At 38.8% G+C, this 60379-nt stretch overlaps 2 protein-coding genes across 2 annotated transcripts; both read right to left on the bottom strand.

The window, feature by feature from the left end:
- Positions 1–5342: 5342 nt before the first annotated feature.
- LOC140239027 (uncharacterized) lies at positions 5343–6873 on the bottom strand. The gene has a single exon (XM_072318924.1). The coding sequence runs from the start codon at positions 6846–6848 to the stop codon at positions 5343–5345; it is 1506 nt and encodes a 501-aa protein (XP_072175025.1). The 5' UTR covers positions 6849–6873.
- A 16994-nt stretch (positions 6874–23867) lies between these two features.
- On the bottom strand, positions 23868–59697 carry LOC140238697 (uncharacterized). The gene is made up of 14 exons (XM_072318596.1): positions 59688–59697; positions 51156–51391; positions 43718–43916; positions 42161–42595; positions 41622–41869; positions 39965–40400; positions 38874–39112; positions 33954–34109; positions 32754–32863; positions 27188–27453; positions 26676–26745; positions 26134–26250; positions 24993–25205; positions 23868–24105 (listed from the first exon to the last, which is right to left on the bottom strand). Exons 1-14 carry the CDS (start codon positions 59695–59697, stop codon positions 23868–23870), a joined length of 2973 nt encoding a protein of 990 aa, XP_072174697.1.
- Positions 59698–60379: the final 682 nt, after the last annotated feature.

The raw sequence follows: 60379 nt of genomic DNA, 5'->3' as shown, positions 1-60379 counted from the left end.
ACCTATAGTACCTCCTTTAATAGTATTACATGATACTGATAATTACGCATTTCGCCAGCGCACGATTTCATTTCAAATTAAGTGTAACCAACACAGTGTGTTCACTCTTTGAATCTGTTCTCTCGCATGCGAGAGAGTAAGCAGTTCAAATTCATGAAATTTTTCCGTCGCAATGTTTTCATTGCAACTGATTGACAAATTGCCCTACATCAACGTAAATACGCACTGAATTGAACAGTGTTTTTGTAGTAGCCATCATAAAAGAAATCATGGACGTACATCTCGATGGAAGAATTTCATGAATTTGAATGATATATAATTATTACGCAGTACCTGCTGCATGCTATAAGGTTTAGAACCAACACTTGCTGTCGGGCGAAAGCTCGGTGGTCTTGTGGAGATGACGCCTGTCCGGAGATCAGGAGGTCGTAGGTTCGAATCGTGCTTGAGTATGTACGCCCATGATTTTTTTTTAAATCATGGCTACTACTAAAACACTGATTAATTCAGTGCTTGTTTACGTCGATGTAGGGCAATTTATCAATCAGTTGCAAAGAGCAAGCAGTGTTCTCTCGTATACTTGAAGGATTCTAAGGTTTCTGTGGTTGGTACCCAGATAGTATGGATTCACCTACGAAATCTCACATGTCAATATATTATTATGTCTTTCAATACTGCTTTTAATAGGAGCTTTAGATTTTGACGCGCGGACGTTTGAGCCGACGCTTGCGCTGGACGTTCTCCTCTCCCTGCGTCGTGTGGAAAAGTAGCTTTAGATTACGCTGGGACGCAACGTATAAAAAAATAAAATCGCGCCCCCATAATTATGATCAGTGCATGAAGAAGCTCTCTGCGTCGCAAACTGTGCGGACGTGAAAATAGCCCAGTACGCGTAGTGAAAAACTCAGGCGACGCAAGCTAAAAATAGATCGACTTTACGCTACTGCGCACGCTCAGAACATGTTTTTTTTTTCCTTTGAACGTCCGCGCGTCTAAAATCTAAAGCTCCCTATTACTCCACTTACTGCGATACGTATGTCTTTCTTTGTATATGATAAATATTTGTCTTCTGATTTTTGATACCTCTCCTCATCCTACTTAAGAATTTCTTTCTTTTTTCAAACCTCTCCCCCAAGAAATATATCATGTAGAAGGTCATTTGTATTGTTCTCAACATTTCGTTTGGGGTGTGTGCTATCTCTCCCCCCCCCCCCCCCATTTATTCCATTAACAATTTCTCTGGTATCTAAATGCCCTGGAAACACGAATTAAGGATGTGACAGAACATGGTTTGTAGGGCTTGAAAGAAGAAGCAAGAAGAGAAAAGAAAGCAAGCTACCGCAAGAATGAGTAAAATTAAAAGAAGAAGAAGAAGAAGAAGAAGAAGAAGAAGAAGAGGAAGAAGAAGAAGAAGAAGAAGAAGAAGAAGAAGAAGAAGAAGAAGGAGAAGAAGAAGAAGAAGAAGAAGAAGAAGAAGAAGAAGAAGAAGAAGAAGAAGAAGAAGAAGTGTCTAGAAGAAACCCTGGATCCGGCCTAAAAGAATATTTCGTCAGACTGGTGTAGGGTAGCGTACTGTTGCGTCAGCACGTCGCACAGAGCGTAGACTTGTGTATAAGATGCGTACTTCCTGCGTCTAGTCCTATACGCCGAAAGTCCGTGAAAAAGATTCCACACGTTAACACTTTGTAAAAATTTATCCTAATCGATGAAATGTCGTGTACGCCCGAATCTTTATGTCTGAGACCTAATCTAATATTTTCTTTTTCTAATCGTGGTCTTTCTTTCATTCAATTGTGGTCTCAATAAACTACGCATGATTCATTCTTGTACTGCCTGTGTCTGTTCTCCATTTTATTTCCATGTTGCATGTTCTTGTCACGCTATTTCTAAAATTAGCGCATCTCGAAAAGTAGATAATGTATTTTGTACCAGTGGCATGATACACCTGGATTAAATCAATCATCCTAGCATGAATAGAAATCAATATTGAACACCCACATGTAACTCGTATACCTTTCAGAGGAATACTTAGTTGCTATGGTGATTATATCTATCATGAAATGTTACAGCTGCTTTCCCGACACGTAACTTCATACAACCGATGAAATAAAAAAAAGAAGAAGAAGAAGAAGAAAAAAATATGCCAGTTGGGAAAAACTTACTTGGCTTTGATTTTTTTTAGATTATAGTAAAATGATTGATTCTAGATTACGAACATTTTTTACAATCGCCAGCACCTGCCGCAATCACTGCTTCACAAATGGATTTCGTTAATGAATGATCAGCCGTGATTTCAATGACGAAATGTGAGCGGGGGGCTGGGGAGGCGCCGATAAGACTTTCCTAAAGGTACATTATTTCAATAATGTCAGATCAATTTTAGTTATTTCTCGTAAGTAGTCATCGTAACTCATTGCAAACACACACACACACACACACACACACACACACACACACACATGCACGCACATGAACTATGATTACTAAAGAAAGCTTGCGTTGAAATTTTGTCAGCTCAAATTATGTTATCAAAACAAGGCTTTTCGATGTTCTACCTGATTTGTAAATTTTTGAATTTTGTTTTGATAAAATGGCAGACACTTTTTTTTAATAAAGCCCCTTTTGACAGAAGGACAGAGAAGGAAAGAAGATTCTATATACCGGTTAGCATTGTGTTTTGACAAAAGGATGCATTCAATCATGTACTCGTGTAGATCCCCTGATCCATGCACTGTTAGATGAGAGGTGTCATCTGCGTGTGCTCCGCATACAAGTCATCAAGAAAACGAGCTTCTTTACCAAACGTAACGTCAAACTGTTTCCGAGGACATTACTGTTTATTTATTACTGAAGATACATTGTTAAAAAACATTAAATCGGCAAGTTAATTGCTCCTTAATGTTTAGCAAAATTCAATTAGCTTAATTAGCGTGTCAGGGGCGGATCCAGGAATTCTGTATAAAGAGGGGGGGCGGGCACAACTAATATCTCTGCTGCCACTTCCGGGTTTAATTTTGTTTTTTATTTTTATTTCTTTTGTTTTTAACGAAAAATAAAGGGGGCGTGCGCCGGTTGCGCCCCCTCTGGATCCGCCACTGCGTGTGATGCCCTCTGACAGGTCAGTGGTGGTGCCACATTCTCGCCGTAGACTACCAGATGGCGCTCTTCCAATTATGCAGTGATATCTCTTCGTAAGATTGACACAACGTCATCTACGGCCGTTCATTGCAAAGTTCGACATCACGCTCACTCTGGTCAGTATTATTTTCGTCTACGAAATGATTTTACATTGGTTATTTTGTATTCATAGGTGGTGCATTGTACTTTATGATACAGTACTTTCCTTGAGACTATATGACGTCGAAATACATCGAAATAAGCAACGATTACTGAGGAAGATTGAAAAATCAGTTTTGCTTTTTATCGAATGCCGAGATTGTGATTTAGTTGTCCCAAGATCAATTTCCCAAGCCCAAATTTTTCATGCTTATTTTCAAAGTGTTTCTGGCCGATTTGCCCAGACATCTACCGTCCTTGCACGATATGAGTTCAGGGTTTCATTCGGGCTCGACCTTCGCATGTTCGGCCAAAGAGCAAAACTACAAAGTAAAGTTACACTTAATATGCTTTTATTTTTTTGCACTATACACTTACAAACACACACACACACACACACGCACACACACACACACACACACACACACACACACACACACACTTCATCACCCAAAGTCCACATCTTGCATATAGGCGCCTACAGTCGTACACCACCCAGAGCTAAACAACATTTTGATGTTGCTCGTCGTTCTGAAAGAGCAATGACTATAAAGGAGTAGAGACGACAACTTGTTAAAAGATCATTCATTGTTCGACCAACCGCCAACCCGCGGGCCCACCTTAACTTTCTTATAACAATGAGGCATGATATTTTTTTTCATAAAATACACTGTATCACTATTTTGAAACGTTCTATTACTGTCCCGTATACTATTCAGAGTTACGCAAATTAAATTATTCACAATCAGACAAGCATTATTTGTAGTTATTTTTGATTGGTTTTAATGACAACAAGAAAATGCAACAATGAAAATAAGAAGAGTTTGTTTGCAAAAACCGATAAGTCCATGTTTGCCAAATGGAGATAATTTCGATTAAATGTTAAGAAAAATAAAGAGAATAATAAGAAAATGTTTGCTTCTTTTGACCATAACTTCAAAAATGTACTTTTACATGTAGTGACCAATATATCATTGAAAAGGTATTATTTTGTACTTTATGATAGAGGCCGTACTTCAAAATCTTCAAAAATGGACTTATCAGTTTTTGCGAACAAACACTTCATATATATCCACTCGTATAATCATTGCATGATGCAGGCGTAAATATAGAATATAGTGATATGCGGTACTTTTTTTTTCTTTTGTCATAATGTGGACAATGGACAACTGTATAATGTATGGTAGAAAGAGCAACGTTAAGAAAAACACTCTAACATAGCGCACCTGAAGTCAACAATACAGCATACTGTTATTGTATCTTTCCGATAACATTTATGAGGATTTAGAATGTAATAATAGCTGACAATGTTGCCGAAATAATATCCATAGTTATAATTGGTTACTAAAGTTTAGCATAGTATACCTGTAAGCATGATTCATTATATCGCTGATAATGTTGCTGAAATATCCATAATAATGATTGGTCACTAAAGTTTAGCTAAATAATGCTTGTAAGCATAATCCATTGTAAAGGACGATCTAGGCACTCAACTTATTGTTTCTCACTTTGCGAGTATTAACAATTTAATTGTATAAAATTTGCAGGAAGTTAAAAAAGGGTTACAATACTAACCTTTAAAGGGGATAGACGGAGGGGTTTTCGCATAACACAATTTAGAATTCTAATCGACTTTTCTAGTACACTTTAAGTGTAATATCCTGAAAAAAATCAAAGTTTACATGAGAAAGGAAGATTGAATAAATGACGCCGTAATTTTTTTATTTCTTCCTCCGTGTAAAGGGTATATTGTATTCTTATTTCTATATAACAATATTGCAAACGAGAAAATTTATTGGTGTTAGGTTTTCAAGCTTGTGTCTGTCATCACCTCAAACGAAATATTCGAACTGAAATTCGCTCTTCTTCTAGCAACTGATTGTCAAAATACAAGCCTCACGGGCACGAGAGTAGCAGTATACGTACACACATGTGGCCAACTTGGACGATTCATAAATATTTGAAATAGTCATATGAATGAGAGGGAAAAATATCTGGGATATGCTGTGCAGTAGATGACTTCTTTTCTAGTCCATGTTGCTGTTCCTGCTCTAACAGTTCCATGTTCATGGTAACTTGGGAAGTCCACTGGAATGGTGTTTATGTTTTCTCCGTTGTTCTTTTAGTTCTCGTAGAAGCCTGCCCTCAACGTTAACTGGCGGTAGGCTTACACTAGTCTCCCTCTTTCCTCGCGACCTGCGTGTGACAGGTTTCTTCGTGGTCTTGGCGTCTGCCAGCTCGGGTAGCACGATGCCGACCTTCGAGCGAGCGAGCTGAAGACGCGCCACCACCTCGGCCTGATGAATGCTGTTCAGCGCCTCGTTTGCGCTTGCGCGATTCATCGTCTCGTCGGGACTGACGCTTCTCCGATTTTTGATGTCCTCTTTCGTTTTGGCCGCGAGATTGGAGAGTCGCTTTTGCATCATCCTGTCCCGGCGACGAGCGGATTCCGTCCTCGAGACCTCCGTAGGTTTTGTGGGTCCCTGGATGTCTGGAAGACGCAACCTCTGCTTCTTCGATCTCTTTGTCGGTGGTTTGGGAGACTGCGGCTGAGTTGGCGGTGAGCTTTCGTTAAGCTCTGGGACCGATGGCAGGCTTTGGACGGTCTCCTTCCTTTCCCGCTTCTTCCGTTTTCCCTCGACAAGCTCGGAGTTGGCGGAGGCTTCCGAGCTGCTGGGAGGAGAGGAGCCTGAATTCAGCGGGATGAGACTTTTAGGGGGTCTACTCACGGGGAACAGTCCAGGACTTACTGTTGTTTTTGTTGTTGTTGTTTGAGAACCACCCCTTGGAGAACGTTCCGAGAGCCCCTGTGTTTTCTCACTTTCATCATCTTTTCGTTCATCATTCGTATCGACAGCCTGCTCCATGTCCTTTCGTTCCGAAATAGACGCTCTTTTAAACTCCTTGTGGACCAATTTGACAAGGCTTGCCAAATCACTGGGGGGAGGAGGGTTACTCGCAGAGTCTGTTTCGACTTTTCCTACGTCTCTGGTCTCTGCGGAATTGCTTTGCTTAGCCTGTTGCAGATTTTTCAGTGGAGCGAGCCATTTCCCTTTGTATTTTCCTTCCTTACGCGAGGCCTCCCGTAGCGCTTTCATCTCAACATTCTTCAATTCAGAGGACAGATTCAGAGCAAGGAGTTTCGCATTTGGTCCCTTGAGCTGCTCGCTCAGTTTGTCGAGTTCCAGCTGTTTGTGCTTGAGCCGTTGGTACTCCTTCTGAAAGACCGGCGACCGGCGTCCGCTACGCAGCTTGCTCTCGAACTCCGACTCGCTGTTGACGTATTGGCGCTTGCTCTTCGCGATATCCACGAGCGCCACGCGCATCTCGTTCTTGACCCGGAAGAGCTCCTTCAGTTGGGCGTCGCTCAGGTCAGTGATGCGCCTGTGTTTCCGGGTCAGGCGGTCTTCTTCAAAGCGGTTGCGGAGGTTGAGTCGGTCGAAGGAGCGGCTGCTGCTCTGCCGTAGGGTGTTCCAGCGTTCCACTGCCGTCTGGAACTGGCGTGATTTCCTGGTGATTAGCGGCTTGGCCATTTCGCTGTCTGACGATGAACCCTGGACACTCACCGACATGGTGAATGGCGGTCTCTCGTCCCTCTACTGCGTTGACTTACGTTTCAGGAGCTCCTGAAAATGCAATGGACAATGAAGAAGAACCGCTTGTTAATTGTGGTTACAAGATTTCAACACCTGGGCCCCATTTCATAAAAAGTTGATACGATGGCAACTCTTGCTGGGATGGCAATTGTCATGGTAACGACAAGAATCCAGCTTCCTGATTGGCTGTTGCTATGTTGGAAGTTGCCATTCTAGCAAGAGTTACTGTCCTAACATCTTTTATGAAGCGAGGCCCTGATGATATACTTTGCAGCAGGTCTATGAATCTTGATTTCAACAACAATAATCACAATTGGAATTGACTGAAATTGATTTTGATTTTGAATGAAAACAATCAAAGACAAAAAATAATCCACGTGATGGTGAATTTTGATTGTTTGAATATCAGCAAACTATCTGGGCAGTGATCTTAAGATAGTTTTTAATTTCCATGACTCTGATGCCAACTGCATGAAAAGATATAATTATGCTTATTGTTAACTTTTTGTATTTCTTCAGTTTGTTCAGCCTCGCATGTTTTCACATTCGTTCCAAAGTATAAAGTGCCTTCGAAAACTACCGTCTTTCATCTTCAAAATGTTACTAAGTCATGATCCTTCATATAGCTCAAACATACCCATATCATCGACAATGCGTATTGCGTTTCAATATAAGATATCACAATTAAATACATAGAATGTATCAAAACAAAACCGTTGAATATGATTTCCCTTCGATACAAGATTATGACTTTCAATTGATTTCGACCAAATTCTAATTGCAAATAGAAAGGTATGATTATTTGAACGTAACTGAAACACTACTGCCAGTATCTAAAATCGATTTAAGAATTTGCAAGGCAAGGGCAGGCATTAAAATCATATTCAAGAATATTACCCTTCTTGATATCACTGAGAAACGACCCAGTCTGTAAACCCTACAAGCCTTAAATGTACAGTCGTCTTCTGGTGTCGTCGCATGCTGTCTATATAGTGAATCTGAAAGTGTCATTATAGGAATACCAATATTAGAAATTATCCTGAACTTTTGTTAAAACCCATAGGCCTACTTACTCTCCCTCCCCTCCCTCTCTCCCTCTTTTTTTGTCTCTTCCCTCTCTAAATATTGTATATCTTCCTTCCCATCTCTAACTCTCCTTCTTACTATCCATCTATTTATTTGTATATCTATCTATCTATCTATCTATCTATCTATCTATCATCTGTTTATCTATCTATTTATCTATTTATTTATCTATCTATCTATCTATCTATTTATCTACCAATCTATCTATCTATCTATCAACCAATCTATCTATCTATCTATCAACCAATCTATCTATCTATCTATCTATCTATCTATCTATCTATCAACCAATCTATCTATCTATCTATCTATATCTATCTATCTATCTATCTATCTATCTATCTATCTATCTATCTATCTATCATCTGTTTATCTATCTATTTATCTATTTATTTATCTATCTATCTATCTATCTATCTATCTATCTACCAATCTATCTATCTATCTATCAACCAATCTATCTATCTATCTATCAACCAATCTATCTATCTATCTATCTATCTATCTATCAACCAATCTATCTATCTATCTATCAACCAATCTATCTATCTATCTATCTATCTATCTATCTATCTATCTATCTATCTATCATCTGTTTATCTATCTATTTATATATTTATTTATCTATCTATCTATCTATCCATGTCATGTCTACATTATTTTCTGACCCCACCCAATCCCCCTTTATAGCACACACATGTTTGTCGAAGACGCCACATGAGAATCAGAGACAAATCTCTGTGCACATCTACACAAATTCCTGCCACTTGCCACTAGAATTCAATGCTGCTCGCTGACTTTAATCTGCCTTATAAAACACACACGTGCACACACACAAAATACACACACCGTTGCCATGGACACAGAGACCGCGGGAGGTGGCATAAAATTCAGGGGTCCCATTCAAGTTCGGGACGCGCACGAGAAGACATGTGTAGCTAGTGAATACCAAATAGATAGCAATGAAGTGTATTTACACATTTGAACTCTTCGTAGTGTGACGATGTAACTCTTCAAAACTTTTTTTTAATCGCTCCCACCATAACACACAGTCATAAACTGGTAATAACACATGCATAACTGATAACTAACCTTGGTATATAACCATACAGCCCCAGGAAAATGAAGTCTCACTAAAACCTCTTTGATATCTTCGTGATAAGCAATGATCAGTAATTTTTACAATTATCTCTTTCTAAACTAATTGTCTTTTAGATTTTGCTATAGTATACAGTACTGCAATTAGTGTGTGTCTTTATTGGGTGGCACGATATTTGAATGAAACATGAATGTCCAGTTCAGGTTGACTTGGAATCTATTAAGTATTAATTAACAGTGGTGAAGATTGGCTTGAAAAATAAATCGACTTTTTCCCCGCAATCAAACCATTTGGCGTTTTATCGAAAATACGTCGTAAAGAGGCTCCAAGAGATAGGAGAAAGACATGTTATAATAGTTTCCGAATGACCCCTCCTTTGCAGATTATACTATGTCAACATATATTATAATGCATATCGTTGAGACTTCGACATGCAGTCGATGCAATGGCACTAAACATATAAATCAAAACACCACGTGATCACAGTAATTCGGTAGTATTCCAGATGCATATGACTGCTATTTGAAGTGGAAAGAGATGGGTACATGTTTCTACTGGTATCGTTTCAAAGTGATCGTTGTGTGGCATAGCCTCGATTGTGAATGAAAACGAATAAAGAACCAACTGAATTGCATGTAAGGTATTGCTCAGACGACGCAAACATGGCGTGGACAACTATTGCACGTGGTATGATGGTATATGGAGATGTCGGGTGACATATCACGTTATTGAAATGGACGTGATGCACTGCATGACAAGCTTTGTTTGAATTGCACCCGCTTTTTAACAATGCTGGCAGACGCTCCTCAAAGCGTTTCTCAAAGGACTAAAGCGTATGGGCTGGCAGTATAGTTGGGACTGATTTCTTTTGGAGATGACAGTGGACAATTTGTTTATTCTTATACTTTGTTTGTTATGTGGTTTTTTTAGCAAGAAAAAAAAAAGAAACAGATCAACTGCAGATTGCTACGTGACGCCGGCGTATACAATATCTCTATCTGAAAACAACAACAACAAAAAGAAAGAAAGAAGAAACAAAAAGAAACATAATGCTAATGAAATTCAATGTAGAACAAAGCTGAAGGACCAGAACCAACTTTTGTAACTACATGATTTAATCATTTTGACTCTCAACCTGTCTGTACTTCATTGATTAGTTCTCCGTGCGACTAACATTTCTATAGATATCTAACAGTTTATCACTGTATAGGCTCCGTGAACTTCTCGTTTTCTTCCTTTCTGGGACGATTTCTCTTACATTCTATTCTAGGCCCTTGTTTATTTGTTTGTTCATTTGTTTGTTTGATCGTATGTTTGAAATACGTTAATGAAAAACAAAAATGGATACGATACGTTTAACAGTACTACAAAGTGAGAAAAAATATGGTAAAATCATGTGAGGTTAAAGTCAATATTTCAACAGTTTGTAGAAGAGTACTTGTCATTTCTCCGTTAATAATTATTTTCATATATTGTTTTTCATTAAACATAACAAACGTATAAACTTCTATGACACACAAAGGAGGGGACCCGTATGAAACTCTACGGGTTGATAATCTAAAAGAGCATTAACTCATCTTTACTCCAAAGAACAGATTTCGAAATAACACCGAGGCATCTTGGAGGGCTTCCCGCTCAAGAGGCAAGGCGAAAATCCACAAGGCGGATTTTAAAACGGCTTATCATAACAAATTATCCCCAGATCTTTGCAGCGCGTGATTCTTTGCATGCAGAGAGTACACCAGTTGGTAACCCTTGTGATCGACCAACCACATTTACTTCCACAGAATTCGACTACTCACAAAATACTTCATTTGGCGTTTGGAGTATATCTATCCCTACGTACCATATACACCGCGATTTCTAGTCTTGTTTTCCGATGTCAACTTCTCGTTCCAATTATTCTCTTCGAAAGGGACAACAAGCAAACAATCCATTTATAATGTACTCCATTCGCTAGCATTCAGTTGTTTACTGCGAAGTCTGTGTTTATTGTTGGGAAATATATTCAAAAGACAGTTTTGTAAAGTTTTGTATAAACGATCGAGTTGTGCAAACACAATTGGGCATGCCAACGGGTTGGGTCGCGATGCGCCTCAAACGTAATCAAAACGAAGACAAGAAAATAGTATGATACGTCACAGGCAGACTGATAGTTTTGAATGTTCACGCAATCAGCAATGTGAAAAAAAAAATCACGAATTTTTGCCGTACATACACAATGGCCCCTTGACATCTGAAATAAGTGTTATCTGCAACTGCATAAAACTATAAACTTCGTTGCACTCACTGTACATAAACAATAAATGAAGCAAACAATAAATGTACAATGTACTTTGACACTTGATCTGTGTTTGCTTTGTAGACACCTTGTGAAATGCATGGTAAAAACAAACTCATGTTACAACTCTATGTGCACTCTAACTGATGATGTGGAAAACATGAGACAAAAAATGATAGCAGCGTGAAATGCATACAATCTTACCATGACGTCTTCTGTAACGTCAGTCTTCCTCAAACAATGTTTTGTTATCCCACATATGTTGTCGCGCGTCACTTTATAAAGTTGTTCAACGTCATCCTGCCACCTGTCTGGCCGTGAAACTCGACAACAAATCCACTAACAATCCACAATGCCTCACAAAATGTCATATACTATGTCGATCTAGAAAATTCAGTCTCAGTAATGGCAATCGTTCCATTCACTGGTAACTTTACGCTCACTGACAAAGAGGGTTTGATATCGTATCATAGCAAACATTTACCAAAGCGAATTCGATTCTTGAAGTAATTGAATCTTAAAAGTTAGGCCTTTATATCCGTGGAGTCCAACTTCAGCTGTTCATACCCATGTTCAAGTAGGTACTGATACGACATACGGCTGTCCACTTGCAAGCAGGTTCTCTCGGAATAAACCTCCGCGATCAGACTGCTGCGTCCGGGAACGGAGTGGAACGGTGACAGGGGTACGTGATGGAATGGTCGCAACGACACGGTACAGGATTTTGTTGGTGGGATCCGCCCAAGGGGACATAGGGTGCGAGAACTAGGGTCACGGGGTAACGAACCGGACAAAGTAAGCAGGCAACTGGCGTTTGAGTGCGGGGACAAAGTAGCCAACAGATGTCATCCAATCACTATGATTTGCACGTGCTACAGAATGTACATTCGTTCAAGTGTGATGTTTAGATAATGACAGAATATGCTAGCAAAACAACCGCAAATATGTCTCATCGACAACGAAATTCAAACCACATGTTTTTCTCCGAATTGAACGGAGGAACAACACAGCGGTGGTACAAGTTGTACGAGAACGTGGCTTGTAGTTGCCATGGGAACCTGCTCGGCATTTTGAGTCAACTCAGGTCAAATCTGTCCGTTGTCGGAATTCGTTTTAGTTTCGACTGTGTCGGTTTTTTACTCTCTGTATTCAGTTCATATTCATTCAACGGGTCAGAGAGCAGCTGTATTGGCATTTCTGGATTTTTGTTTGTTTATTTGTTTCCTTTATTACACCGGGCAACTGTGAGTGGCACGTTTCAAATTTTCAGCAGCAAACAGTGCCCCCCCCCTCTCTCTCTCTAAAAGTCTTTAACCTCCATTCAGCGTTTTGCACCTCCTAGCTCTACATTAATGCATCCAGCAGTCTGTCTGCGAAGAGATCTATTTAGACTTACAGTGTATATTCAAATTTCTGTCTTGAACTTGGTTTTTTTTTATGCCTCTTGATCAATCACATTTTCGCCTATACTTCTGTAAACTCTGTCTACATCTGTTATTTTCTTAAACAATAACTGTAATGGTAAAATCATTGAGTGGTATAATAATCTAAAAGCATTATGATTAATATTATTATAATAATTATTGTTTTTATTCTTCTCATTACTATTATTATTATTATTATTATTATTATTATTATCATCATTATTATCATCATTGTTATCATTATCATTATTATCATTATCACTATAATCATCCTCATTATCATCATCATCATAATCAATTTGTTATTTTTATATTCATCATCTGTCGTATTCATAAAATTACTGCATTATCACAAAAATAGGACAACCTATGATAATACAACGATAATATTGGTCGCTATATGACTATGTCTTTACATGCTGAGGATGATCAATCTTTCACTGATTGGTCTTTTAGTCGATGCCGATATCATCAACTCTGCTTGTTTGCAATGGTCCGTTGTCCCCAAAGTCGCATCCTGTTTGTTCCTTGTTGCTCTAGCTTAGCCCATCGATGGGACTCAATCCCAGGCTCTCGGCACTCGAGGGAATGTTTTCCCTCTCCAAAGAGATCTACCGGAATGTTCCTTTACTGTCATGATATACCTTGTTGTCTTTGTTTCGGCTTTTTTGTTGTCAGTCTTGTCTTGTTTTTCTCATGGTAGATTTGCTCTGTTGAGCAGAATTAAGTGGCCACGGCCGACATGCGTCCATAAGGAGTTTGAAGGAGAAGGCTATTAAAAGGCACGAAGACATACAAATGCAGATGGGGCAGAATAGATACAACGATTATGTAACAAGAGCGGAGGGCGCAACGTCGCACGCGAACATGAAAAAAGGAGAAGGCAACTGGAATGATGCAATATAGAGAGAAAAATAGAGGAGAGAGAGAAAAAAAAGACAAAGACAAAGAAAGAGAGAGAGGGAGAGAGAGAGAGGGGGGAGTTAGTGGGGAAATAAGAGGGGAAAACAAGGAAAGAAAGAAACTGAAAGAGAGAAGAAAGAGAGTGAGAGGGAGGGATCAAGAATGAAAATCTAGTGCTACGAATGTTATGGATGGACAGGGAAAGAGATCGAAGGACAGATGTACGCATAGAAGAGAGGAGAGAGGGAAGGATTGAGAGGTGACAAGGGAACAGCAGAGGAGCAAGGAAAGGAGAAAAAGGTGGAGAAAGAGAATTTAAGGGAGGTCAGCAGATAAGTTGACAGGGAGGGAGACTTAAGTGAAAGGGATTTCCTAACTGTTGAATGTTAATTGCCGGAAGAGGACGTGCATTTTAGTAATCTCTTAATGGACTTTGACTAGACATTTACAAAAGCGTACTTATTAACTTTACTCTGACTTCATGTCCATACAGTTGGAGACGTCATGAATCATTTTTTTGCGTCATTTTCTGCGAAAATGCGACAGTGGAGCGATGATGTACTATTTGCACTGCGTGACGTAGACAATTCGAGATAGAAAGTATTATTGCTGAGCAAATAGCTCGAGTTTACCCACACCCCAGGTAAAGTGGTTGTCGATGGGTCTCAGCGCAGGCTAAGCAAAGATCAGCATTCATGTGCTACATAGCTCACTGCTTTGTTTCTTTTTACACTGATAACCACTTTGTGAGGTTGGTAGGCAACAGCTTTTAATTGTCTACACATTCGAATCTGAATACGTTAACACGAACATACACAAATACACATAAATACAGTATGCGCAAAAACACACACCAGCCCGGCAAGTATTTTAGTCTCAACGAATAAAGTTTCAGTTTTAAGAAGTGAACACAATACGTCATGCACTGTCTTATATGACCACACTAAGCAGGAATATCATATTCCAGACATTTCTTATGTAGAAAGATTTTTTTTCCAGCCATGTCGTTGATAATATATTTCTTAAAACCATGTAGAAAACATTACAGTCTACTCTTTACCCTTTAAATAGTATCATCTCTGCTTCGTAAACATCCCATATCTCGTAAAAACCGTAAGTCAGGTATATTGAAATGGAAGCAGTCTCACGTGTAGGCGCAATCATTTGCAGTTACTCTATAACTCCTCAACAAACATATATTTATAACTGACTCGCACCCTACAATGGCAATCAGTGGTATTGCTTCTATTGTCTAATATGAAAAGTCTTTTCCACCTTCGCAGCTACAGTAGTTCTCTGTGGGTTCCTCACACGATGGAGCCACTTGATAGTAGCCCCATGCTCATACAAAAATGTACTATGATGAGAATAAGGACTACAAAACTATGGAGTGTATCGTAGCTCCATGGCAAAACGGAGGGCTAACAGTTTTTTTTTCTGTCTTTTGGGGCAAGTCTAATCCCTTGTGGATACAGATACAATTGTACATGTACTTATACGACTTCTTCCATTTTTTCCGGGAGAGTCTTTGAATTTGGCCTATTTGAGAGTACAATATCCAGCACAATGACAAATACCTTACAAGGAATATCCCTTTTCTCGTACTTAAGAAGTTAAGTCAACAAGAAATGAGAGTTTGAAAGCATTTTATTTCTTTCTTTCATTCTTTCTTTCTTTCTTCCCCCTTTATTTTGAGGGGGCCTCCCTGTCGTTACTTTTTTTTTCAGAAAACGTTACTGAAGGGATCGTGAAAGTAACACACTAAACACAGCTATCCCTCCAAATCGGCCTCCTTCAAAAAAAAAAAATCATTGTGATGAATTCTCTTGAAGAAATGACATTGGAGTACTTTTTAGGATCAGTTGAGGAGATGAGACGGTTAGTAATTCAGTGTTGTTATCATTGTCTGATAATTTATATTTTCTCATAATGTAATGTGTAACAGACAATCCCAAATGAAAAAAAGAAGAAAGAAAGAAAGGCAATAAGCACAATCTAAGACTGAAAAAAAATGTTTTGGTCTGATGTAGACTTGTCAAACATTTACAAGTGTAATTAGTCACAGTCGCAATAATCTAACCTGTTTGTAAAAGAGCATTGAAAGAATGAGCAGAGAAATGATACAGACTTTCCATCTTGCTTTGTCGTTGGCTTTCTTCTTTACCTCCAATACTCCTTCTTGTATAATACGCACACATTACTCATAATGACCATGAATATTAATCGTATCATTATCACTACTACTACTACTACTACTACTACTACTACTACTACTATTACTACTACTACTACTACTACTATCAGTATTGTGTTATTTCTATTTCTTATCCTTATTGCAACTCTTTCCATTCTCCTTCTCTTCCTCCTCCTCGTGTTTCTATAAACGTACATTGTATAATCCACCTTTGCTGTTTATACACTCCATGGTCTGTAACATTTAGTCGTATTTTTTTTTTTTTGGTGTTAGTGCATTAGATTTTGACGCCAACAATAAACTTACCTTTCAGTCGTATTTTTTTTTTTTTTTTTTTTTTTTTTTTTTTTTTTTTTTGGTGTTAGTGCATTAGATTTTGACGCCAACGATAAACTTACTTTTCAGGGTTGTGGACGGTCCACGGGGTGGATTATTTTTCGCCAGACGTCCAGGTAGACGGTTTTCTGATAACCAAGTGAACAGGCAAGATAATTTATTGTTCTGATGCAGGATTATGGATAGAATAGAGTCGATGAGTTTACCGCTGACATTTTATATCCTTAGAGTGCATATCACGGCACCGAGTTATGTTCGTTTCTTGTCTAGGAGAATAAGCTTTCAAGTGCGATGTTTATACTCGCGGAGTCTCTGTCTCTACTAGTGACGCACGTAGAGAGCTGGTACATGTACCTAAACCGGATTCCGACACTCACAGTGATGCTAGCGTCGTGTATCTTGTCATGTCTTCTGTGTTCTCCGAAGCAGCTTTTAGGAACTGTATTTTATCCCCCACCTTCACCTTCACGACGTAACAATCCTTCTGTTCTCCCCTCCCTCTCGGCGTCGGCGTCATTCACTGTGTTCGCCGGAGCGCGACCGTCGCACGAAACATTCAATACCAGGTGCTACGACATGTAGAAGGGCGTTTGAAAAGGTCTTCGCGGCTTTGTCTCCGCTTGCGCGAGTAATAACAATTAAATCACCACGCATATCTTCTTTTGTTCACGGTTGTTTGTTTTCATGTTAAAGTTGACCGAACCGACCAGCCAGGATGTTGAAAGCTGGTGGACAGCGAAGTAGCGACCTTCCGGGCCAACATCGAAGTTACACAAGGACGCGGTACAGCAGTCAATGTTTTGCGGGGTTTTGTGAACCCGTGACCTTAATCGATATTTTTTACTTGTTTCCTATTCATCTCAATGTTGTCTTCTTTTTGACCTATCATTTTGTAAGATCGTTAACACCACTTTTCTTGTCCTCTCTATGAACTTCTGAGTTTCTCGTTACCAATCTTTCTGCCTCTATCTTTTCAATCTGCACCTATTTCTCTCGATCTACCTACATCTTATTTGTTTATCTATCTATCTAATTATCAATCTATTTGTCTAAGTTTATCGGAGACGTTTTTCATTACACAACCATCTGTCATTTTCTTTTATTTCTTCCTTCTTTTACTATGTCTGTCTACTTATTTGTTTATCTATCTCTTTGTCTAATTATCAATTTATATATTTGTCTATCTATCTAGTCATCTTTCAATCTGCCTGTTTGCTGTAAGTCTGTACAGTGTCGGGGCGATCGTTAACGGGTCGTTTACGATCGCCCCGACACTGCACAGGCATGCTAACCTGGAAACATTAAGCTGCACATTACTTGAATATGAGACCATTCTGAAGCAAATAATTTTCACACAACAATAGACAGATAGATATATAATGACTTTTAAATGAATCCCACAAGGATTGAAACAATCATCCCCCAGCATTCCCACTGATTCCCACTGGTATACTAGCCATCCCCTTTAAGTCTAAGGAACTTCTGCCATGGAGATTGCATAAGTCAAGAAGTCTTATGATAAAGACATCATTAGTTACGTAACTCATGCTAGCTTTATGAATAACGGATTTCTGAAATTGTCATCATTACCAGTGCTCTAAAGGTGAAAATCAATACCCATTGCATGATACAACATTATTATTATATTATTTTTATATCATCATGTACATTACTAATTATGAATGTCTTATTGCTATGGTTGATTATGTATAGGTATACAAATATAAGTATGATATGATATATTACTACCTCAAATTACATTACATTCTGTTATACACAATCATGATATTATGATATATATATATCACAATGTATTATTATCTTATATTATATCATATCATACTATATTGTATTGTATTGTATTGTATTGTATTATACCATTTTTATATCATAACTTGATTATCAAAATGAATGGGCTACATAAGTGCTGGACGTGATTGGTCATAAACAATCACGTGACTAAGGCAAGGACGATCGAAATCGTTACATTGTGAGGAGTGACAATACATCAGGTTAATATCCGGCAATTCAAGAATTTGATTGGCTGCCGACGGGGCTAGAATGAAATGATATGTATCATGTAGACCATAATCAATAATTATAACACATTGCCTTGTGTATCGTCGTAGTATAACACTTGACAGTCCCTTGGGAATTATATTCACCTTCGAGACAATATTTTTGCCTCAGTGCTGTGCACTTCGGGAAAATATAATCTCTTTGGGAGAATATACCACCCGCGGGAATGGCAAGTGTTATATTACACCTCTACAAGAGCAGTATTGTTATGATATTACATTGCATTGTACAAGAGCGTACGTGTATTGTCCAATGTGATATGATAAGCTACAACGCATTCTACCTTGATATAACATGATTGTCGAAAATCATGTGCATATTAGAAAGCATTGTCACTGGAATCAAATTATTCGAAAATGACAGGTTGCTTCGATTTAATAAATCAGGCAAATTTCCCAAACATGTCAAACGAGTAATGCACACATTTTGAGTATCAGGCGCGCGAAATTCGCTCATTGGCGTACATAGTGTGTGTCAAGAGACTTTGGATGGAAAAACAGTGTTTGCACAGAAGCAACGACGCAATGACATCGTTGTCAACATGCATGGTGGGAGAAGAAGAAGACGAAAAAGTAATTATTGAGCGTGTGTTAGTATGTGTACGATGTGCCTGGTCGGCTTGACAATGGCTCGACTCGTTGGGTGACGTCAAATCGAAAGTCATTAAGTCTCGGAGAGTAGAGATTTGATGACCAGATCGATATATCGCCTGCGTTTTGGTTTACTTGCTGGGCCGATGAAAGCATTGAATGTATTTGCCTCTTCTTCATCGGTTGATACTAAACGATCTCGCTCTCTGATATAATTGACTTGACCAGTGGGTGTGGCCTATAGATTTACCTCGATACTCTAGAGAGAGTGTTTCACCATGTAATTGAATTGGTGACAATTCCGTTGGATCGCATCTAATGGCACGACACCTCAAAGATAAAGCAGTGGTTATTTATATCGATTTATTTTCCCAATTACTGTTTACACCTACCAGTAGGCCATATTGTCGTAAAGTAAAATTCAAAGTAGTAGTAAAATTCAAAGTAGTTCTAAAAAATGAAGTAGTAGTAGTAGTAGTAGTAGTAGTAGTAGTAGTAGTAGTAGTAGTAGTAGTAGTAGTAGTAGAAGTAGTGGTGGTGGTGGTGGCAGTGAGTGATAGTAGGTGGTGGTAGTAGTAGTAGTAGTAGTAGCAATAGAAGGAAAGTAGTAGTGGTAGTGGTTGTGGTAGAAGAAGAAGAAGTAGCAGCAGCAGTAGTAGTAGTAGTAGTAGTAGCAGAAGTAGTAGAAGTATACTGTAGTAGTATAGCAATAGAAGTAGTATAGTACAAGGAGAAGTAGTAGTAGAAGTAGAATTAGTCGTAGTAGTAGAAGTAGTAGTAGTAGTAGTAGTAGTAGTAGTAGTAGTAGTAGTAGTGGAAGTAGAAGTAGTAGTATAATAGTGCATTACAATCGATAGTTGGTTGTGGCAAATTGATGTTTCGTTGTGTTGGTCTGGGACGAATCCTCTAACTCCCCCCCCCCCCCCCCCTCTCTCTCTCTCTCTCTCTTTCTCTCTCTCTCTCTCTCTCTCTCTCTCTCTCTCTCTCTCTCTGTCCATCACACATCTATCTCTACATCCCATGGGAATATAAGGAAAAGAAAAGGACGAAATCGATGTTAACATTCTTTCCGCTCAGTTTTCATTTTCAATCGATCATTACGGGGAAGTGACATTTTCCTTTCTCATTGTCAGATTCGCATTGTTTTGTGAGAGGTAGAGAAGCATAATATCAACGAATTTACGTGATCCTCACCAATCATGAGACAGTTCGAGTTTCGACTTTGGTCTTGTTCCGTTTAGTTTGGATTTGATATGTCGTTTGTTGATTAGTTTGCAAGGTATTACTGTGTTATAATCTTCCTATAATTTTGTTGTTTTACCTTCATATTTTTTTATCCTCACTTCGAGCCTTGGTGTTGGGGCTACTCGGTAGCGGTCCAAACAGTTGATTTTATATTCCCCTTCTGAATCTAACAAGAACATTCGCATGGTGTCCAAGGCCAAATATGACATTCTGCTTTAGCCGAAATAACGACAGGTTGTTCAGTTGAATGACCTCAATCAATACTTGTACATTTAACATTGAACATTATCTTATTCTTTTTGAATATGAAGGCTAATTATTGACCGTTACAGGAATACAACAATGGGTAATACGATGTGTCCTTGTACAATATTGTATTCTCCAAAGACCGACAAAGAGATAAACACGCAAACACACACAGACGCTCCCTCACACACGCACACACGCGCATACCCTTGACCGCGATGTTTTTTCTTGAGACGGCATAAGATTTAACTTCAATACAACTAATATCCATTGGTATGAAAATCATATTTACTATTTGGAGGGACGATTCCTGAACAGGAACATGGGAACTAAAGCGATGATGTCACACACGCTCAGCAAGGAGAAATTATCAAGTCTGTACAAATAGTTATTCCGGTGGACTCTTTCGCGTTGACATCAACAGGGAATTAGGCGTGGGGCTTATTACAATATATCTTCAGAAAAAGAAAAAGAAGACACATGATAACCTCTGAGCGAGTTCTGCCATTTTATGTGAATGGAATGTATGCCTGTCATCACATGCATTAAGAGATTTCATGGATGCGATTCAATCATTTTGTAATGTAATAGCGCACCGTCATTGCAAGACATGTTCACGAATGTTGTTGTGCACAGGGGAGTAAACGCCTTGCAGTTTCACGATCAACATGATTAAAGCAGGCATACGATGCTTATACAAAAACCAAAAAAAAAATCTAATCTAATAAAAAAAAACCTTAACAAAGGTAAGAAATCGGAAGTGTGCAATGGGTAATTAAGTTCAGTGCGAAATACTCTTCGCATAAAAAGCTTACCGTCTCTTACAATGACTCCATTTAGATATAATAATAATTGCCTCAGTCCTCGGTGCTACTAACAACCTGGTATTCTCGAGTTCCGATATATGAACTGAGTGGATAAATTATGTGTATTTTGATCGAAGTTAACTTACTGCGTGTACTATGGTCAACACTTGCTATTCTTTTAAATTGTAAACTCAGCAATAAATCAAATAAATGAAGAGATAACAATAGGCAATAAATACCCAAATTCAGAGAAAATAATTGATTATATTCATACACCAATTTGGCAAACGATGGATAATTCAACAATCGATGAAATTATTGATTATTTGATTTATAAAAGCATAGATGAATAAATAAGAAGTTACCGAATAAACACATAGTATTTAGTAACAGATAAATGAACACAATCTAAAAAATATGGATGAATGATTCTAGAAGAATCACAAAACTCGACAGCTAGGAGCTGCATGAACGTCCTTGGTTTTTGGAACTACTCGATTTAAAAGATATTCACAGCTTGCATTCCGCATATTTTGCACATTTTTACACATTACATCATCAAGAAACGTGTTGATCACTACGTTACCACTCTCTTGTATTTATGTAGCAAATTAATCACAAGGACCTTTACAGACATGTACAGTTCAGAAAAAAAAAAAGACAGAGTGTATTGGTGTCCCTCTAAGGTGATAGTATAGACAAAATAAATTACGCAGAAATGGTTTACACAAAATATACATTCTTGTTGATATATAGTAATTTTAAAAACAAAGCAATGAAATTATATAATTTGTATAATATAATCAGATAGATATAGATATAGCAGGGCACGATACTATTCTTTTTTCCTCTTGAGGCCTGTTTGGCTACTAAAATCTTGAAATATGAAATTTTGGTGGCCCGAAACAAAAGCAAACGCAACGATCCATTTTGAGTCTCAGTTGCCAAAACAGACCATAAACAGATAACTTCTTTTCTTTTTTCAATTGGTGGCCCGACATAAATTTTAGTAGTCCGGGCCATTGTCCATCACTCATGCTGAGTCCTGGATATAGATATAAAATTTCCTTGGCATGACAGCAAACAACACCAATATCTCATGAAATTGAATCATCCCTCTAATCGTTAACGCAGTAAGTTTGTTTAAGTTCTGGCGATTCATGTAGAATTGCAGAGAGCTGCTCGTGAGCGCTGTCGACGAGTTTGAACAACATCCCTAGTATGCGAATCGGAATCGTATTATCACATGACAACAAGAATGAGAGAGATCGGAATTAACCCACTCTCTATGAAATTCTGGAAGTCCCCATATCCTCTCAGCAGAAACCACGATGTTTCCGGTGTGTGATGGTAAATTCTTTGGACCAATGAAGATGCAAGTTTTGAGGCGGAACAACGCCTTTTCTCTTTGGCTGTATCTAGTATTGTGCATGCGTGAACACCATTAGCGCTAAGCCAAGGTATTTCAAATATGACATTGGATATGGTGATCAGTGATCAACGCTTATCAACTGCTTATAGAGAAAGATTTGCATCTTCAGGGAAGCTGGGTTTCTCGAATAAATACACAAATATTATTTACATAGATCAGTATAAAAATCGAAACCGTTCCCAAAGAGTCCAACATCACACTTGCGTCACTTTCAACACACCTTGGATTTGTGAGTGTGTTTTTTTTTAATTATTATTATTAACTAACAGACTAATGATCCGTGCTTCATTTTCATGATTGTTTTGAAACAGTCTCTCGGGAAAGGATGAGGAATATTCCCAAGATTCATTATACTTCAGGGACCGAATTCCATCGAATCAAGAATTCAGTGCGCCTTCAACGGTCTGAAAATGGGAAATACATATCATGGAACAAGAAGAGTGACATGAAATGAAAGAACACGTGTCGCCTCTCTGCCCTGAATATTTTGCTACAATCCATTCTCTACGTTTGAACTGTTCCATATTTTGGCGAAGCATCACTAATGTTATTGTCAGCACGCTTCTCGGGATCTAATTAAGTACAAAGAGAAGCAAACAAATTAAACAAACGACATTCTCATTCGACTCGATAACACCGACATAAAGAGCGACATTATCCAACTAAAATGAATAACGTAAAGGTATTCATAAATCAAATCACTTTGTCATCTCTTTCGTGCTGCTGAACACATCGCATTATACATGTTATATTTGCAATCAAGCAGCTGCTCCCTTTTGCCGATGTTTTCTTCTTTTGATTTCGTTTTCAATCAACTCATTGCAACAAGCAGCAGCATTAACACGTATCTCATCAACAAATTGAGGACAGTGTTCATTTATTCATTCCTCATTCAAGCCAATAAGATATTATGCCTCCGCATACGAAGAGGAAAAGTGTCCACCAACAGGCCAACACCCTGGTTGAACCGTGTCGCGCTTGTGTACGAACAGGGTGGTGAAAATCCTTGGTATTACACGTCGATTGTTCCATCATCCGGTTCGCATTGATACCTCCTATCCCATGATAGCATAATCGATCATAACATAGCGTCAGGCATCTCAAAGCCAATTCCCAAAACCACCTTCACTTTACGAGAACGCGGATAGACTTTTTTAGGATACAGAACACTGTTCGTAAACGTTCATAACGTTCGGCCGTTGAGCCTTCTGAGTACCATGGCGGGACTACATCGTGAGTCTGCGGGATTACATCGTGAGTCTGCGGGATTATTCTCATCCCGAAAGGGTCCTGTTACAGGTGGACTCTGAGGAAAATTCCCTGTGCAGTTTCCCCGGTGGGTTCCACGTGTTCCCACTGGCAGTCGTCGATCGCACGCAAGATTCCCGAACACTTGTGCTGCGACTGCAACGCAGATTGTCCAACTCCGAACTCTTGGCCGTTCCGCGCCGCTGGGGGCGCAGTTTGAGTGACGGACAGCACTGTCTTTTCCACGCCCTGCGCAGCTCCGGACTGTATCAGCAGAATTATGAAAAACAAAAGAAACAGGGACAAATAGTGGAAGAGAAGAAAAGACAGCATGAAGACATGTAACAGGTTAAAAAAGAGTTTGCATATGCACTTGTTTGTTCGTACAAATTCTCTGAAACTGTAGAGAGGTAAAAACGGATTTTCTTTTTTCGAAGACTTCAAGGCAAGGGTATCTGGATAATGGTGTATTTTGACTATCAGAAATTTTGATATTGTTGCGCGGTTAAATTAATGTGCTTATTCAAGCCAAATTTGAAGCTGTGTAGATTGTAATTTAGCACTGAAACCATAATAAAGACATCCTTATAATAATCATCTTACATTCTTTGTAGATCGGTCTTGTAGTCCATATAAGACCTATACCAGTTTTAACATAAGACTTATATTACAATGTACCACTAAAAGACGTAGTGCATGGTGAACGTGGAGGAACGAACATCGTTATGATGTCAGATTGGACGTAACCCGTTAAATTATCACAGAAACCGCATTTCTATACCGCATAGTTTTCTCTAATGATTTTTACCATTCACTCAGACATTTTATATGCCAAATTAAGATTCTAGAATTGCCTATTCTTTATATTTTCTTGGTTATCAAGTTTGGATTCCTCAAGCAACAACACTATAGAAGACTAAAGTGTTGTTGCTCTTTCAAACTTGCAAAATTCCCTTCTGATTAAGCACAGCAGTAATGAATCTAACACGTTCTATTTAATCTTTCTCAGTAATAAGATATTCAGTGAAACACAGCGTTACAAATTTAATGATGACGATATTACAAATCCCCTCTCCCTCCCATCCCTCCCCCCCCCCCCCCCCCACCGGCTAAAACATGGTTTCAATCAAGAAACAATATTAATATCCTACCGAAAAATGCAGAAGAGTAGGAAGATGCAGACGCCTTGCAGCGAGTTACAGATGCAGAAGAGCCAGGCGAACACCGCCGCAAGTTTCCCGATGGCGAAGAAGCCGAATAGCCAGGTGAGCCCCATGAGGAGACCGATGGCCAGGGCCTGTTGGAGCCTCGTGGCGAGGTCGTGTAGCTTTCCCTTCTCCATCTTAATCACTCGGATTTTCGCTCTGACGGGACGATAGCAAAAAAAAAAAAAAAAATAAGCATAGATATTGCGAAAAGCTTAATCTTCACGCGTGCATGCATAAATTATTATTTACTGTGTCCCTTTTCTTATGAATAACATTTGATCAAATACAATTCTATCACACCTATTATTTACCCATCCATCTGTATTTATCAATATCTATCAATATACAGTACGTTTTTGATAGGTATAATCTAATTGGTACAATTATTAGCTCCATGGTATGACATTATACAGACAGATGACAGATAGAAAGAAAGAAAGATAGATAGATAGATAGATAGATAGATAGATAGATAGATAGATAGATAGATGGATGGAAAATAGATGAACAGCTAGATAGATAGATAGATAGGTAGAGAAAGAGAGAAAGAAAGAGTCGAGAGGTAGTTTTATATCACATATCAAAAGTGACCCTGTACAAAATTCTAAATCTGAAGATTAGAATCACTGACCATCCGCTGACCTGGGTGAAAGTATTTTTACAGCCTTTGTAGACCCGTGTTCTTAAGTCTGACTTTGTTTTCTCCACTTGCAACTCATGGGGCACACGCATGCTTTACACTGAAGCCGCGCATATACTTTTGGGATTTCTTCTATCAAGCTCTGTTCCAAACTAAATATTACTATCTGCTGACGTTTTGTTAGTTTTCTGATTCGAGATTATAATCATGAACAGTGCCAAAGCATCTTCCTTGTGTCACAGCTACATAGCTACACAGCACAGCTACCGAACTACTAGAAAGCGATCGCCGGCTCAAAATAAGTATTTATTGAGAATCTGTTGTTCGTCGCATTTTCGTATGTAAATTTCCCCTTTGCCATAAATCACCATGTCCTGATTATGTATTTCGGTTGTTATATTGTTGTCATCCACCATAAAGTACAGTTTTCTAACGGCACCATACCTCGAGCATATGAGGGTCCTCATAACAATCACGTAGCAGACGACGTTGGCAAGCAGTACGACCGCAAGTGGGAGGAGGAGTGTGTAGATGAAATGCGGACCGCGAGACAAGAAGCAGCTTATGTGGGAAAAGAAATCACGTTCTAACATTTAGACGTGTCATGATTCAAACCAGATGACAACGAGCCAGATCATACACGTCATACACATCAAACATTATAATCACAATAATTGGCAGTACAATTACATTATAAAATACATTATAATAAGATAATCTGGGATGGCACACACACAATTATTTTCTTTTGATAATTCATGTCCCGCCGATATTACACTTTCTGTCAATATTGAAATTATATTGCATATTGAATGGTAGTACCGAGATAAGGCATGTGCAGTATTTTCATTTCTTAACTTTTTCCAATAATGTTTTTTTTATGGTTGAGTTCCATATCTCACTCTTATAGGGTTGGATAATGAAAGAAAATGATTGTCATAAAACATGAAGGGAAAAAAGATAGAGAAACTTGAAACTGCACTTACAAGCTCCCCTCTCTGTACTTCTCTGGACCACGATGGAAAACTCCCAACATCACGAACCCAACTGGGATACCTATAAAGAAAAGAGACTTTACGAGAATAGTGAAACTTTCTACGATATTTTTGTAACAGCGTTCTAAAAAGCAGGCATTGTTCTCATCTTCCCCAGTTATTTCTGTTGTACAGTGTTTCGAACTGCTAATCTTCATTCATATTGAAAAGTATATGTAATAATCAAATTTGAATTTTAATCATAGCTGTACTTGCCAACTCTCAAGGTGCACACTAGAATGTCTTGCTGACTATTAAACTCTCGTGTGATGCATGTCAATGCACTATGTTGATGGTAAGTGGGTATCGAAACCATGAAAAGACAACCTTACAATTGTTTTACAACTATTCATAGACAGTTATAAGACTAGTACTAGGATTTCACCCTTATCTTCCCAGAATTAGGAGAAAACTAATGGCAGTGAGATCAGACGAAGTGGTTTCGCACCTCAAACACGACTTACCCCAAGCGACGGCGCACGCGATCGGAATGAACCGTCTTGTCGCGGGCACGTCCAGCACACGAACCAGGAGAATGTAGAGATTAGCGCCCTCTACGCCCATCCACAGCACAGACGCCAATGTGAAGTAGTGGAGGAGGGCGGCGACCACCGTGCAACCCGTGCTCGAGTGCGTCTGGTCGATCCCGACGATGAACACGACGTAGAGACATAGGAGGGAGATACACCACTGGATCATGATTAGACGCGGCGTCTGACCCATCTGTTTCCTGTTGTTAGAGTAGAAAATCAGACCATTCTTCAAAATTGACTGTCTTACCATTTTATTAGTTAAATTGAGGTATCACCTCCCCCTTCAGAACAATCATTGGTAACGAACTTTCCGATTCTCACGTTGGTACTGGATAAATTTATCTGCCAGTAATAAAGTTTGCATTATTATTTGTTACTATACAGGGCAAGCTTTGGGTAATTTTCTCTTAGTCAGGAACATGAATGAAAGCTTGCCTCAAGTTGACCAACCGATGAAATTAATCAATATTGATAATGTATGTGTGACTGTTCACCAATAATTGGGTGCGCCATACATTCCTTTACCCTATATCTTATGAAGAATTACATCATTTACAGAAGCGGCAGGTTCAGGCATGCCAGATCTGTCTCAATAGCCCTTTGAATTGGCAGAACCACTTTACTAACTGTCACAATGAAATTCTTTCCTTGCATTTACACCAAGCCAGCTTGTATTTTCCCTATAAGCAGCAAGTCTCTCTCCAGAACACACGAGCTAAGTTCTCAATACACACCACCTCAGCCATGAGGCCTTTGACTCGCTATAGGATAGATATCGCGGATTTTACACCATAGACATGACTCCCTTTACATGCATAAAATCGAATCGAAAGTTCTGCAGTCGTAAAGTAGGTCGTAGATATAGGGTCATTTACAATGATAGGTATACTATGGCAGAATCTTGACCGAGTATCGATATAAAGTGGTTCGAACAATGGACCTACTCCATCACTCTTAGCCATCCAATAAATATGATAAAAGGACGGTTTGAATATGTTGTGGGAAAATTTATAACGACATACTTGCTGAATTAAAGTGACAACAGGGAAACGCTACATTAGGACAGCCATCCAAATGTTCTTTCTCCATACATGAACCTCTCTAAATTTCTCTGTGCTAACTCGTCCTACCGTGAACTGCAGATCATTGTAAAAGCACATCTGATCCTTAGGGGTCGCGCATGTGTCTCTACGAGAATATCCAGATTAAATGTTTGATCCTGTTGTCAATGGCTGATTATGAACAACTTCCTTTATTGCTATATGCACTAGAATAAGATACAACGCGTGGCGGATTCGTTCCCTCTTCGCCCACAAATGAAGCAAAGCAGTCTCCTCAGCAACGCTCACAAGTTTTAAGAGGAAGCTCGGCAAATGAAATTACCTGGAATTAACTGGTAAATTAATCATGAGCAAGTTGAATGTCTTGAAGACGCAAAGACATGCCCATGTTTACTATCTCCTCAACCATGCATCCCGCCCATGTCCCTTTTAATGTTTACCGCCACGAGTATACCCTTTCTTTTTTTTTTCCACACTCCTATGACAGTGGAGTACCCAACAAGTCTCTGTGTATAAGCCAGTCAGGAGTTAGCTCATGGGCACATTGGTAGGAATGACCTTTCTTTTTTTCTCAGTCAGTAATACTGGGGGCACTTCACTCGTTTTCAGAGCGACAAATGCATAAGATTTATGTAACACTTTATGGGATTCACCAATCCTGTTCAAACAAAGAATGAACAAGTAGACCAGATGACCAGAATGATTCGTCAATTAACACTTTTGGGAAAGCATCCATTTCATTATTTGCATTGAATGTATTAACAAACTCTTTCTATAGATTTTGCAAAGTACTTCTTTTGCTGTCGGGTCGCTGTGTTGGCAAGCAGCATTTAGAAGGATTACACGAATAATCATTGTATCACAGATGCTTATCCCAGTGAATTGAACAACCAGCATGCCTGTTGGCACGAAAAACAACAACCCAGCAACAACACATCACATACGTGTATGCATATGGATCGAGAAATTTTGACATTGTGATGCAGATGTTATTATGTTACACGGCTGGTATTTATAATTTCCCGTTTGGATTGTAGGTTCTGTTGGTGATAAATTACCTTTCTTGATGCTGAAATAAACTACCACGCATATCACAACAAAATGAGTGTTTTCGGCCTACCTGAATAACACAATAAAAAAAAAATCGTAAACCTTATAGGTGCATTGCAATTACACGCGAGTCACTTGATCTTCTTTTCATAAGCCAATGTTTTTGGCAAAGTTGCTGGCATATGACAGATACTATACCTGCAAACACACATACAAACACGCGACCATATTACAAGTTTGCCGACATTATTGTGACATCGACATCTTCAAACCTAGTTTACATGACATCACTGTAACGTTGTAATAAGTATGCATGTCAATGAGTCAGGTTAACAATGAGAATGAATGAAATAAAGAGCTCATCAAAAGATTGATGGGGGGGGGGGGAGACAGGACGGAAGATCTAGAAGAAAGAGAAAATACAACCACCCGTTTTGTCCTCTTAAGTTTTTTTTTTTTTTTTTTCACCAATCCAGTCACTTTCTGCGAGTAAATTTATCCCTGCAATGACCTTCAGTAACAGTTGCCCCAAAATTATTTTAGTTAGCACTCTCGCCTACACGGGGCGTAACGTTGGGATGTACTTGCTTGTTTTTTCCGTAAACTGTAGAGGATAAGTACATGACATGAAACGCGCACAAGGTGACAAATACATTACGGCCCTGAGGCGAATATTGGCACCTTTATTTATATTACGAAATAGCGTGCAGCACACATTTTGTGATAACGCAACAGAAAGAAAATTATGTCAAATTTTTCCTAAAGCCCGTACCTTGTACCTTTTTAATGTTTCAATACTTATCTTTAACGCTCTTATTCAACCCTGTGTATCAAAATCTTGCATTTTTTTTTTTTAGAGTCATCTTCGGGAAAAGACTCCTCAATCTTTGATGGGAATATCTGCACGAACAAGATTTAATTCATTTTTAAAATATTTCAAACCATGTACAATGTACCTGTAAAAACATTTTTTTTTTTGTCTGCGAGTAAATGTGATCCGTGATATTTAACTTCTCAAACCCAAATTTGCTTCGATAACTTTAGAATACAGTCATGATTTAAAACAGTATTGTCTTTTTTGTGTTCTTGTGTTTTTGAGGGGGGATTATACTTTATATCCCTGAGTCGAATTCATGGTCGTTACACCAAATAAATACCGTATGCATGCTGAATGCAATGGGATTTTTTTTTTTCACCTAGACACACACACGCTCACACACACCAACACCCACACACACATACACAAACACACACACACACACACACACACCCACACACACACACACACACAAAGACACACGTATTCAAAGCTGGCAACATCCAGACTCATCTTGTCTGTTGCGGTCTAATTCAATATCCCTTGGAATGCAATGTACCTGAACATGTAATGTCGTGAGACACTATGCGAAATTCCCATTGACTTCGGAAGCGACATTCCAGCTCCACGGCGCGTTCACACAACAAGAAACGATATGTAATTGTCATACCATGTGTGGGCAACACGCAGCCATCCTACGGCGGTTGCTCCAAGTTCATTGTCCCAAACGATCGCTACCGAACCTTCTGAACTCACCAATATACCCACCAGAACAGATGTGGGACCCATCGCAATAACAATGTTTTGGGGGTTAGTATCTGTCTGGCCCCCGGGAACTCGCAACTGAAACGGTATTCAGGTTTGGATAGTCACCGACGTTGCTATAGCAACAAGTGATCAACGAATGTTCTAACGTGACAGACGCTCAGAAATTTCGTTCCTGTAAATAATCGCGCTCTCTCTCTCTCACACGATATATAATGGAACAGTTGGGAAAGTCGATCGTGGAATCATGGAGCTACTCTTCTCTAGCAGCTCCATGGTAGAATGCGATAGCACAGAGATGCACTTTTCGCCATCCCGTACAACTGCATGCAAAATTCGCGATCAAAATATGCAAATTCGCGCGATCATCGTCCCGAATGTTCCTTCTTAACGTGACAGACGCTCAGAAATTTCGTTCCTGTAAATAATCGCTCTCTCTCTCTCTCTCTCTCTCTCTCTCTCTCTCACGATATATAATGCAACAGTTGGGAAAGTCGATCGTGGAATCATGGAGCTACTCTTCTCTAGTAGCTCCATGGTAGAATGCGATAGCATAAAGATGCACTTTTCGCCATCCCGTACAACTGCATGCAAAATTCACGATCAAAATATGCAAATTTGCGCGATCATCGTTCCAAATGCTGTAACCACGTGACGCATCACACCTGCTCGCCACTGAAAAGGTGCATCCCTGACGCAATCACTGTCATAGCTATAAAGGTATGAGTAGTATAATATACTCAAACATGTTTTTGTTTTGTTTTTTAATGAGTGGCATTATTTCCGCTCTGTACTGTGTCACTTGCAGTCGATATCCTTTTTTTTTTTCTCTGTGTGGAACCGTGACAAGAGTTTTCACAGAGAAAGAAAAAAAACAAAAACAAAAGAAACATATGAATATATATATATATATATATATATATATATATATATAATTATAAAGAGACAGACACACATACACAACAACAAACAAACAGCAAACTGATCATGAGGTATAAGGCAATCGCATGTGCTTCATTTCTTTTTCCCACGACTATATACAAGGTGGTTTCGCTTTTTGCAAGCCATGTGATGGTATGTCCGTTTCCTGAAAAACCACAAAAGGTTTTGTGAAACACACATTCTGTCAAAGTTTGCTGAATACTGGAAAATCCTTTCACACTTTGTTCAGAAATTCTGTTTGCACTCTTCTGTACATTTGAACTCTCCAGTAAATTGTATGTCACAAAAATGCAATATTAGCAAAAAGACAAAGAGAGAACCAGACTTGATTCCATCCAAAAGCAGGGAAATTGCCTCTGATTCACTCAGTAAAACGTCAAGGGACTCATGCATAAAATTATAAGACAGAATTTGTAAAATCCTTGTTTATTATCTTCATAATAACCATTGCACTATTGTGATATCGCCAACGTGAATTGTACGACAGTTACTGTCGTACAATTCACGTTGTTAAAAGGTAGCGCACACGGAATTAACGTAATCTGCATGCACATAATAGTGGGGAGAAAACTTCCCCTTTAAAGGTACTGTTTACCATTGGGAGCAGTGACTTCAAAAATATTCGAGTTATCCCATTTGATTCAGATGTGTAGGCAGTTGCATGACAAAACATCCTTCCGTATTAAATTTCGCAATAAAGCCGAGAATATATTGGAGATATCCCTATTTTTATCAACAAATCATAACTGTAAACGGTTTATTGTAGAAACAATGTTATTATAACTTTTGTTCAAATTTTGTATATTTAACAATACTTAACATGGATTATACTGATTATCGTGATTCTCACGATGTGGCTTACCCAAACATGACGTAGGTCACGATGGTAGCGATCAGCCCCAGCGCCGAAACCACACAACCGACCTGGCTAACGATGTCAAGCGCGTACGGATGACAGCCGTAGCTGGGTGCCTAGAACGGAGAGGTCAGAATGACAAAATTGATCAGCGATTCAGGGAAAAAATGAGAAAACAAACACGTTATTGGGGAAAACTTTAGGCAGAAATGTTTTCGTTGCAGGATATAATTCATCGGTACACAAAAAGGAGGATTGGAGGGCTGGGGCAAACAGAAAAATAAGTTACAACACTTCAAAGAAATGTCAGTTTAACATTGCACTGGCACAAAGGGAAAGACCAGGGCCCCATTTCATAAAGAGTCAATATGATAGCAGCTCTTGCTGGGCATGACAATTGTCATGGTAACGACAAGAATCCAGCTTCCTGATTGGCTGTTGCTATTGGAAGTTGCCATACCAGCAAAAATTGCTATCTTAACATCTTTTTATGCAATGGGGCCCTGTCTCGCAATAACGATTACTTCTGGCATGCTTATTGTAGTCAGAAACTGTATTGTACCAAAAATGCTGTGATTTTCTTTTCTTTCCTCTCAGTTGATTTATAACTTAATGACGAATGAAATGTTTTGCGTTTGTTAATGTTTTTGTCTTTGTTTTGTTTCAGCTTGGGTTTTGTTTTTTCTTGTGTTTTTTTTTTCTCGGGAGATAAAGTCACAATATCTTTATGTCCCGATTTGACGTCGAGCAGTCTAATGGCGATATACATTCTAACGATTATTGATGTGTGTGTTTGTTTGTTTGTTTGTTTGTTTGGAGATAATGGCCGTTGGTCCAACCGCTAGCTGAGCGACTGCTAAACAAATTCACCGGGTTATATGCACCCTGCTCTTTGCGATAAATGAATGAAGTGGAATATTTGTACGTGAGTGCATGGGTTGTGACGCTCTCACACACGGGACCTCCAGTGTTTGTCATGTGCGTTTGGAATTTCTGTAATAGAGCGTTAAGCAGCTACATACATTTACAAGCTTTTGCATACAGATAAGAATCAAACAAAGTCACTTTATACTTGAAGAAAAACAAACAAACAATAGACCATGCCAAAGGTGTGTATATTACCTAATTGCGGCTTGAAATCAGTGAAAGAGCATCTAAACAAACGAACAAACAAACAGACAAACGAACAGACAGGCGATTGGTTACCATGAGAACAGCAAAGTTGGTAAGATGATCGCAGCTGCAGACGGCCTGGTCCTCGGACTCGTCCACCAGATCGCAGCCGAGTGTCGACCAGTCCCCGAGCCCGTTGTTGAGGTCGAAGTCCCAGTACGTGCAGGTCGGTGTGTACGTCGGGTCGTTCTGACGTCGTTGAATGCGGAAGACGCAGAGCGAGATGGACATCGACATCAACGACGATGACGAGTAGGATATTGAGGGGATAGTCGAGACAAGAAAAGATCGATAGATAAGAAAACTATACTAGCAACTTACAGGTATAGTTCGTTTAGTGGCACAGTGATGCATGGATAAGACTCCCGACTCCCGATCGGAGGACCCGAGTTCGAATCACGCCCAGTGCTTACGTCCTTGGACAATATGTTTTTACCCATGTGTCCCTCTCGACCCAGGTGTTTAAATGGGTACCTGGCAACGCCAGGGTAATAATGATAGTAGGACCCTCTGATGGAGGCTATCCTGGGTAAATAAGACCTTATTTATATTATCATTATTATCATCATCATCATTATTATTATTATCATGATCATTATTATTAGGATCATTGTTATTATTACTCTTGAAGTGGCCTTTATCAAAGAATGCAGTCAAGTCGTGAATACCGCAATTGAGTACCAAAGTGATGATGTCCCAGACTTTGTTGTATATCTTGGGTTGGAACCAGGTCAGGTGCGAGCTTGGTTAGCAACAATTGCGCAGATATTCGGGCCAGGACGTGAGGTTATTTAGAGCCACTTTCCATGGCGATGAATGACTATGACACGTTTTGATACTCTATATCGATTATACGTCAATTTCCAGGATATTTTTTTTTTCTTTTTGCACACTGCTACTCAGCCGAGCTTTATTGAATGGTCGTGTCTGTTGTTATTTTGTTTCAACCAAAGTAAGTCCTTGTTCCTCTATTCTTGCTTTCGATATGCCTTTGTTACTAATATCTTTGACCACATATTGCACTGAAAGCAACCAATACAACTATCTGGTATAATATGAAAACGGTAATTGTATTGCCCACTTTCACATTATAGCAACAGAAAAGACGCAGAATTTTAAAGAGTTACCAACGAAGTGTCATTTCATGGGAAGAATATTCTTTGATAATGGCATCGTGAATTGTATTTCACATCGAGCATCTTTCATACGAAACTAACCTCCTTTTCAGACTAGAAAGTTCTTGTATTTTGATATGTACGACGTATATTATGGTCTGGTCATAGCATTCATGCATCGCCTATGAATATGCGAAAACTTGGTGTGTGTCTGAAACGCTGTAACAAGACATAGGATGAGAGAGTGGCGTCCCACGGCCAACTCCTTCGTCAGTGACTAGTAAACAAATCAAACCTATGGGGGTGTTGCTAGAAAATTTCAATCAATTGCAACTTGCAATCGATTGCAAAGTCCCTTCTTGCAACGGAAACTTGCGATTGATTGCAAAGGTTGCATTGATCTACCTCTTGCAAAGTTTGCAACATATATTTACGTTTGATTGCAACACCCCATTATTCTCTAAATACACAATTCTGATTGGCCGATACCGGAATTTACGTTTGATGTTATGACTTCTGTATCTTTCTTTCTTTTTTTGCAACAGGGCCCAGGAAGGAGGCTCTATTCAAGTTGGCAAAGTTGGCTGGTTCAGCTATCAGTTCAGTGTTTATTGGAGTTGACCAATCAGATGAATTTATTCTAAAAACCAAACACCAATTTTGCATCTATCTTCTTCAATAAATGGTCAAGATTTGTTTCTGTAAACGCTATGTTAGCATTTGACGTTTGAGTTTCTGCCTGAAAATAATATTTTCTAATTGTGCTGTAAAGAATACCACGTGATTCCACTCCAAGTACAGATGGTCACATGATAAAGTTATGCTCCGTTTATAAATCAAAATGGGTGGAAAAAAAAACACTTCTCGAGATAAAAAACGAGCTAATTTTTCATGATATGACCTTGTGATGAAGATTCACATCTCATAATCATAAAAGGTGAGCTCGCTTCTGCTGTATACGCTATTGGTACCGTTTCCGTGCGTGAAACGCGAGCATTGCACTCAAGAGCGGAGGTTGCCTCTCCAAGCATATTGAACAGTTGGACCAGTGCATGGCTGGATGTATATCCGATGCTTTGGTTTCCATCGATGAGCTGATAGAAACCCGAAATATCGGTTTACATCGTCACGGTTTTCATAAAGTTTATATTGTACTCAGATCGGTAAGAGGGAACCAGCTGTGTCTGTATAACAGCTGATACAGAAAGCGTGCAGACTCCCCCTTATCTTGTTACACCTTTGCTGCCAAACACATCTGCTCTCTCCTCCGCCGCCAGAAGGCAAGGTAGTTTTTTGCGTGTCTCGTCTGCGGACTACATTACCGTCCTCCATGTGATTCAGAAACGCACTCCATTCACGCGATAGTCTTCGAATAAAGTTTTGAGTGTAAGTGGAGTGACTCACAATGCATTGTACTCCTCGTAGAGGATGATTTATTTGAAAGATAAGCAGGGATATCAGCACGGAACTTGAAGGATCGAAGTCTCTTTTGACCCGCACACGCCACCGCAATAAATTCTTGATAGCATAATTTTATATCTCTTAATGTTGACACATGATATCTCATGCTCTCGAATCTGTTCTAAACGAAATCAGATCCACTCACATGTTCACGGTAGCCCTACTTCCATGTGGCTTTGACCTCCATTAGTTTAACCCATCTTTTTTTCTTTTTTTTTCCGGGAATCGGCCGATTATTCTACTTTATGCAAACATTTATATCTTACTTCGTTCTTACAAAATGTCAGTCAGAAGCGCGTGTATGGTTTGGAATAATATCACAGATATCCTCACAGGGATCTTCGAAATAAAATGTCTTATCAATTGTCCATGGACAATAAGAATGAAAGAATGAATGAAATTAATAAATGGATTCCATTAAGACAAGTGCGCATAAATTGATATTTTTTGTTAGCCCTGTTTGGACAACTGTTTAATTAAAGCACAAAGATTGAATGAGGAAGTGAGAACGCAAATGGGCATGTCCTTGTATTCTCCCAAAATGGTGGTTTTGTTTGTTGGTTTAAATTCTGCAAACATTTTCTTAAAATAAAAACAATAGTCAAAAACAAAGGAAAAGACGTACAAATTGAAGTTGTGATTAAACACAGTTCATAAAGCAGTAAGAAGGCCTACTTTAATTTACAATTCCTAACGTGATCATTACGACCGTATTATTTGAAACTTTAATCAAGAGGATGAATTTTATTTTTACACGAGAAAAATGTAAGAGATTGCCTTCAGAGGCACAGCTTTTACTTGGGTGATGGCCTCGAGACGACTTTGATTAAATCAAGAAAAGTCAATCAAGTACATGTGTGTGTGTATTTCGTAGTGTGTGCACTCTGTTATATGCTACTACATCAGCGTGGTTTGTGATTGGTCAAGAGAAAAGCCACTTCATTGAGAAAAAGTCAAAGTATTAATCAAAATAACATTTGGCGGTATCAAAGATTTGTACGAAGGATTTAGCGCCAAAAACATTTCAGCAGATTACACACAAATTCTTAGCAATTAACATGGCATGCACATGAGGTTTCACGTCGCGTAGACATTCAATCAGTTCATGGTGGAAAGGCAAATTTCATAAACAGGCATTGAAGCATTAATAATAAAGGAAAATGGGTTTCACGTTGATACTATAGTTTTGTCGAAGCGACTTGGAAAAGCAATTAGTTTGCCAGCCGCCTTTCTTCGAATTTTCCATCCATGCATGTCCAGTTTTATTTCGCTGCACCCTAATTATCCGAGCATGTCAATCGACTTATTTTTGCTCGCCCTATCACACTTCTATGCTTCCTGCATTCATCATGTAATCAAATAACTGACTCAAATCATGGTCGTTGTTGTTATTTTTCTCCCTTACGTGCAAGACGAAACAAACAGTGACAAAGCTGAAATATGATTTCACCAAGATCACATCAGGGATTTGGTGATGTGGGTGCCAGAATCTCTGTGCGAACAGTATATAGATATCTAAGGGTCTCTTGGAAGATAACGTTCGAAATATGCAAACCCCAAATCAGTGCACATAACGCACAAACAAACCATATTCACAACGGAAGTCTCAATCATGCCAATTGTAATACATCGACCTTTTAATAGATACGCCTGAATGATACAAATCTGAAAGTTGGAGTGTAATCAGCATCGATTGCGTCGTTCGACTTCAACAGATTCATTCTCAAAGAAGCCAAATCGTTGTACTTTCTTTTATGATTGCTAGATATCCAGTCTTCATTCATAATACGTCAGTTTACATGTGCCCGCCCAAATGTGCTCACTTTTGTTTCGCTGCAGCCACACGTGGGCCTACATGGGCGTAGATCACGGCATGATTTATGACCGTCATATAAACTCTATGCGCAATTACCACAGCGAAGTGGTATCAGTTTGCTGGATTCTTTTTAATTACCATGGCTGTTGCGTTTTGTTGTGATTTATTACTCTCATTACCGTACGCATACGGATGTACCCACACCAAAAATATCCTAGTATATACCCTTACCCCACTCTTCTAATTGACAGGGAAGAGCATTGAATCTGAATGTTGTAGGAAAGTATAAAACGTTACATGATATCATTTTTTTAAGTCACATTCTAGCGCAAGTATACCCCTTCAAATCGGAATATGGTAATTCTCCCCATCGTCATTACAGGCTTAGACGCCAAACCCCGTTCTTCAAACTATCAAAACACATAACATATCAAATGTAGCTACTCTACCTCGTATTGTCAGATATGCTTGAGAGGTTAAGCTTTCATCATGAAAATACGAACCCGGACTGTCAATACTACCTAATTCTAAGAAAGACTTGGAGGAAAATAAAGTATATACCTTGTGAATCTTGAAAGTCATATTGATCGGTGTCTCAAGGTCGGTGATCTCTTCCTCTCCCTGCCTGACGCTCACGGAGAGGACCTTGCTCTTGATTCGACAATCTCCGCCGCCGCCTCCGCTGTCACCGCCGGAGGGGTTGCCATGGGAACCGGTGGAGGTGGATGCGGCGGAGGCGAAGAGCGAGTCGTTTCGGAAGACGATCAGATCGATGCGCAGGCCGCTGTTCGGTCCGTCGACTGGGAAATGAGGCAAGGACGAAGCGCTTAACTCATTATCGATGATCTTCATTTGTTAGTTAGACAGACGGCAAGATTTCGCAAGACGAAGGTCATGTTTGTGTTACAATATAGTAGGATGGATACGGAATTGGTTGTGTTGAAAATCGCAAGTGGTATTTGGCAATATCAATAGAAAGAGATTGTCCATTCCCGGCGGAAATGGAGTCAGAGCTCAGGTTATCATTCCCTGGATTGAGTCTGAAAGTTACAAAGACTTCCGAAATTTGTTCTTATAATATCATTTGCAATTACTTTAGTCGAATGTCTGATCATTGCCAAAGACAGCATGCCTAACATTACAAATCAAAGTGGCTTTGTGACTTATGACGTCTACATATCAGAGCATTCCGTACATGAAGGGCAGAAACATGACTTGATGATTTCTGTGCTAATGGTACAGGGAAGGAGCTTCAAGAGTCCAAAAGCAACCCTCGGAACTCGAGGGATTACTTCCCCCACAAAAATGAATAAATAAATAAATAAAATCTAGTCTCAGCTCTAAGATTTGGACTTGCCATTAGATCTCAAATGTTAGTTTGGTTTTTAAGTACACTTTGGTGGGAACTGAGGGATGACAGGAAAAATACAGACAGGGCTACAACGATGACTGTTTAAAAATATGACTGCTAGATATCACAGTGAGGGCATGCATGAAGACAAATGCTCTTATAAAGTGACCCCAAAAAAGAGAAAGAAATAAGTTTGATTTGCAGAAAAAAAAAATACCGACAGTGATCACGCTTTGTTCCAGTAACTTAAATAAGTCAGATAGTGCGGAAAACGGTGAAAAAAAGGTGGAATATGAATTACTGGATTTTAGCAAGGTTCCCGTCTCCAGCTCCACGGCCACTTCGGTGTCTTGGAGTCCATCAACAGCGGAATCGTCAACCGTTTCGAAAACAAGCTCACGGGCGTTCCCGCTTTCATTGAGCTTGTCGAGCTCGTCCCTGACCCTAACCCTCATGACATTTCTGTTGTGTCCAGCCACGGCTTGATCGTTGGTTTGAGGGACGATGTTGAACAAAGCCACGGCGATATTTTCCCTCGATGTCGAGAAATTCGACGTCGTATTCTTGGATAATTTGACATTTGAAATGAGGCGCTCAACACTCTTGACAAGACTCGCGGGAGGAACATCTCCTCCCGAGATCGACTCTCCGCCATCGTCTTTGATGTCAGTAGCTTTTTTCGACGTCGAATCGATGGCAATAATGTTGTCGATGACGTCTACGACATTGGTGGCAACCTGTCAAATCAGGAGATCAGATGATATTATTTATCGACATGTCAACGACGCCCTCAACCTCTGTTTCATTCAGCCCACAATTTATTATTGTATTTGACCTAGAAATACAAAACGCCCAATTTTAACTGTGATGAGGAAAAAGTTAATCAAAACGTCTGATTACGAGAACGTTGATTATTTCGGGCCTGCCGCAAATTCATCGCTCTTAAAACTGTTGTTTAAAAAAAAAGAAAGGAAAAAACAAGGTCAAATACAGTCGTGAATCTTTTATGTACCTAATCAATGAGAGTACAGGAAGATTCGATTTACTATTGCTATTATTACAATTTTTTTAAAAATTACAATTATTATTCGACTGTTAATGGTACTGGGCCCTTTGAGGAGAGACGTACAAAACGAACTAAGAGGATGTGATATTTCAATTTCAATGTATGTGTCAGCGAAGGCAAAAGAATTGAAAATTAATGTTGTTTTTTTTTTCTTTTGTAATCATGAGAGTGAAATGATTGTGGCTCTTCTAACAGGTAGTACATTTAACAATAATGACGATCGCTCAGCAAAGTTCATGATAAAGGAAATCAAAACCCAAAGAGAAATGTGGATTGAATGAAAGCAAAAACATTAGTAGAGAACATCAGCGAAAGTTTGAGGAAAATCGGACAATCGACGCAAAAGTTACGAATTTTAAAAGTTTTGGTGTTGGAACCACTGGATAAGGAGATTGCTTGAGTTTCTCACATCATGGGGTGTGGACAAGAAAACATAAAGAAAATCCAACATGCTTTCACTTTTCTAGCGTAATGAAGAGCACTTGACTAACCGCTTTTAGAAAGTAGGGGGAATAATTACTACCCTTAACATATCTCAGTATCAAGTTGACCGAATATGTAATTTTCATGAAAAATTAATTTTTATGGAATTCTTTTTATATCTTCTTTGTATTATCGTCCATATATGACGTCATGAACGCTAGTAGTCTCCTTATCCAGTCATTACAACACGAAAACTTTAAGAATTAATAACTTTTGCATCGATTGTCCGATTTTCCTCAAACTTTCACTAATGTGTTCTACTAATGTTGCTGCTTTCACTCAATCCACCTTGCTCTTTGAGTTTTGGTTTCCTTTAAAACACACACGTGCGCGCGCGCGCACACACAAACACACACACGCACACACACGCACATACCACAAGCCACAAGCCTCATGCAATAATGTTTACCTCGGGTGACACATCTTCGATGTTTGAGAGTTGATCGATCACCTGGCCGGTCAAGCTAAGTTCTTCCCCGCTGACGTCATCGAGCTCATTTGTCCAATGAGCGAGCTCCGCGGAAACTTCCTCAGGTGATTGGTCTTCATTTTGTCGAGACCCATCCTCTTTGAGAACACGTGACAGCCATTCAACGAAAGTAGGCGTGGTCATGCCTGGAACTTCGGTCGTCGTGTAGGGTGTACTGTACCTGTTCCCTTCAAAGAAAGAGTCGCAAGAAGTATGCTAAAACGGAGGTTTACTCTTGCGCAAAGTTATAGAGTCAATGTACTGAGACTGGGTTGCAGTTTTCCTGCAAAGATTGTATGGAATTTCATAAGATAATTGAAGCTGATTCACTTATTCATGTGTTTATTTTATTTCATTTCCAAACAAAGCCTAATGATTTCATTTTAACTTAAGCTAAATAAGGAAGAAAATATTTCATTTTTACTTCTTGAATGGCGCACTTTAAAGTACTTGTACGAATGAATTGCTGAATGTCTTACTTATTCTTTCCGGGCATGTCTCATTTACGGGAATGCACTGTGTTCGGATCGATGCATTTGGCTTGCTCTGAAGCTCGTACGTAGCGTTCTCTCCGCGCCGAAACCGCACGCAAATTTTAGTCGCAAGTCCACACGAGATCTCCGTTAGATCCAAGTCGTACTCCACATTCAGAAACTCGAAAGCTTCTCCAGCGATCAGCGATTGGCTGGCCTGGGATTGCGTCAGCGCCTGATCGACCAATGAGAGCCTGCCTGAAGTATCATTGGACACCTCCCCCCAGATCTTCAAATGCCAAAGGTTATCGCCCGTGATGTCATTGGGTACCGTTCGATTATACAGGATGCTCACGTTAAATCTGAGTTTGTTGACCACTCCCCATTCGACGCTGACAGGTGATTTCATCCGTATTTGGACGCCGTGAATGATGACGCCGTCTGTTAGAAGTGCCGTCATCGGAAAAGATAGAGCGATGTCGGATAATGAGAGGCAGGATTAACTACTTTACAATGCTTCCAAATTCGCAAAGTTGTCATCTTCCGAAGATATCTACATACAGTGACAACATTTAATATACACAAACGCGCAAACCCAGTCGCATACACACACACACACACACACACACACACACACACACACACACAAACATTTGCGTGTATATAATTATATACATTTACAACCATGATTATGAATACTAAGCCCGATGCCATCAAATTCAAGTAAAGTCTCACAATCAAATAGACCTATAGACACGTGCTCGAGTCGTGTACAGTGATTTATTCATAATGTTGCCACTAGCTAAATTCTTGCCGAGTCATCTGCTTGCCATTGAATGTATTGATTCGTCTATCTATCGGTAATTAATACATTAAAAAGTGTTGCCGTCGATATATTCCAATTTATCTGCTTGGACGTTTATATGTTCTCTATAATATGAATCCTTCATTTTCTGTATTACACATAATACTTATCCATGCATCCACGGTAATTCTTCGTCGGTTCTCCCAGCACACCAGCCTCTCTCCACCCCACCCGCACCGTCCCCTACCCCCTCCCCCCCCCCCACCAAAAAAAAAAAAAAAAAATCAGAGAACATTTTGAACAAAAAAGTCCATACCTGAGACAAAAAAAAAAAATGAATACTGGTCTTGTAAGTGTGTTGCCAATTTCACAATCAGTATCACTGATTAAGCAGTATTTCATGAAGGTTTTTGATAATTCTACAACCGAAATAGAAAGTGGTATATATATGTTCAAATTAGGAAGAAATGAAGACAGTTTTTATTCTATACCTCACAAAGCACTAAACATGTTCAGTAAAGCAAATGAAATAAAACAAACATAATAAATAACTATAAACAATTAAGGGCCTATAGATAATAGAATGATACAACACTGATTTACAGAAATGAGGATGGAGAATTCGGGGAAGATGAAAAAGAATGGGAAAGTTTCCTTTTTATCTTTTCGTGAGAAAATGACGAAAAGAAGTCTTTACTGTTTCATCTTAAATAATGAAAGGTGGCTTCTGTTTTTCTTCAAGAGTCTCATCTCCTCACCTCTGCAAGGGAGACCAGGTATGCACGTGTGAAGGTATCCCGAATCGGTGGCCTGCCGTGGGACGAGCCGGGCGCAGAGAAAAGCTGAGCCCTGTTGACAGGTTGCTTTACTGAGGTTCAGACGATACTCCACGGAGGGCTGGAATGTCAACGGGCCGTTGGATGGGAGGAGCTGGTTCTTCTGAGTAGTATCCAATGCCTGTATTTCACATTACACACACTTCATGATTAGACACACCATTAGGTTGAACTCGATTATGATGAATATACAAATAGGTAAATGAATGAATGAATGAATGAATGAATGAATGAATGAATGAATGAATGAATGAATGAATGAGTGAATGAATGAAAGAATGAAAGAATGAATGAATGAATGAATGAATGAATGAATGAATAAATAAATAAATAAATAAATAAATAAATGGACATATACATACATAAATGGATAGATAAATGAATACGAATTATTTTATATAAATTTATCTGTCTCTCTTTCAATACAGTGTATGAAATACATTTGTGTACATAATCACGTTCTTCTATTTATGAAAATCATTCTCTACTAATGTATAACATGACATTTCTCTGATGCGGCAGTGTAAGCCTGCAGTGGTATTTCAACTCATATTAAAGGCAAAAAGAGGTTGAAGAGTCAATCAGACCTCATGTGGAGTTTGCCCATCGAACTTTTTAAAAAATTAGATATTTTTCATCTCTTGGGTTTTTGAAGATCTTCCTGAAGGCACACTTCTTATGAAATTTTACTTGTTTATTACATTTATACATAATATTACATTCACTTACTTATCCATTGGAGTTATAAAATGTATATGTGTATGAGCAATCTTCTAAATCCATGCTGTCACTACTTTCAGCATAACGCTTGAAATTAATGTCATGACAAAATATAATAATGAGAAGCTTCTCACGGAGTTGAAGGTATTGCTTCTATTCATTTCATATATCCGTTGCGTCGGCCTAAAGAATCCAAACATAACCCTTCATATGTAAATCAGTTTTATAATTACTTTCGCTCTGATACTCATCGTTTTATCACATAATAAAACTTGATATAGCTGTGAGACAATATAGACAGAGAAGCACGACAATCAAGACATGTCCTTGCTACCATGTTGGAAAGAACACAGTGTCCCAGTTTGTTCACAGTGTGTTCACAATGTCGGCAATGTGAAAACGCTCAAATTTATAACAGTGTGAAGATGATTTCACACTGTGGTGTGATTTTTTTTTTTTCAGACAGTTCACATAGTAATGTTCTGTTTCACACTGTGATGATTCGCAATGTGTTCACAACGTTAAGAACGCTCAATTTTAACAGTGTGAAGAATTTCACACTGTGTTCACGATGTGTTCACTCTGTTGGACACTGCGTTCTTTCCAGCAGGGATAGTTCTTCGAGACTTCAAAATCCCCACCCAACCAATGGTGCCTTTGTCTTCTTCAGTTACAATTTCATGATATCTAATCCCAGAATTATCAAAGTTACTATATTATATTGACATCTCGCAAGAGATGGTCATGTTCGTAACAACAGTCACTCAGGGACAATCTACCAGGCCGAGACAAGCGGATGTGTGAAGCCCAAGTGCAGAAACAATAGCCGAGCTTCTCTCGAAAGTCACAGCTCAAGTTTCGATCTTCCTGTTTGGACAAAAATGAAGATGAGTTACCTCACACCAGCGGGAACCCATAACAAATAAAAAAAAAGAGAGAAAAAAACAACTTGCGATAACACATCTAGATTATAATGACAGCGCCCATCTGTGGAGGAAAGTGTCATCCAAAGATCAGAGATGCAAAATGCTCTTCACAATATTCTTTGCTCAGCGCTAATTCCCAATTTAGGGAACGTGTACGTGATGCGGACGCGTCTGGACACAAAGTCCGAAAAGTAGAGAAAAGAGGGAGTCTATACCCAACAATGGGATAAAAGAAGAAGAAGAATAGATCAACTGGATGAAAAAAAAAATGATGTGAACTTGAAGTTATGACAAACTGGTCATGAATGGAGTGAGACATTCTAAAATGCGAAAAAGTGGCGGTTTATCATGTCACACGCATGGCATGTTTTCAGGAGAAATGCAACTCGGCCCCAATATACAGCGACTGCGAATCTCTACTGCTCTTGTCATTGTTTTCTATGCGAAAAGAATTCAGGTCTCATAATCGGGGATACAAAGAAGGCAGATGCAAAATTCTTTGTTTACACCCTTCTTCTCTTAAAAATTATTTTCTTTCTTGAAGCTTGGGTATCACAGATTACCACTCCGATGAAATAAATTTGAATGAAAAGAAAGAAATTACTCAAGTTCACAACATGGAATAGAAAAAACGGGTGCACGTCACGAGACCGACAATCACGAGTCATACAGCTCTCGAGTCACACAGTCCATGAGTTATACAGCTCACGAGTCATACAGCCCATGAGCTCGACACTAAGCTAACAAGTCCCACGAGACCGACACATTAAGCCCCGTGTTGTATCTGTCGAACTCGTGGGCTGTTTTTACCTAGTGTCGAACTCATGGGTTTTATTTGCCTAGTGCCGAACTCATGGGCTATATGACTCGTGAGCTGTATGAGATCATGGACCTCTTTTCAATGTCGAACTCGTGGGCTGTATGACTAATGGGTGTCGGTCTTGTGAGAGGACCCCGAATAAACAACTGGAAATCTGACAGAAATGTATAGCTCTCTCCCTTCTTTTAAGGTGCTCGTTGTTGAGGCAAAATCTCTCTTCTATTATGATATCTCCACAAAGAATGACAGAACAACCAGGTTTCAATAATAAGGAGCGAAACACTTGATAGATGATCCCAAACGTTAATCGCCAGTCTATTTTTGTAGAGAGAGCTTGCATGCGAATTCACAAAATATTCATTCAAAGAAATGAGAAGTAGAGGAAAGTGCTTCACGTCACAGGAGTTTCAAAACCTAGAATCTACACGACCTTGAATTATCTCATCATCTTCATCGTCGTGTCATATAAACAGCTATGGAAAACAGACAATTTACATATATATATATCAAAACATTTGAAATCACATCTTCGAAAAAATGAGCATACGAGATGTAGCTATATCTCGCGGAGTTCCCCCAAAAGGCATTGTGCCTTGGTGTAAGCAACTTTGGCTATAAATAAACCCAAACAAAGCCCCACGGGTGAGTCATGGGCGGGAAAGGTTTGCCATGTCAAAATGTGCAGTTAATTACTGTGACACGAGCTACCCGTACACAAGCACGGGGGTTGAACGTAAATACCAAATGAGATCGAGCAACAGTTTTGTGCGATTAAATATACGAAAGTAAACACTCAAAATGTGCTCACAATAAAAGGCGATTCTTCAATCACATGCAATAACAGATATAAACAGCACATACACACACACACACACTCTCTCTCTCTCTCTCTCTCTCTCTCTCTTTGGATTGGATTATAATGCCATGCAGATTAAAACACCTAAATCCGATGATACACGATCATAAGTCTTTAATTCATCTGTAAATCATAATGCCGGTTATCGGCAAGAGCAAGAAGGTTGATTATGTATAGTATTTTCATTTCACTCAGGGTGGTAATTAACGACCAAGGGACCGTAGACCAGCCGTCAATATGACTTGCTCGAGCAGGCCAATTAGTGACCATCGGGGAGTGATTATCATGGTAATTGTAATGATTATTACAATCTTATGATAATCCACAAAACAAACAAACAAATTAAAAAAAAAACCACAGGTGCTATCTATATCGTATGTCTGTTTTTGTTAGGACTTTTTTAATCATTTACCGTTTGAATTCACATTCCGACGAATGGGAACTAAAAGAATACCAACTTATCCTTCTAATAGCTGTCTAAAGTAGTGAGTATGTAGAGATTCCGAAGGATAAAAAATCAACGTCAAACAAGAACTGATATATTTTGTTAGAGTATTCGTCTTTACTTTCATACTTTGGACACATGTATATCAATAGTATCCCATTGTTTTGAACAAGTTTCAATTATTATACGTTAGGCTGCAAAGGTGGGCAAACTCATAATGAATGATAATCAATGATAATACGGCCTTCTTTATCCAGGGTAGCCTCTTCAGTGTTGCCACTGCACTACCAGAGGGCCCTGCCATTATTATCAAAATAACGTTGTCAGGTGCCCATTTTGTAATATACACCTGGGTCGAGAGGGGTGTGGTGGGTAAAAACATCTTGTCCAAGAACGTGAGCACTGGGCGGGACTCGAACTCGCGTCCTCCGATTGGGAGTTGGGAGTCTCATCTGGCATTCTAATGTGGAGTACAATTTCTGGATTATTGGTTGGCTGGAATAGGCTAAGATTTGAGTCAGAATGGTGTCCATAGTATGGTGTTGATTCTATACATGCTATAGCAGTCTTGTAAACTCTCTCCCTTATCCTGCTCCTTGTGAAACTCCCGTTCATAACGTACTAAATTATAGCACACAAAACCTGTTACCAAGTAATCGATGCAAAAACACATCAAACACATAGGGTTGCCTACGTCCACACTGTGTATAGATAAGAAGAAAATATTAACAATTATGCTAACCTCGAATGATGATTACCACGTAACATGTGAGCGATTATGATAAACAAGGCATCTTCAGAAAATTGCATTGAACCGAATCAGTGTGGGACACGCTGTATGTGTTGAATAGCACGTAGCCAATACGTCAAGTGAAACGAGTGTTAAGCCCCCTCCCCCCCCCCCACTTCCTGATCATTTCAAGATACAAAATGACTATTGTCATCTACTTTACGTCTATTCTGGTAATTTGTCATGTTCTGATGTTACTAAGAAATATTTCAACGAGGCCACTATATCGATTGCTTTATTTTTTCAGCTTTGTCATCTTTAGATTATTGTACTGCTTGTGCTTTGTGTGGAAATTAAGATAAATTGAACGAATGAATGAATGGTGTATGAATAAATGAGTGAATGAATGAACGAATCAATGAGTGAATGAATGAAAGAATGAATTAATGAATGATTGAATGATTGAATGAATGAATGAATGAATGAATGATGAAAGAATGTAACATGTGCCAATCTGAGAATAGAAAAATAACTTTGATGCACACAGATAGTTAAGTTTTTAAAGCGTCTTGATCAATCAGCGATATTTCATAGGAATCACTTGTCGATGATTATACTTCTCTACCAGTGCTGGATTATCTACCGAGCGAATGGCGATTATACTCGCACTTCAGGAGGGAAATCGGTCATCAAAACCTATCCACCTGCCGAATTTAGTTAGCGGTTCGTCACGGACACCTATAGGCCCGGCAAATTGCAAGTGAGGTATACGAATGAAATCACCCCTCTTCCTCATTTCCTGTACCACTTCATGAGCATATTCCCATAATTATTGGAAATCCTCATACGGGAAGCGTCCAATCAATGCGAGCTGATTGGTGATCAAGCAGCTATTGGGGGAAGGCGAAAAGATGGAGAGTAATTTGGTGGTAAAAACTGGTATATGTCAATGATGGTGGTGGTGGTGGGAGGGGAATATGCGGTCCGGTGACTTTGATATTGCTCCTGCACCTGTTTTTGACTGAGAAGCAGAGATTATGTACGTCATAGAATGGAGATTGATTTCGTGAGTCAAAAGGAACGAAGGGGAGGGGGGGGGGGGGGAGGGGCAGGGGCACACTGTAAGACAGTGATGAACCAGTGGGTACTAAACCCCGCATCATTTCATTATAATGGCGTGATTATCACCACTGCTGTCACTCACGACAAATTGGCTTCTATATCTACCATAGATTTTTCATATCTGATAAAAATGATGTTATGACGTCAAACTAACTATAAATCAATATACAATTGTATATACACTGTATAATATAGATATTCATCTTCGTAAAATAAAATATATTCAGTTATGCATTTATTATTGATAGAAAGAAATGATATTATTGTGTAATATATTATGATTTGATTTTGATTTGATTTGATTTATTTCTGCTTAATTTCGTCACATCAGATTTGATTATGTACACGTCATTTATGACAAACAGTATATCGACACATAGTTTTTAGTACAATATGTATACAAGACAAATACAAACAGCTTAGGGAACTTAAACAGAAGGGTCTCCAAAATAAGCCGAGGATTGACGGTATGGAGACTCTATATTATGCTTAGCTACTCTGGATAGAAAAGGGGATAGAGAGAGAGAGATAGAGATAGGGAAGGGTAGGGGGGGGGAGGGAAAAGGGAGAAAAGGGAAAATTACAGAGTGTTTATGTACCACTTACTACTTTACAATAATAGTAATGATAATAAATATGATATGATAATGATATTAAAGTTAACACGTCCAGTTGCCTTTGCCGGAGTAATGGCCGAATATGCACTATGAAAGTAGTAAGATGTGAATACAAAGTATTCTATACATAAGGTTATCTGACATAAAAAAAAGAATATATATATATATATATATATATATATATATATATATATATATATATCATGGATGTAAGGTGTTTTATCATTTGAGAGACCTTTGAAATCCAGTATCTTGGATGGAGGCAGTTAAGGTAGTAAACTTTGATATTGGAAAAATATTGTTATTATGCATTATTGTGATTTGTTGCCATATCTCTTTAGTGTTTTGTAATGTATTGCTCAGAGAAACAACAACAACCAATATTTGCTTAGAGCCTTTTGTTATTCATAAATTGTTTGGCTTGCAGAAGCTTCAAATGCTTCCTAGATGCTAAATTAAGTTCTGATTCTTCAATATTGGCAACGTATTTTAAAAGATTAAAGATCCTGTTTGTCCAAAGAGATTTTCCCCAGAAAATCTCTTTGTGTTTGTCCAATTATAGGCTGCTATTTGTGCTAATTTCTTTATATGATATTAAGATAAGTACTTCAACCAATTCAATCCAATCTTTCTTCAGCATAAAATATGTAGTGAGATTCAGTGTTGCCAATTTCACGATGACGTAAAGCCTCAATGATCGTTTCTGCAATAAAATATTCCCCTATAGACTTGAGGTATTAAAGAGAGGGTATGGTTGGGGTTGTAGTGGGGATTCAGCTTTTAACTGTTTGTGAGAGAATTAGAAACCTCTCATCTGAAATATCAAAGAGTCCATGATTCTTAGAGCAAAGTTTATTTGATGAAAAACGGTTTTGATATGGCTGAGATATCAAAAAAAGCAAAACAAAGTGGTCCTATAATAAAAGGTGGGGTTCACCTGTTATTAGAACCTCCATGTGTTTGGATATCTCAGCCATTTCAAACTGCTTTTCATCACATAAACTTTGAATTCCTCATAGAATTGTATACAATTACAAGATGTTTCTAATTATCTCACAAAACCTGAATCCCCACCTCAACCAAAACTATACTAATCCCTTTAACTGATTTCATTTTAGGCCAACCTGTCTTTCAAGAGACACCTGATGGGTTCCGTTTGTCTCGTTGATACTGCTGCCCCATACGCTCAGTCTCCAGATGGACGCAGTCTGGTTGCCGGCCGAATCGGTATCATTCACAGTTACTCCCGTATCTGTGAAGTTGTGGTGGACGGAGACGTTGAGTTTAATGACGTTGATGACACCGCGGATGACCACGGACGGCTCGATGAAGACCATGTCCAGTCTGTACAAGGTCGCCCCTGACCAGCAACAATAGAGAGAATCGGAAAAACAGCATTACATGAACAGCTCTATCAGAACACAACTGGTCAAAGAAGAAGATGATCATCATCATGATTGATGGTAATGCATGAAGATGATGATGATGATGTTGATGATAATGATGATGACGATGACGATGACGATGATGATGATGATGATGATGACGGTGATGATGATGATGATGATGATGATGATGATACGGCCAGAAATATGAATGATGATAATGATGACAACAATGACGATTACTATGATGACAAGAATGACTATGAAGTTGACGACGAATAGGGTATAATTTTATGATAACACTGATGATTATCAAACTAATGGTGGCTATTGGTGGAGGAGGGAGAAGAGTCTTTTACGATTCCTTTAGCGCTAAATCCAAATCGTTGTCGCGGTAGATATATCCAAATTTTATTCAAGAGGGATCACAATATCAATATGGGGGACCCTGTTAAGTTGAAATCATTAAATGACGTAATCAACATGGCATTATTAAAGCAAATAATTCTGCGTCCTCGCAAGTTTCATTGAAAAACAAATGAAAAATGTAAAAATGTGTCTGTCAAACAGAGTAAGCATTATATCATCACCTCATTTCATTTTGTATGTCGTTGCGACCATTCACACTGTTTCGTGAAAACGTGGGAAAATATGACAATCTTTGTCTTATCAATCTCAAGGTTTTCAAGCAAGAGAATTCTCGAAGAGCAAGCTTTCATTTTGGATGTGATGTATTGGCCACGAATATATCAGATTCACCAACAGCTCAAAATCGACGGCTTAAAAACATCATTACGGAATCCTCTTCGTTCACACTTATTTTCAGTTTCTAAATCTATTCATAACTCCAAGATCAGGATTGGACTAGCACGCAATGTATACCTGAGAGAAATATCCATGAGAATCGAAACATATCAGAAATTCACAACTGATTGATATCAACAAACAAACCATAAAACCACAAAACTGAGATCTTATCAATCACCACCACCACCACCACCATCATCATCATTACTATCATCATCATCACCATGGTGATATTATAATGGTTAGAACGATTCAATACTATACATCCAACTCGATGATTTCAAATTCTGTGCCATATAGAATGCTAGCGTTGATCTAATACCCCGAACAACTGCGAATTTCTTTTTCCTATGTCTTTTTTTTAAGCTCCAACACCGACGGTCAGAATAAAGATTTCGGTCAGTGTATCAATCGATTCCCAATACCTAATGTATCTTCACACCACTGAGAGGTCCAAGGTGTCACACTGGGTAAATCCCCGACCAAATTGTGATCGCAAAATAATGTAAGATAATTACATAAATTACCATCATGACCATAATACTTTTTGGCGCACGATGAGGAAGAATGAACCTCGGATTTCCAAACTATAATGATTTATTTTGCTCCAGAGGGTTCGAGCAAGTTCTACAACCGAGGTATGCACGATTATTATGCTCTAAATTGGGTATAATACTACAGCAATGCTGAAACCAACCCAAACATTAAAATGACAATTTTGATCATTTCTATATCTTAGCCAGTGGAGGGGGAGGGGAGTATCAAATGGAAACCACAAAGAGTGGCGCTCTTGACTGACAATTTTCAACACCAAGTCTAATACTCACGGATACTTACAGCTACCGCAACTTATGTAAGTGTTAACCTGGTAATACAGAGTGATTTCAGTTTCAGGATTAGGCCTATCGCTGGTGCTGGTGCTGGGATAGCACGAACACCAGCACCATAATACACCAACAGCATAAAGCTATTTATTTTGATGATTTTGTTTTTGAAGAAAAATAAAAGCAGTGGAAAGCTTTCGTCATGAATGTTAAAACTGTAACAGAGAATTCTAGAGATACAGACGTCTGAAATGAGAAAATTAGAACAAAACAGCAAAAATGTCATTAGTGATAAAGATCGCCATCCTTATCATCAGAGTGCATAAATATAAAAGGTGAAATGTTGAACTGCGCAACTCAATCATCATTCTTTATTTCTCCTGTGCAATGTATGTGCAATTATAACGCAACATCACAACGAACAACACTTCAGATACATTGCCTCGAATACTTAGGATCCCTAGTTTGCTAAATCAACTCAACTTATCAACACATCCAACTGCCTTAGGTGATCGTGTGAATCTGTCCAAAGTAGTTTTGGACGATGACCATAACCGAAAGCAGGAACTAATCTTGTGTAATTTTACTCTTTAATCGTTTCGTTATTTGGAGTAGCACTGGTTCTCTCAACCAGGCATGTAGATAATCCAGTTTTGAAGGAGCTCGTCGCAATGTAGTCGCAACATCCGGGTTGTATAGAGATTATTAAACACTTTGAAGTTTCTGTTGCACAACTTTGCACAAAACGTTAGAGGAAAACTCACAAAATGTGAAAACTCAGGTCAGTATGATGCAGCCATTAACTTTAACACAGAAAGAAGGTATAAGACTTAGTGTCTAACATCATTGTTAAAAATCAACCTAGGTTTTCTCAGATAAAAAGTTTTATGCGACAGGCGATCCCTGGTTTGATTAACCCGCTGCGCGCCACATTGATTTCTTGTTCATGTATTCATATGAAACTTCGTGAACATTATTGACTCACTGACACACAAAGAATTAAGTAGAAATCACGTGTGGTGTCATACCGTAACCCCCCCCCCTTCTACTCTCTCTTTCTATCTCTTAGCGTTAATGGCCTTGAGTTAGCCTTCGAGTAGATCATTTTTCACTCAATTTATCATAACAGGTTTCCTTCGTGCAAGCAGTGCTGTAGAAAATTATGTATAAGAAGCAAAATCAACTCAGCGTAGAGTTCTCCCCCCCCCCCCCCTTACCTGTAATATCTGATGTATGGATGGATTGATGTGCATGTATCTGTGCAGATAGTGTGTATGTTTAACCCTTTGTCTGCTTTGAGTGTTAATTGGTACAGGAAAACCCCATAGCAATGTACACACTGTCCTACGTCCCTGGCACAGAAAGGGTTAGGTATATATATATATATATATATATATATATATATATATATATATATATATATATATATATAGGCCTTATATAATATATCCTTGATAGATAGTACGTATACACTTTGACGTATTTTAAATCTATTGTGTCTTTCATCATAACACTTCGTCTTGTTTTGTGAGGCGACGCAAGCTACACGCACAAATATATTCAGGATGTATATTGGAAACAATTTCATGGCAGATGCTATATAGAGATTCGTTTTGCGGGCAAAATTATATCGATCGCTTTTCGATAGCTAATGTTAAACTGTCATGTTTTGTTTGAAGTCACCAAATTTCTGAATGCCTATGATAGGGATACGAAAGATTCTCTTTCCTTCTCTTTCCCTCCGATTTTCGTCTACCTTCACCCCAAAACGATCATAATAAGAGCTAAAGAATACCCTCGTTGATTGAACACGAAGTGTGATAAAGCCCTGTCATTAACAAAAAAAAAAAATGCATATTACTTTTGGAAGGTTGTGGTATATCAAATTTGGCCTTTGAATTGTGAGTAGCAGATCATGGGTTCGAATCTTGCCCGCCACGCGTGCATCGATGTTTTCACCCACTTTATCCCTCATGATCCTGGTCTTCAAACGGTTACCTGACAACATAAGTGCTTCTTAATTCGAAAACGGTGTTATTACTGGACAGGTTACCCTGTCTATGAATGTACTTTCAGATTCCCATTAGGTGATCCCACCACCCTGGTCGATCTTAACACGAAGGAAAATGAAATTGTATTTATAATCTCTTTGTGTACACCGTGTACACAATTTTCGAGACGCGGAATTCTACTCGACAGCGCCGCCATGGTCACTTGACCAAGATGCATGATGGGACGTCTTCTCACAATGATTTCTGACATTTGACTGGGTCGACGTCGCCGCTGCATTCGTGCCCTTGGACTCCCCTGAATTTCATTGTTCTTTCTCCTCGTCTCAGTAAAAAGATCCACTCAAAAGTGGAGTGGAATTTCCTCTTGACGCCCAATCTTGTCATCACAACCGGGAAATGTTCCGGGTAAAAAAAAAAATGGTCTGGTACATCAGCCGGCTTAATTTTGGAATAGACCATAGAATTTCAAAACCATTCTTACAATGACGCTCCAACACACACACACACACACACACACACACACACACACACACACACACACACACACACACACTCACACACACACACACACACACACAAAATTGTTATCATACGCAATGAGTGTTTTGTTGAACATACGTCAATTATATCTCCCAAGCACTGCCGAGAGCACCGTATGTAAACCCACCCGAAAGTGCATCAGTGCCATGGAAGTTGGGCTTGATAATTTGAGTAAAATTATAGTAGCAGAAGTTTCATTAGGATTGACTCTGAAATAGGAAAGCTATGGAAGTTCAAAGTTTCTCGTGATTTTATATAAAAAATAGTTATGTTTTCCTCAACCGCATACGCAAATCAGAAGAGGCGACGACATCATAACAGTTCATAATCCTTCCATCACTTTGGAAAAAAATAACTTTAGAAAAATCATTTCACTTTTATGCAGATTTACAATCTACAGCCCATTTCACCCTTAAAGGGACTATGCAATGCAAATGCATGTTGACTTGTATTGCTTCGTAATATCATAATCATCACTTATGTGGTCAAAAGAATATTTAAATATGTGCCATAAAGTAATAATTCTACTTTCTTTCTTTAGATTACTTGGATACGCTAAAAAAAAAAAACACTTTCACACCAAGATTTTGTCAATGACATCATCTGTCAGTTGGGCATTGGAGTGCACCTTCACCTTGCAATGTCTTTGTTGAGCTCAGTTTATAGGGTAAGATGCATTCCAATGTCTTTTGTTGATATCGATTAATAGGTTACAGCTCGTTATTCCGAAGGTTCGTTATTCCGAAGGCTCTTTATTCCTAAGATTCGTTATTCCGAAGGTTCATTGTTCCGAATTTCATTTTCGGATTAACTAATCTTCGGAATAACGAACCTTCGGAATAACGCCACAAATTTTCGGATTAACGAACCCTTTTTCATTTTCGGATTAACGAACCTCTAGGTATAGGGAATTTGCGTGTTTCGGATTAACGACACTTCGGAATAACGAACCTTCGGAATAGCGAACCTTAGGAATAACGAACAGTACCCGATTAATAGTACTTATAATTTAGCAATGATTGACGGATGATGTCATTGACACAATCTTGGTGTGGAAGTTTGTCTTTCTTATTTGTTTGTTATTTTTTTTATATTTTGTGGGCGTATCCAAGTAATCTGAAGTTAGATCTTAGAAAAAATGTTATATAAGATATATGGCATGTAATGTGGCATGTATTTAGATGTTCATTTGGCCACATAAGTGATATTGAAGTTATCATGAACGAACCAACACAAGTCAACAAGCACTTTCATTGCATGAAAATGTAGTCCTTTTAATGTCATGCCTGCAGTAATGATGTGAAAGATTATTTACATTGTCTTTGAAACTGACGAAAAATTTATGTACAGATTAATGGAAGATTTAGTGTTCAATACTTCATCACACCTTCTAATTTGCATTAAAGGGACCGTATAGTTTTGGTTGAGACCTAATTTCAGGTTTCTAACATTTTTTGGTGAGATAATGAGAAATCTCTTATGAAATATGAAAGAGCATGCAATTCTATGAGGAATTCAACGTTTATTAGATGAAAATTGGTTTTGAAATGACTGAGATATCCAAAGAAGAGTGATTTTAATAAAGTGTGGGACCCACACTTTATTATGATCGCTTTGTTTTACTTTATTTTTGGATGTTTCAGTCATTCCAAACCCGATTTTCATCAAATAAACTTTGAATTTCTCTTAAAATGGTATGTTCTGTACTATGCCATATCTCGCAAAAAAGTTAAAAGCCCAATTCTCATCTCCACCAATACTGTACCATCCCTTTAAGCTGTTACCAGTATTTCTGTTTTACGAAAACAAGAGAAACTTTACATTCTCATAACTTTCTCATTTAATGACCGACTTTGATACGACCTGTGCCCCTGTTTCTCCTATACTTTACCTTATCGTTAACTTAAATCCGCAGAGTGAAAATCAACTCAAATTTAAAATGGAATTGCACTTAAACTACCACCCTCTCACACGACTATAGCTTGTGTACAGCTCATGTGATACCACGCACAGTTACTCTGTCTCGATAAACAGTTGCAAGGTTGAGTGACCGCAACATTCTGGCAAAGTTACTTTAAACAAGAAACCAGAATTTGGAAACGAATGCAACGGTAACGAGGCAATTACAGCGTCTACTCATACACATTCAGCATCCTTCCTGCGAGATACGTTGATATCCGATATGAGAAATGTGGGACCTGTGCAGGACAAAATAAACATCCATTCCCCTGCCGTAATTGTACACCTTCCTCCTATTTTTCTATTTCTTTGAGCTATTAAAAAAAATCGGATCCTATAATATCTTGTTTCATCGCATATAGCGTCGAATTTCTAGCGTGGGAAAGTTCATAGAACACTTGTGTTAATGTCCGATACCAATGATCATGTATATTTATACATACAAAAAAAGGAAAAACTTTGATCCAGCAAAACGGACATACTGATATTTCTTGTCACACTGAGGAATGCGAAGCTTTCTCGTTCTCTGTCTGTAGTTATACTTTACACAAATGTAGCAAAACTCACTTGGGAGAGGGAGGGGAGCGAAAGTTGTAGGTATTTTTTTTTATCATCAGTTGTTTCTCTTCAAAGTAATGGCCTTTTCCATTTCCCTTCGGTGATTCCAAAACCTATTGTTTTCCACAAGAAGACACTACACTACAATACCTTCATGCAGGAGCAATATAATCCATTCACATCTTGCGCTCTTTACTTTAATACGCACGTATGAAATAGGTCATAATTCTTTCTTTTTTTTTTCACCTTGTGAAATTAACTGGCACTGTGTGCTCATGTGTAATATGGTGTTGTGTATGCACTTTAATGAATATAGAAAAGAGCTGCTTAATTCACCACGCGAATTACTTGTACAAAATTCTTCTGCTTAAAGGGTGAATTAAATCATTTTGAATTGAAACACGTTTTTTCTTGATGTGTTCGACACTACATCGCGAATGGTATTATAGTCATGAGTCTGAGCTTAGTTTTATCAACATGAATAGAAACTTTTGAACGAAAGATTAAAAGGAATTGTTTCGTTTTGATTGTATTTCATATAATTCTCTTCACCATAACTGACAACTGCTATGACAGCCTTAAGTTATCATGGTTATTGTTATGGGTACAGGTATATGTCCAAATTGTATGTTTATATGAATTTGACTGTTTGGTGCATGCTTCAAGCCTAATTCGTAGATATCACACGCTTAACCCCTATTTCCCTCAGAGAAATCTGATATTTCAAGTAGGGCCTGCAATAGATACGTTTACCTACATAAAGTGAATTCGCTTCTGCAATGTTTCGTTTTTTAAAATACCGAATGCTAAATATTCACGTTGAGCGTGAGAGATATAATAAAAATGTACATGGCATGATGACAAAGTGTCCTCGCAGTCACGCTACTTTTGTTCCTTATTTAGATACTCTGCACAGTGTAGCCCATTGTGACACTTTTTTCATGTTGTCGCATGTGGCTATATGTCCACATACCTATTTCTTTTCATCGCTTTGGTTACTGGTACATCCTAAAAGAAAAAATGTTTAGTAGCGAAACGGAAAAACGAGCAAGAATCTAAAATCATAAGTGGGGGTTCTACTCCATAGATCTCCGCATAGTCGACCGAGCACCATTTAATAATGCTCGGTCGACTAACAAAGCGCAAAATGAAATAAAGCTCCTGTCGCAAAATGAGAAAAAAAGAAGAGGAGTCGTTGTACGTGAGCCCCTATTATTGAAAAATGTACATTCGTGTGTGTTGTGAAGAAAGAATATAATGGTGTTCATCTACCCCTACGGGTATGCCACCAGACATTACTGTAATATACAGGTACAGAGAAACGGCTCTGCAAATAGATGACTAGCTTGTACTACAACAGCGGCTCTAGACTGAGAACAAAAATTCAACATCCAAAATTCACACATGTATAACTTAGGGATCATCGACATTGTAGCGGCCGGTCTGGAGGACGTTGTTTGAGAGCGCTATATCAATTGTAACTGTTTTGATAACAAACGGATAGAGTTTTAGTCATATTGATATGATTCTCACTAACGATGGAAAAAGACCAAAGATCAAGATCAACTTACCATTGCCCATTGTGATATCCGCCCATGTTGGTTTGATAATCAGTAGAGATAAGATCAGGGCTAATGATAACATCTGCCCTTTCCTTGCCATTTTGGTTTTGTTTTTAGGATGACCTTCGCGTAGAGCAAAAGATCAAAAGAAACACAGAGAAAGGAATCCTGAAAATGGAGGACAATTTTCCAGCTTCTGTTTCTACTTAGACGTCGCGTTCCGTTCGAACAGGCAGCGCTAATTCAGTTAACAGCACGCCTACCCTGCATGTTATTCCAAAAAGTTGGTGAATAAAAATAAAAAACTTTGCCGCAGGGTACTGCATGAAACTCGGGTGCTTTTGTATGAGCGCGGTGTATTCAGCATGTCTTGTCAATAGTAGTTAATCGCTAAAAGTTCAATCGGTGACGGTGGTTTTATGGTACGACCAATCCAAGGAGATCTTTCACACCCGCTGCCAGTCAACGTCACGATCACCCCGCCATGCCAACGAGTGACTGGCGGTCCGATGAGAGCTGCACGCAACTTGTCAGCCCCGAAGAGATTTGTGTACAGTAACCTCGATCGTGCGCGCGTAACTGCGAGTGCGCGTTCAGTCATCCAAAACTGATCTCCCTATACTACTACAGGGCATAGACGTATTCCTAATTCATATCTTCGTAATTTTTTGAATAATACCTCAAAAACACACTTTTCATCC

Source organism: Diadema setosum, chromosome 15, assembly GCF_964275005.1.
Source record: "Diadema setosum chromosome 15, eeDiaSeto1, whole genome shotgun sequence".
In the NCBI taxonomy this organism is placed as follows: domain Eukaryota; kingdom Metazoa; phylum Echinodermata; class Echinoidea; order Diadematoida; family Diadematidae; genus Diadema; species Diadema setosum.
Note: the sequence above shows the minus strand (reverse complement) of the source record. Positions and strands in the feature narration are given on the sequence as shown.

Coding starts and splice junctions, on each gene's coding strand:
- LOC140239027 (XM_072318924.1), bottom strand. CDS start 6,848: ATGTCGGTGAGTGTCCAGGGTTCATCGTCAGACAGCGAAATGGCCAAG.
- LOC140238697 (XM_072318596.1), bottom strand. Junction 43,917..51,155: donor AGGTGTCTCTTGAAAGACAG/GTTGGCCTAAAA, acceptor TGTGAAATACAG/GCATTGGATACTACTCAGAA. Junction 26,251..26,675: donor AAGTACAGAGAGGGGAGCTT/GTAAGTGCAGTT, acceptor TTCCCACATAAG/CTGCTTCTTGTCTCGCGGTC.